Genomic DNA, 72,089 nt, shown 5'->3' with positions numbered 1-72,089 from the left:
ATCTACGGGGAAAGATTTTTGTCATTTTTGTTGTTTTTTTTTAATGAGTAATGGCGACGATCTGCGATTTTTTTTGCGGGACTGCGACATTGCGGTGGACAGATCGGACCCTTGACTGACATTTTTGAAATTTTTGGGGTTACCAGTGACATTACTACAGTAATCAGTGCTATACATATGCACTGTTACTGTAAAAATTACACTGGCAGTGAAAGGGTTAACTTTTTTGAGAGGGAGGGGTTAAGTGTGTCCCTAGGGGCGTGATTCTAACTGTGATTGGATGTGGCTTGATGTGTAAGAACAGAGATCAACGGTCCTACATAGCAGAACCGTGTGATCTCCATTCTTACACAGGGGAGAATGACAAGCGGCTTTGTTTACATCAGCCGCCTGCCTTTCTCCCGGTGTAACGGACGATCGCGAGTGACCGGCGGACATCGGGTCCAACGGGCACACGCGCGGGGGGGTCCGTGACCGAGCGGGAGCGCGCCTTCGGGGGCGCGCGCTCGCTCCCTAGAGCCTCAAAGGCTAGCAATGTAGTCCTACGTCGCTTTGCCTGTGAGGGGCTGACCGCCGCAGTAAATAGTCGTGCGGCGGTCGGCAAGCGGGTAAAAAAAAAAAAACTACCAACACCAGTGGCAGAACTACCACACAAACATCGCACTTGTGACCGGCCCTGGCATTCTGCCACCGGGCTGGGGGGAAAGGGCCCTTTCTGGGGGTCAGGGGGGCCCTTCATGGTTTCTTGCATTGGGGCCTGAAGGTTCTAGGTATGCCACTGATTATTGCATAAACCGGATTCCCTTAAAATAGTTGTAAACCTTTGAAATGAAAAATGAACAAAGCATATCCTTCTAAAGTGTGTACTTGCCTTATTCTTAGTGTGGATCCTCTCTGCTCTCTCCTTCATCTGCTTTTTGCATGAGTCACTTCTTACAGTGTATCCAGACACCAGACGATATTTGAAGATGGATCTTTTCCTTCTCTAGCACACAGAATGTGATTGATTGACACCCTCAGAAGTGCACATTTTCCAGTGAGACTATGTGGGAAGGGTGTGTGGGGGGGGGGGGTGTCCTTTCCCTCCACTCAGGTCTCAGAATACAGTCAGCTCTGTGCTGTATTCTGTAAAGTGTGTGGCATCATACCCCTGCCCCCTGGCTTCTGGAAGCTGATGAATACTATTTAAACTGTGTACTTTGGAAGAATCTGGAAGAAAGGGGGATGCTAATAAACAGGTACAACTTATATAGAAGGATTTAGTTCATCACTGTGTATCGCTTGAGAAAATTTGCCTATAGTGGGCTTATATAAAGGTTTGTTATCACAATAAAAGTGATTGTGAAGAATTCAGAACCCTCACACCCCACCCACCCCTACCTTCTTCTTTTTTTTTGTTTAAATAACAAACATGTTATACTTACCTCCTCTGTGCAGTTGGTTTTTTCACAGAGTGGTCCGGATCCTCCTCTTCTGGTCTCCTGGCCTCTCCCTCCGGTTAAGTGCTCCCACAGCAAGCAGCTTGCTGTAGTGACACCCGAGCCACGCAACAGCTCCCTGTGTCCATTCAGACTCACTTCTCACTTCTGATTGGCTGAATGATTTTAATTGACAGCAGCGGGAGCCAATCGCACTGCACTGCTGTCTCAGACAATGAGCAGGGGAGTCCCAGGCACCTCAGACACTCCTGCAACATCGCTGGATAAAGACGGGCTCAGGTAAGTATTAGGCGGGCTGAGAGGGGCTGCTGCACACAGAAGGTTTTTGTATCCTAATACATAGAATGCATTAGGATAAAAAAACCTTCTGTCTTTACAATCCCTTTAATTACCAGGTAATAAAAGGGTAACATAAAACCCTTTAAGGTAAGGTATCCTAATCTGTGATCATGTGAAACGCCAGCCCAAGTCTTTTAATTTCTGGACTGTAGAGGAGGAGGATTCTTCAGCCTGGGTGACATGGACACTTCCTATTTGCTTTCTGGGGTGGGATGTCCTCTCAAGCTCCAGAAGTCTTCAGCAGGGGGATGACATCACCACGAGGACAGCAGTTGGCATTGGCACAGACTCCAGCAACGGATCGCCAATCTCTACTCCTGGAAGAGAAGCCAAGGGACACATGATGGCTGATTCAGGCAATAAAAATAAAAAGGTCTTATAAGGTTTGAAAATAAAAACCACAATCTGATTGAATGGGAAGGTTGGGGTGAGTTCACAGAATTTAAGTCCTCTTAAGCTCCAGAAGTCTTCAGCAGGGGGATGACATCACCACGATGGCAGCAGTTGGCATTGGCACAGCCTGGGTGACATGGACACTTCCTATTTGCTTTCTGGGGTGGGATGTCCTCTCAAGCTCCAGAAGTCTTCAGCAGGGGGATCACATCACCACGAGGACAGCAGTTGGCATTGGCACAGACTCCAGCAACGGATCACCAATCTCCACTCCTGGTAGAGAAGCCAAGGGACACATGATGGCTGATCCAGGCAATAAAAATAAAAAGGTCTTATAAGGTTTGAAAAATAAAAACCCCAATCTGATTGAATGGGAAGGTTAGGGTGAGTTCACAGAATTTATGTCCTCTCAAGCTCCAGAAGTCTTCAGCAGGGGGATGACATCACCACGATGGCAGCAGTTGGCATTGGCACAGACTGCAGCAAAGGATCACCAATCTTTACTCCTGGAAGAGAAGTTAAGGGACACATGATGGCTGATTCAGGAAATAAAAATAAAAAGGTCTTATAAGGTTTGAAATAAAACACAATGTGATTGAATGGGAAGGTTGGGGTGAGTTCACAGAATTTATGTGCTCTCAAGCTCCAGAAGTCTTCAGCAGTGGGATGACATATACCACAATGGCAGCAGTTGGCATTGGCACAGCCTGGGTGACATGGACACTTCCTATTTGCTTTCTGGGGTAGGATTTCCTCTCAAGCTCCAGAAGTCTTCAGCAGGGGGATGACATCACCACGAGGGCAGCAGTTGGCATTGGCACAGACTCCAGCAATGGATCACCAATCTCTACTCCTGGAAGAGAAGCCATGGGACACATGATGGCTGATCCAGGCAATAAAAATAAAAAGGTCTTATAAGGTTTGAAAAATAAAAACCCCAATCTGATTGAATGGGAAGGTTAGGGTGAGTTCACAGAATTTAAGTCCTCTCAAGCTCCAGAAGTCTTTAGCAGGGGGGTGACATCACCCCAAGGACAGCAGTTGGCATTGGCACAGACTCCAGCAATGGATCACCAATCTCTACTCCAGGAAGAGAAGCCAAGGGACACATGATGGCTGATTCAGGCAATAAAAATAAAAAGGTCTTATAAGGTTTGAAAAATAAAAACCACAATGTGATTGAATGGGAAGGTTGGGGTGAGTTCACAGAATTTATGTCCTCTCAAGCTCCAGAAGTCTTCAGCAGGGGGATGACATCACCACGATGGCAGCAGTTGGCATTGGCACAGACTCCAGCAAAGGATCACCAATCTTTACTCCTGGAAGAGAAGTTAAGGGACACATGATGACTGATTCAGGAAATAAAAATAAAAAGGTCTTATAAGGTTTGAAATAAAACACAATGTGATTGAATGGGAAGGTTGGGTGAGTTCAAAGAATTTGTCTAGCGATGGGCTTTAAAATCCTTAGGACAATATCTTAAACTCCTTGTATCCATCCACCTACAAAACGGGAATACTGCAGTATAAACAGGTGATTTCAAAGTAAGGAACAGCAATTCCAAAATGAGACAGATCACTGTTCTTACCTTTATTACTGCAAAGGGAAAGATTACATGTTACCGAGAGAGATGAGCTCGGGCCATTTCAGTTCTATCGGTAACAGGCAAGCTTTCTCAGTGGCCTGTCAATCACACAAGATTTTCCGCTTGGATACATTTTCCTTTGTGTTGTGTGAGCTTCTAGAATTCTTACAGAGATCTTGTGATAAAAATAAACCATCAAAAAAAAAAAGGCTTGGAAGACCAAAAGGGTTTAATCAATAGGACTAATCCATGAAATGACCATCGCTTGGGGTCATAGCATTAGCATTGAAAATATTTTGTCAGAAAATCGCAATTTACCTAGGACATGTGTGCCGTATATTAAGGGAGTATTAATGATAAGAAATTCAGGGGACGTTTGATCTCAGTGCTCTCAATTCCCATTTTCTCTTGCACTTGATTTCTAAAATATATGGAATTTTCATTACATTTTCCTATTTTATAAAAACCCAACACTTTCGGTGAAAAAAAAAAGATTTACTTTAAAATTACAAAAAATAAATAAATAAATGTTAACTCTTTCCATGGCAAGGGCATACTTTAAAGTGACATTAAATGCTAGTTAAAAAAAAAAATAAAACATAATAATATACAGGATTTACAGTGGGTAAAATAAGTATTAAACACGTCACCATTTTTCTTGGTAAAAATATTTTTAAAAGTGCTATTGACATAAAATTTTCTCCACATGTCGGTAACAACCCATGCAACCCATACATACAAAGAAACCAAAACAAAAAGGTTCAGAAATTAAGTTATGCGTAAAAAATAGAATGACACAGGGAAAAAATATTAAACAAGCTAACTGAAATATATTTAATACTTGGTACAAAATCCTTTGTTGGTAATGACCAAGGTGCCTCCTGTATGGAGAAACTAGTCGCATGCATTGCTCAGGTGTGATTTTGGCCCATTCTTCCACACAAATAGTCTTCAAATCTTGAAGGTTTGTGAGCCTCTTCTATGAACTCTGATCTTTAGTTCTTTCCATAGATTTTCTATTGGATTCAAGTCAGGTGATTAGTTGGGCCATTCTAGTGGTCCTTGGGTCTTGGGCAACTCTTCTGATAATTCTTTTCACTCCTCTGTCAGAAATCTTGCACCTGGTCGCTGCCAGTTTATGGTGAAATTATGTTCTTTCCACTTCCAGATTATGGCCCCAACGGTGCTTACTGGAACATTGATTCCATTTTTTTTACACATAACTTAATTTCTGAACTTATTTGTTTCGGTTTCTTTATATGTATGGATTGCATGGGTTGTTACCGACATGTGGTGAAAATTTTCATGCCAATAGCATCTTTAGAAATATATTTACCTAGAAAAATGGTGAAGTGTTCAGAATCAGAGGGCCATAACAAACAGGGTAAACTTACTGCGCTGTTTTTAATGTGTGTCATGCCATGTCCCCCGCCAGCACTCCTGGCTCCTCCCCCAGTTTGCTATGGGGGCACTCATGCATGACACACAGAGCGCTGCTCAGCTCTGCCTCCCGCTCTCTCCTCAATGGCTGTGATTAACATCAGCAGAAACAAATGGCTCTCTGTCCAATGGGGAGGGAGAGAGCTAACAGAGCTGCTACTCTCATAGACATCGCTGGATCGGTTTTAGGCTCGGGTAAGTATTTAGAGGGGCTGGGGAGCTGCATGGAGAAGGTTTTTTTTTTTTACCTTAATACAAAGAATGCATTAAGGTAAAAAGAAGCTTGTACCTTTAGAACCACTTTAAGGCATATATTTATGAATGTGTTGCCGACTCACCACAATGTAAATGAAAATATACATGGTAAAACATACGCAAGTGTGAATACGCCATCAGTGTAGGCAGCATTACACAATCAGAAAACAATCCACCTACCAGTGCAGGCAGTCTAGGCCTACACTTACCTTCAGCCCCAATCCAACAAGCCTATCGCCAACAGGACCTGACCTGCTTCTCTTCATTCTGCACTTGTGCACTGTGGCACCATCCATTTCTTTGGGTAGCCATGTAGGAGGAGGTTTGTATCTCTTTTAGGATGGGGCTCTGCCCTGTAACAAGGCAGTTTGGATTACCCTTCCTTTTCTATTTCTGGGTGTAAATACAGGGATTGGAACTGCTATTGAGGGAGTGAATGGAAGAACAGAACCATAGAGAGCTTCTGCAGGTGTTAGTAAGAGAACTATGTATTTTTCTCTCAGCGGGCCACAGCTCAGGGTCTAGCCTAGCTATTTAGTCAAAGGACCCAGGCTTAGATCACTGGTTGCCATGTATCACTGGTGGCCATTAAAAGAAAAAATCTTTGAGATGCTGGGAAGGGATACGTTACTGTATCCTTGCAATGTCCAAGGTACAGCAAGGGCAGGTGCCCCGGTGCCTTTTTTTGTGTCCCTCAGGGTATCAAGAAAAATGTTGAGGATTCTGCTGCTAATCTGGGTTATAAGCGATAAAAAGACTGACATAAATCAATATAGATACAGAGGCACTGCTCATGGACTTTGAGTTTGCTCTTGTTTTGAGATACATGGCCATTTACAAGCTGGCAGACCTCAGAGTTAGCAATATGGAGAAAAGTACCACAGGAACAAGGAAGAGGTAGCCCAACATTTTAGGCCCAAAATCAACAGTTGGTTGCTTGCTTATCAACCATCAGTAAAGGCACTACGGCCACACTCAAAGCAGCCTCCAATGTAGTAAAGTTATCTCGCTAGAAATAAATTGGGCTGGGTCCATGTTGGTGGAAAGATAGCTGATACAGGGCTGATGGTAAATATGAACCCTGACTGCCTGTAGTCAAAGGTGTGGCGTGCTTTAATACAGGACAAGGTGAAGCTTGGGCCTTAAAATACATTTTTAAATAATACTTTATTCTGTCCTTGTACTATGGATTTATTTATCAGAAATGCCAATAATAACAATATGTATAAACTAGTAAATATGTAGAACTTAGATGACAATTACTTTCTTTATTAGGAAAAAAAAATCTTGATTTTTTTCTTGATTTTTTTTTATCTAAGCTCTCTACTTGGCAAAATAAATGGCTTATTATGGCTAAATTTTTATTATGGCTAAATTTGGCAAAAGTTAAAATCTGTAAATTTGCTGAGAAATCACTGCATTCATCCCTAGTTACACAAAGAATCGAGGCGCGTAATTTTAACATAATGTTAGCTAAAATACCAAAGGTTTGGATCACTAGTGCATGTCAACTGTTTACAACCTATCATACAATGCTCTGACAAGTGCACAGCTCTAGATGTGATGTAGATCAACCTATACTTTTGTATCAGTTGTATCATTTACAAGGACGTGTTCAAGTTTATTTATGGTTTGTTTATAATAATACCATAATACTAGTTTTCTTTGTAATTGTTAATAAAAAATTGTAGATGCAGATGTAGCAGGTAGAGATCAAACAAAAGCATAGTCAGTAACAAGCCAAAGGTCAGTAACAAGTGGTTGCAGGTCGGGTTTAAGCAGAAGAGTAGTCGAGGAACAAGCCAAGGTTGGTAACAAATGGTTGCAGGTTGGGATCAAGCAGAAGCATAGTGGAGCAACAAACCAAGGTCAGTAACGAGTGGTAGTGAAGATTTGGCTGGCAGAAAGAATGGAAGGAGCAAGATATTGCCTGGAGAAGAGCACAATAATCTGGCAAACAGAAAGTGCAAAGGCTGAAATAGAAAGTTCATGGGAGGAACAAGGAGTTCAAGGTTCATCAGAAACAAGATAGAAAGTACGTTTATCCAAGGATTCAGGCAAGGAGCTGTCAAGCATCTCAGCAAGAAGATCTACTGCCAGATGCAGCAGAGTTTGTGAGTTCAGATCTGATACTGTTTTTTGACTCACTGGTGGGTATTTGTTCCTTTTTTAAACAACAAACTTCTCATGATGTGTTAGATTTGTGAATTAGGTTTATATTCTTTTATACATTTTTTAAATCAGCACTTTATGTTTTATCAGTAAGTTTTATAAATATCACCACCTGGATTACAGACGTATTACATAAATTATATATAAATGATTAATATTCTGGGTTAATTTAGTAGCTCAACAGTTCTTGTTCAAAAAGGAAAGGCATAGACATGTTGCCTGGCAGGGGGCTGGCTAGAGTTCAGTGTGATCTCTAATGTCACTGCCTTACATAAAAGATAATGTTTATGGCTCCTCTGTTCAGAGCATAAGCAATTCTGACGAGTCAGTGAATGTTGTGATGTCAGTTAGGGCATATAGTGATTTCTTAATTTCTCTTTTTTGTTGTTCCCATTCTAATATTAATGCGCTAAAACAAAAACTTCCATACAACTTTAATTTTGTTAAAGACAAACTTTATGTTTTACTGTAACTACTGTACCAAAATACATTGGGTACTGTGATGATTTTGTGGATTTTTACTCATCGGTAGGGCCAAACAGGGAGTCCAGTTCACTCCACCAAGTTCGTCGAGCCAATATCTTGCTCCTTCCAATCCTTCTGCCACCCAAATCTTCACTACCACTTGTTACTGACCTTGGCTTGTTGCTTGACTATGCTTCTGCTTGATCCCAACCTGCAACCATTTGTTACCAACCTTGGCTTGTTCCTCGACTACTCTTCTGCTTAAACCCGACCTGCAACCACTTGTTACTGACCTTTGGCTTGTTACTGCTAGTTTTAACTGATAGGGAGCACTTATGGGCAATGGTAGGTGGCACGGATAGGCAGCACTGACGGGCAACACTGATGGGCGGCACTGATGAGCAGACACTAATGGACACTGAGTGGCATCACTGAATGGTATCACTGATGGGCACAAATGGCATCAATGATGGGTACAGATTGGCATTACAGATGGTCACTGACTGGCATCACTGCTGGGCACTGTTGGGGCTGCACTGATGATCAGTGCCCTGATTATCTGTACAGGTCTCCCCTGTCACGCTCTGTCAGTGTGAGGCGAGAAGTGCCGATTACCAGCACTTCCGTGTTTGACATGTGATCGGCTGTGACTGGACACAGCTGATCACATAGGTATAGAGCAGTGTCATAGGCTCTTTACCTAGATCAGGGTCTCGCTGTGTCCCCATGTGCATGTGGGAGTAGTGAGACTGGGGTGACGTCATATGACTATACGGAAGGTGGGAGGTGGTTAAGAAAGTAAAGATTCACAGCAGAACAATTTCCCTAGCAGGGGTTTTCACCTTCAATATGTCAAAGACAAACAGTACTTCACCTCGTGGCTCTTATCTGCGGTATCTCTGCAAAGGCCTCCTGCCTTGGTTCTCCAGACCATCACAAACACAGGCCAAGTGCTTGCAAACTAAACGCAGAACTTTCCTTAGCTCTGACTGTTTCTCCTGCAGCTCCCTGCTACATACTTACAGGCTTAGTCTTTTCACTGTCCCAGCATGGACAATACAGAGCAACGTGCTCCTAACAGCTCTCTTGCACAAACTGACCCCCTTTGGAGGGTGGGGGCCAGTAACCTCTACCACCAGCTCTAATATAAGCCCAGCACACACACCTGGCTAATTAGTGTGCCTGTTTTCTTCAAAACCTTGCCCAAACTGCCAAATTAAGCAGTGGCACTGGCTTGCCTCTCTACAGTACAACAAAACAAGACATTTGCTAAGTCCTACATTTCATTCTCTTTAGGAAGTAGCCATAGCCTGAGAAGAAAATGCATTTTACCTGCCACATTGGTCCAAAACAGGAATCTTACTGGCTATGTTTCCTCCACCGGAAACCTAGCCAGTGGCACACTCTGTTTTATGTCAGTTCCAGTGGGAGGGCATTCCCGCAATGCATCCTGGGATTGAACATAAATAGGAAGGGGGCATGTGACAGAGTGTCTTTGGGTGGGAAGCCAGGTCCCAGGAGGAGGAGGATGGCTGCCTCTCCTCCTGTTGCTGAGGAAGGTGGTCCAGACAGTCGGCCTAGGGACCAGGGGTTGAGCTGTGCTGCAGGAGGATCCAGTGTGCTGACCAAGTGGAGCTGCTGGGCAGAATACTTCTGGAAAAACAGTAAAAAAAAAGCATCTACCCAGGGGTCTGCCTAAGAGAGGGGACCACTCCAGAGGGGTCAAGGGGACCCAGAAGTCAGCTAACCCAGAGTGATACAGTAAAGGGGGTGCCAAAGGGGGTGCCAAGTTGTTAAGTCCTGAAGATTATAGGGTAAAGGGGGAAGGGAAGGAAGGGCCCTGAAGTTGCTCAGCAGTGCAGTCTACTATAAAGGACAGCTACCTCAGGAAGGGAGTGCCTTAGGAAGCTAAAAGGATTCTTTCACAGTCAAAGGAAAAGTAAAGTAAGCGGCCTAGCCGTGACTAGCTCACACAGCGTTAACCAGCGTCAGTCAGCGTTAACCAGCGTCAGTCACGTTAACCAGCGTCAATCAGCATTCTCTATATCATCTCAGCATATTGTGCATAATTCAGTTTAATTGGAGTATCCCACTCATCCCTTCTCCTATCCAAGTTCCTAATAAAGCATAAAAACCAAAGAAAATGGACTGGTCCTTGTCTGAGGTAAAAACACTTGGAAACATGTAAGAATGGTCTACTGTTGCTAATGGTAACCCAGGGGAACCCACACACAGCAGCTCCCAAGGGAGTAGTGCTACATTTGTTAGGAGTGATAACTAGCGACCGAATAGACAATAAAGGGAAAAGAAAATATTGCATGCAGTCATTTTTTTTTGTAACTGCTCTATGCAGTACATCAAGGCACCTGGCTATTTTCAAGCATTTTCCAATGCCGGGAAAATCTGCAAAAAAGCCAACACCTGCTGTTTGAACAGAGCTAGGATTGACATCAACCTAGGAGCACAAATGCAATATACAGTAATGGTTGTATTCATTTTTTGACTTGGTGTTACCTTTTTACAGTCCCTGTACAACATAGGAAGAGAAAGCAGAGTGACACTGAGATGAGCTCATCATTGTGTTGCTTCTCCTTTCACTGCCGGCCACTAGCTTGGGCAGGTCTATAAAGAACTGTGCTCAGAGGAAGAAAAATTGAATGATGCTGTCCATCAGACGGAGGACATCTAGTGGCAGAAAAAGGTACTAAGGGAGAAAATCTCTGCATTAAAGACGAATATTGCAGCAAAATCTGGTTTTGTTATTCTATCTTTTAACCCTTTAGCTGCCAGGCCCTTATGTTGCATGAATCTGATAGTGGGAGTTTTATACATATTGGGGGAGATTTACTAAAACTGGAGCACCCAGAATGTGGTGCAGCTGTGCATGGTAACCAATCACCTTCTAACTTCAACTTGTAAGCTTTGGCAATAAAACCTAGAGGCTGTTGAGCTACCTACCATTTTATAAGATATGAAGGCTGCGAGTGCACCATTTTGGGATGTGTTTTTGGGTGGGGCCCGGGGGGTTTCCTTTGGGGGGGGGGGCAGGTCGTGGTGCCTGGGCACAGTGTGCTCCCAGTGGGGTGTCTGGCATCGTGGCGCGTCCCCCCCCGGCCTTGATTGGTGCCCTTGTTGGCGGATAATGGTTTCTCCCCTGGGGCCTTCTTCTTCTTACGACTTGTGGTACTATGCACAATTTAAGGTATATGCTACCTTTGCTGTATTTGTATATTCCGATCTTTGTATTCCCTGACGGATTTGTTTGTTGTATGTTTGAAAATTTCTAATAAAAAACTATTGAAATGGAAAACCTAGAGGCTGATTGGTTTCTATGCAGAGCTGCACTAAATTTTTCACTCTCCAGTTTTAGTAAATAACCCCTATTGTGTGTATACCTGACAAGCCAACTTCTGGCTGTCAGATGGAAGCAGTCTGGTGCCTCCACAGCTGCCGGGATCCACAAACCCCCAGTAATGGATGCCGCAGGGCGTGCGCCCGCATCATGTATGTAGATCAATATTTCTAGCACCATACCCCCCCTGTAATGCTAAACCGGTGACCTGTAAGGGGCTTTTAAAGCATCACCTATGGGAAATACAGGGTACTGAAGCTTGTCGCAAATTTTACAAGGACACACAAATTTAAGGTTTGACATGTTGGGTTTCTATTTACTCGGGACAACCTTATCTTTTAAATTTGACCAAAAAATAGGTAATTTATTGCATTTGTGTGTCCTAAAATTAACTTTAGTGTATCTTAAATGAAATTTTGCATTTCCTAACCCTCTGTGGTAATATTGTATAGCATAACAAAATTAGAACTACCCCTATTTTATTCTCTATGGCGTCTGCTTTCAGAAAAACTATTAACGTTGTATGGGTTTAAGCAATCTTCAGGCATAAAATAATTTTTTTTAACAAGTGTGAAAAACAAAAATGCTCTGGCAGTGAAGGGGTTATTGGGCTATTCATTTTTTTCTTGTTATTTTTGTCTAGACGGTTGATTAAACCCTTAGTGAACTAATATCTACTTTTCTTGGGGTTTCACCTTTCAATTAATTTTTTCTGTTCTGAAAATTCCATTCCAGGCTTTCTCAGCTGTTCATAGACTTCTCTACATATTCAATACAATTATGTTTCCTGCAGCTACCAACAGTTCTCCGTCTTTACTTAAAATTCCACGTGGACTTGACATAATTTGGCTTCTGCCCTCAACACTCTTCAGAAACAGTTCTTACTAAAGTGGCTAATGATTTCATTATAGTTAAATACATGGGCCATTACTTCTTATTCATTTTCATTGACCTATTGTGCCTGTAGCCTTTGCAAAGTTGATCAGAGACTGCATTGCCAAACTGTTATATGGCACTGCATAATTCTTAATCATTTCCACATCTCAAAACAATCTTTCAGTTAGGCAGAAAGAGATTTAATTTGACAGCAGAAAACAAGTGATCAGTCTCTCTTGCTTTTCTCAAGATGTATCCACTTCCTGACTCATTAATGATATATGCACTATTGGCAAACCCATTCATTGCCTGGACGCTTACAGGAATCTTGGTGTTTGGGCATCTCTACAAGTGGCCTGGGTCATCCTTTAGTCACCTAGTACAGACAACCTACAAGTGCATGGTCTATTCTCCAAATTCCAGCAAGGTGGTAGAGAGGAAAACATTGACTTAGCAAAGCAGTGACTTGGCATGCCCCCCGACTTTCCAATTTTGAATGTAAGCATATGGCATGGAGCCACTTTAAGGGAAACTGATGCTCTAAGCACAGCCCAACAATGATGCACCCTTTAGCCCCTTAAATGACAAGACATTACTACTCAATAAGAGCTGAAAGTGAAATTAAAAAAATGTATAAACCTTCTCTAGTTTTCTTCCAGGTGAACCCAGGGCCAGATTCCCCAACAACAATTTTAATTTTATGTAACAGATTGATCATCAATCAAAATCAAGCATGGTGCATTACAGTCAACCAGGAGATGAACCCATCCAACAAACAATACAATAATGATTTATCAGTTCATTAAATTACCACAGAAAGCACAATAAATTACCAATATGTTTAAAGGGCCCATAGATCTTCCCACTCCTCACACAATGAGATAGTAGAGACTTAGAAGTGGCACAGTCACCAGGATTATTATTATACAGGATTTATATAGCGCTAACAGTTTGCGCAGCGCTTAACAAAATTAAGGCAGACATTACAGTTACCATACAATTTGGAACAAAAGGAATCAGAGGGCCCTGCTCGTTAGAGCTTACAATCTAAAAGGGAGGGTGAATTGATACAAAAGGCAATAGCTGTGGGGGATGAGCTGATGGAGCAAGTGAAACAGTGTTATTAGTTAGTAGCCGGGTAGGCTTCTTTAAAGAGAAGGGTTTTCAGGGATCGTCTAAAGATGGATAGATTAGGAGACAGTCGGACAGATTGGGGTAGAGAGTTCCAAAGAATGGGAGAAGCTCTGGAGAAATCCTGGAGGCGAGCATGGGAAGAGGTGACAAGGGAGCTAGAGAGCAGGAGGTCTTGGGAGGACCGAAGAGAGCGGCTTGGTTGATATTTTGAGATCAGGTTAGTGATATAGCTGGGGGCAGAGTTGTGGATGGCTTTGTAAACTATTGTTAGCACTTTTAATTTTATTTGTTGGGTGAGTGGAAGCCAGTGAAGGGATTGGCAGAGAGGGGTGGAGGACACTGAACGGTTGGTAAGGTGGATAAGTCTTGCAGCAGTATTCAATATGGATTGAAGGGGGGATAATCTATGTAAGGGTAATCCAATGAGGAGGGAGTTGCAATAGTCGAGGCGAGAGATAACCAGGGCGTGAATTAAAAGCTTGGTGGTGTCATTGGTTAAAAAGGGCCGTATTCTAGCGATGTTGCGGAGGTTAAGGCGGCATGATTTGGACAGGGATTGGATGTGAGCCTGAAAGGACAATGCAGAGTCCAGGGTTACCCCCAGCACCCTGGCATGTGTGGAAGGACTGATAGTTGTTCCATTGATCTTGACAGAGAATTACGGGGAAGGGGCACGTGGAGGAGGAAATATTATGAGCTCGGTTTTAGATAGATTCAGTTTGAGGAAGTGGTGCGACATCCAGGCTGATATGTCTGTTAGTAGATCAGTGATGCCGGAGGAGACTGATGGGGAGAGCTGAGGGGTAGAGAGGTAGATTTGGGTGTCATCAGCATAGAAATGGTAGTGGAAGCCATGGGAGGCTATTAGCTGACCCAGGGAGGAGGTATAGATTGAGAATAGTAGCGGTCCAAGGACAGAACCTTGGGGGACCCCAACAGTAAGAGGAGTTGCAGGGGAGTAAGTGGAATTGTAAGAAAGGAAAACGCTGCTCCAGGTGTATAGTGTGTGGTAATTGCCAGGAGATAGGATATCCAATAGAGTGCTGGCCCCGGCCCGCCTCCGTGGGAACACTTGTAGAAAAAGAAATAGCCGCACATCCAGGGATTCCAATAAGTTTCAAATACCTTTAATTCCAAAATGTTGCAAGTGATGACACCAAAGACACCAACATGAAGTCTCGTAGACGCGTTTCACACATACATCTTGTGCTTAATCATTACGTAATGATTAATCACAAGGTGTATGTGTGAAACGTGTCTACGAGACTTCATGTTGGTGTCTTTGGTGTCATCACTTGCAACATTTTGGAATTAAAGGTATTTGAAACTTATTGGAATCCCTGGATGTGCGGCTATTTCTTTTTCTACAAGTGGAATTGTAAGTGACACTGAAGGTGCTGTGAGATAGGTAAGATTCGAACCAATGGAGAGCACAGCCATGGAGACCGATCAAACTGAGTTTTTTGAGAAGGAGGGGGTGGTCAACAGTATCAAAGGCAGCAGAGAGGTCCAAGAGTAAGAGTATTGAGTAGTGACCATTGGTTTTATAGCTTACCATGTGAAAAGTCATATATGACAAGAAAGACAAAACCGGAGAAATTCCCAACTCGATTCGCCAACCAGACTGCTTACTAACCGAATTACCCTGTCTGCATTAAAACAGGGGTTTAGTTAGCACACATTTGCAAACGCATGCGTAAGCTTCAAGGCCACTTCACAGCACCCTGTATTACCTGCAGTCCTAACTCGCAAAGCAGTGACTTGGTAGCCCTCCAGCTTTCTAATTTCTATTGTAAGTATACGGCATGGAGCCCCTTTAAGGGCAACTAATGCTCTAAGCACAGCCCAACAATGATGCACCCTTTGGCCCCTCCATTGCTTAACTAACAAGACATTAAGACTCAATAAGTGCTAAAAGTGAAAAAAAAATGTATAAACCTTCTCCATTTTTCTTCCAGGTCAACCCAGACCAGATCCCCCAACAACAATTTTAATTTAATGTAACAGATTGATCATTAATCAAAATCAAGCATGGTGCATTACAGCCAACCAGGAGATGAACCAATTCAACAAACAATCCAACAATGATTTATCAGTTCATTAAATGACCACAGAAAGCACACAAAATAACCAACATCTTTCTGGGGGTTCATAGATCTTCCCCTTCCTCAGCCTAAGGACAATTAAATGGAATAGGGACTTAGAAGTGACACAGTCACCAGGATTTGATAGCTTACCATGCGAAAAGTCATATATGACAAGAAAGACAAAGCAGAGAAATTCCCAGCTCAACTCACCAACCAGTCTGGTTACTAACTGAATTACCATGTCTGCATTAAAAAAGGGGTTTAGTTAGCACACATTTGCAAACGCATGCACAAGCTGCAAGGCCCCTTCACAGCACCCTGTATTACTTGAAGTCCTCACTCGCAAAGCAGTGACTGAATGTAAGTATACAGCATGGAGCCACTTTAAGGGCAACTGATGTTTCAAGCACAGCCCAACAATGGTGCACCATTTGGCCCCTCCATTGCTTAACTGACAAGACATTAGGGATCAATAAGAGCTGAAAGTGAAAAAAAAAATGCATAAACCTTCTCCAGTTTTCTTCCAGGTCAACTCAGGGCTAGATCCAAAAACCATAAAAAAAAAAAAACTTTATCTAATTATTTTTTACATTTTGAAGTGGTTTTAAAGCTTAACTACTTCAATACAGTGAACTTTCACCCCCCTTCCTGCCCAGGCCAATTTTCAGCTTTTAGCGCTGTCATACTTTGAATGACAATTGCGCGATCATGCTACACTGTACCCATATAAAATTTTTATAATTTTTTTTTACACAAATAGAGCTTTCATTTGTTGGTATTTAATCACTGCTGGGTTGTTTTTTTTTATTTCTTACAAAAAAAAAAAAAGAAAATTGACAGAAAATTTTGAAAAAAAAAGTTTTTCTTATTTTCTGTGAGTACATTTTGAAAATAAATAATTTTTCTCCTTCACTGATGTGTGCTGATGAGGCGGCACTGATGGGCACTGATAAGTTGCACTGATGGGTAGGGATGATCGAACGGTTCGGGTCCACCATCGGTTCGGCCCGAACATTGGGTGTTCGAGGTTCGGCCGAATTTAGAACTTTTTGCCCAAAAAGTTCGGAATTCGGCAACCAGAACCGACCAAAATGCAATGCTTCTGCAAATGGGCTTTAAAAGCCTGTGATTGGACCAGAACCATTAGCAAAAGCCAATTGAGGGGGCAGGAGAATGCTAGGATTGTGATTGGAGTGACTAGGGGGTCCCTAGACCAATCATTAGTGAATACGCCCCCCAGTCTATAAGATCGCCCCCGCCATATTCCTAGCATTGTTATACTGGACATGGAAGAGAGTGGAAGCAGTTCTGTTAATTTTACTTGAAAAGTGTAATTTAGCTATTTATTAGTGTGAGGAAAGTGATATCTAGTGTAGTTAGAGTGCTCCTTTACACTTAAGTTAGCTTCAAAAATTTAATTTCTGTAGGGAAAGTGTTAAGTGTCAGGGGACCGTAGTGTAGTGTAGGGTTAACTGGCAGTGACTGCTATGGAAGGGTGACAAAACCCTTCCATAGCAGGGTGACCGCTATAGAAAAATGATCATTTCTCTGAATTGCTTCGGGACACCCATATGGCTTCTCACCAGCCAAGCATTTTTTATGCTGCAGGGGCTGCCACTGCCAGTGCTTTTTTGAGGACATGTTTGATGTCAGACATGGCATCTGAACATGTGTATAGGGGGTATATATACACATATATGTCTGTATATATACCCCTAGACATATATAGGTGTGATAGTAGCAGAAATAAATGCTTGCACTAATGAAATCATTTACAGTAATATATTTCTGCTACTATCACACCTATATATGGCTAGGTGTCTATATACATATAATTATGTGTGTATATATACCACTATACACAAGTTCAGATGTTTTGCCTGCCTCAAAAGAACCCAAAAAAATGCCAAAAAAACGCTAGCGTAAAAAAAAAATGCCCAGGTGTGTTTTTGCTGGCATTTTTTGGGGGGTTTTGGAGGCAGGCAAAACATCTGAACTTGTGCACAGTACCACTATACACAAGTTCAGATGTTTTTCCTGACTGCAAAGAACCCAAAAAAATGCCTGCTTTGAAACCGGCCAGGTGTAAAACCGAGGAGAGAAGCTAACCCCCTGAGCTGAAAGTTTTCTAATACATACAATCCTTTTTTTTTCTGGTTCTGGACATGCTACAGAGCTGAAACTTCACAGGTACACCTTTTAGACCCCCCAGACACAAAATCACACAAAAAAAGTTCTTAAAATTGTCATTTTTGATAAAAAAGCCAATTATTGAAAAAAAAAAAGAAAAAAAAAAAGAGATTTTGTATTAGAAAACTTTCAGCACAGGAGTATGGCTTTGCTGCTGTAACACCTTGCCGGTTTAATAGAAGGCATTTTTTTTGGGTTTTTTGCAGTCAGGAAAAACATCTGATCTTGTGTATAGTGGTACTGTGCACAAGTTCTGATGTTTTGCCTGCCTCCAAAAACTCCCAAAAACTGCCAGCAAAAACACACCTGGGCATTTTTTTTTTTTGACGCTAGCGTTTTTTTTTGGCATTTTTGGGGGTTCTTTTGAGGCAGGCAAAACATCTGAACTTGTGTATAGTGGTGTATATACACCTATCCATATATTTATATACACACCTAGACATATATAGGTGTGATAGTAGCAGAAATATATGCTTGCGCTAATGAAATCATTTACAGTAATATATTATAATATAGAACTTTTTTTTGTGTGATTTTGTGTCTGGGGGGTCTAAAAGGTGTACCTGTGAAGTTTCAGCTCTGTAGCATGTCCAGAACCAGAAAAAAAAGGATTGTTTGTATTAGAAAACTTTCAGATCAGGGGGTTAGCTTCTCTCCTCGGTTTTCACACCTTGCCGGTTTCAAAGCAGGCATTTTTTTTGGGTTCTTTGCAGTTAGGAAAAACATCTGAACTTCCCAAAAAACCCCAAAAAATGCCAGCAAAAACACACCTGGGCATTTTTTTTTTTGACGCTAGCGTTTTTTTTGGCATTTTTTGGGGTTCTTTTGAGGCAGGCAAAACATCTGAACTTGTGTATAGTGGTATATATACACACATAATTATATGTATATAGACACCTAGCCATATATAGGTGTGATAGTAGCAGAAATATATTACTGTAAATGATTTCATTAGCGCAAGCATTTATTTCTGCTACTATCACACCTATATATGTCTAGGTGTGTATATAAATATATGGATTATACATTATGAAGTACAAAAAATGTTGAATACTTTAGTACTTCTACTCAAGTCACTTTTTGATAGAGCACTTCCACTTCTACTCAAGTCACTTTTTGAAAGAGCACTTGTACTTTTACTCAAGTATGGGTTTTGAGTACTTTATACAAGTGTGCTTTAGACGTGTTCCTATTGGAAATATCTCACCAAAAATTACATTTTTGTTGCAGGGGATACCAGAAATCTGACTTGTATCTTAGTGCAGACTTCAGGGAAAATCAGTGAGCCAATCACACAGGCTGGAAATTATGTTTCTGGGGGGCGTTCTGTACACAGAATGTCACTACCTCCAGGTCGCCATATTGCAATTTCAGAAAATTACAGCGGCTGCAGATTGAAAAGGAAAGGGTTTTTTTTTAATAACATTCAATTACAATATCGCAATTGTATACGCTATAATTATATTTTCTTTATTGGCTATTTTTTTCCCCTACGAAAGTGGAGTTATTCTTTAAAAACTTTTCCTGTAAGTTATTTTTTTTTCAGCTCTTGTATTAAAAGTTTATTTCAGAAATAAATATTTAAATCATAATGCATCTTTTTTTTTTTTTACTCTTGTCTAACGTGTCCCTACGCTTACTCTTTCAGCTAAGTCTGCATTGTAAATAGAGCCTGACAGCAGGCGATCAAATTACCCCAGACAATTCACAACACAGCGGTAAAATGACTCATCTGAAGTGTAGAGGACTGTCTTGACTGCATTACCTGCTGCTGCAAATTTTTAAATGTTTACATTTTCCGAACCTAAAGGAAATAAAGTATTTCAAAACTGTACTTTTTAGCTTGGGATATAAAAATAAGCAAGATGTATATATAAATACAACATATTTGGAAACAACTGCCTTTTCTCGATTTTTGATGGCATTTATAGTAAGCAAAAGCTTTCTCTATTAAAGCATTTGCATAGGCAAAGGCTCAAATTTACCCCAAACCAGCTCCACCCTGTCACCATATTACTTCCTATGATGTCATCACAAGGCTTATAAAATTCTTGCTACTGGAGGCTCAGTTCCTGATCAGTTCATGTTGGTGTAGCACCCTCCTAGGTAGGTGCTAGAAGAGAGAGTATAGTTTTTGGGTCTTTCTGCTTACCAGATAGATTGCCAGGTAAGTTTATATTGCTCTCTGCCCACCAGAGAGCAGAATCTGTTAGTAAGTAGGGATGATCGAACTTTTGAAAAGTTCGGTTCGACCAGAACACCCGAACTTCCCAAAAGTTCGGCCCGGATTTCAGAACCCCATTGAAATCAATGGGACCCAAACTTCGGTAATCAAAAAACACCATTTTGAAGCCCTAAAACACAATAAATGTCCCTAAAAAGTGCCTAGGGTTCTGGGTCATGCCCCAGGGACTATTAATCACACAAAAAAAGTTCTTAAAAATTTTCATTTTTGATGGAGAGCCCAGATGGCCCAGAAAGATTTTAAAATCGGAAACCGTTATAGGATTCCAGCCGAATGGTCTGGCAAGGGGCGAATTTGGGTTGGATTGTTGTGCATATAAATTTGATTGATCCACAATAGATCTGTAAAGATCTTCCGTGAAGAACAGCTCAAAAAAGTTCAGGGGCGTAAAACCAGCTGTCTCCACTTTGGATTTAGTGTCTGGGGGGTCTAAAAAGTGTACCTGTGAAGTTTCAGCTCTGTAGCATGTCCAGAACCATAAAAAAAAGATTGTTTGTATTATGTCACTTATAGAACAGGGATATGGCTTCGCTATTTTCACACCTTGCCGGTTTTGTAGCAAGCGTTTTTTTTGGGCATTTTTGGGGGGTTATTGGAGGCAGGCATAACATCAGAACTTCTGTGTAGGGGTATATATACACACACACACACTTATATGTATATATACCCATACACATATATAGGTGTGAAAGTAGCAGAACACTATACTTGCGCTAATTAAATAATTAACACCAATATGGTTACGCTCCTATCACACCTATATATGTGTATGTGTAAAATACATATAAGTGTGTATGTATATATATATATATATATATATACCCCTATACAGAAGTTCAGATGATTTGCCTGCCTCCAAAGACCCCAAAAAAATGCCCAAAAAAACGCCTGCTGCAAAAACACACCTGGGCGTCTTTTTTTGGCGCTAGCGTTTTTTTGGGCATTTTTTTGGGTTCTTTGGAGGCAGGCAAAACATCTGAACTTCTGTATAGGGGTATATATATATATATATATATACACACACACTTATATGTATTTTACACATACACATACTGTATATAGGTGTGATAGGAGCGTAACCATATTGGTGTTAATTATTTAATTAGCTCAAGTATAGTTTTCTGCTCCTTTCATACCTATATATGTGCAGGTGTATATATACAGACATGTGTGTGTATATATACCCCAATACACAAGTTTAGATGTCATGCCTGACTCCAAACTTGTCCTAAAAAAATCCCTATAAACGCCTGCAGCCAAAAAGCAGGCTGACCGGCGAGAAGCCATATTAGTAGCGGTCACCCTGATATGGAAGGGTTTGGTCACCCTGCCATAGCAGTCAGTGTCAGTTCACCCTACACTACATTACGGTCACCCTGGCACTTAACACTTTCCCTACAGAAACTAAATTTTTGCATCTAACTAAAGTGGAAAATAGCACCCTAACTACACTAGATATCCCTTTCCTCACACTAATAAATGCTAAATGACACTTTTAAAGTAAAATTAGCAGAACTGCTTCCACTCTCTTCCATGTCCCTGTATTACAATGCTAGGAATTTGGCGGGGGCTATCTTATATACTGGGGGGTGTATTCACTAATGATTGGCCTAGGGACCCCCTAGTCACTCCAATCACATTCCTAGCATTCTCCTGCCCCCTCAATTGGCTTTTACTAATGGTTCTGGTCCAATCACAGGCTTTTAAAGCCCATTTCCTGGCCCATTGCATTTTGGTCGGTTCTGGTTGCCGAATTCCAAACTTTTTCAGCAAAAAGTTCTAAATTCGGCCGAACCTCGAAAAGTCAATGTTCGGGTCGAACCGATGGTTCGACCCGAACATTGTCTGAATGTTTCACACTGGTCCAATAGGGAGGCATATTGGACAGTGGAAGGAAACCTGCCAAATGAGTGCACAGGCATTGTTACAGCCCTGGTGATGGGCAAAGGAAAGCCACTGGTGCATGCTGGGTGACTGTATAAATGCCAAAGGCACATGTGCTTGGGTTCATTCAACTGGAGAACGGGGCCCTGGAGGGAGGGGGTGGCTGCCATTCCTCAGTAGAAGCTGCCATGCAGCCTCAGGTGGTCGACCTGAGGGCCTGAGAGTCAGAGAGAAGCTGAACCCAGATGTTCTGCAGAGCTGACTGGAAAGGAGACACTGGAAAGGATCTGATTCTGCCTAAAGTGAGTACAGACCTGTGTCATTGTGGCCTGTCCTGTGAGAGACATTCCTTCTGCAAGAAGAGTCAGTGGACGAGTGTCACTCAGGGGGGTGCTAGAAAGTGTCCTGAAAGGTAGTGTAGTAGCATCAAGTCTGCTGCTATAGAGAGCAAGAAGAATTAATACTTACATACAAGTGGCAGTATGGTCAAAGCAGTGTGTCTGCTTCAACAAATAACCTGGTGAGGCCAAGGGAGAGTTGTCCTTATCTACTTATAGTTTAAGTTGGAGTATTCCTCTATTCTCTTCTCCCATCCAAATACTATAATAAATATAAAAATCAAAACTCCTGGACTGTTTATTGTGTAACAAGCAACTGGGAGTAAGGATGGATGTGTGAATAAACCCCTAGTGATGAGGTGGAAGTGAGGTGCTGAATATGGATTCTCTACTAATAGAAAAGAAAGTAGAACAATAGCAATCTGTGTCCCATAGTGGAGAGTTCCCTTTGCTTCCTGTCCCATAGCCAAAACAGGAAGTCAGAGGAAATCCTTGTATATTAAGGGAATTTTTGGGGGATCCTTAGGCCAGCAGAACTAGTGTCCCCATTGGATTATTTCCCCTCTTATACTTTCCTGGGAACAACCCAAAATTTAGATTTTATTGTACTTTCAATGATAATAGTAAACAGGACAAATAGAGACGGTGAATCTCCTTAACGGTGGCACAATGAAGTAGAGGCCTCCTCAGCGCCTCAAAAATAGGGGTCACTCACACTTAGTAGTCTATATTTATAGTGGTTCCAAAAAGAGTGCCAGACAAACAATTAAATATTGATTTATCAGTTCAAACTTATAGTGCCTATAGCCTTAGCAAAGTTGATCAGAGACTGCAATGCCAAACTGTCTATTTTATGGCACTGCATAATTCGTATTCATTTCCACATCTCAAAGCAATCTTTTAATTAAGCAGAAAGATATTTAATTTGACAGCAGAAAACAAGTGATCAGTCTCTCTTGCCTTTTTTAAGATGTATTCACTTTCCGACTCATTAATGACATATACGCTGTTGGCAAACCCATTCATTGCCTGGACACTTACAAAAGTCTTTGGGGATCTTCACAGTTGGCCTGAGCCACTCATCAGTCCCCTGGCACAGACAACCTATGATTCTAGCCTATGCCCTTGAAGTGTTTGGTCTCTTTTCTAAATTACAGCAAGATTGTAGGGAGAAAGCCACAGTGACTTGGCAGTCTTCCAGTCTTCTTCTCAAATGTAAACACAAGGCACAGGGCCAGATTTAGGGCAAATTATGCCCTTAACACAGCCCAACTTGATACCTCATTCAGCCCCTCCATTGCTTAACTGACAAGACAGTAATAGCTGAATGTCACAAGCTGGAGTAAGGCTCGGAGTCCAGGAGCTATAGCAGTAGCGTGGCACCCACCGACCAGTTGGATAAGTACAGAAGCGGTCACTCTGATGGATGACACAAACTCTCCCGAGGTGCGGGTTTAACCGGTGTTAGTATTTAGACTCGCACCGGGTCCTGCAACCGGTGTTAGTACTTAGACCCGCACCGGGTCCTGCAATCGGTGTTAGTACTTAGAGCTCCTGATAAAGGAAATATGTTTTGCTGCAAGTTAGTACCAGGTTGAGGTCCTCAGGATCCCATCACCAAGAGGTAAGCAAGCTGGTGTCAAGTAACAGATATAGCACTACCTGCTATATCAGCAGAAGCATAGTCAGTAAACAAGCCAAACAGTAAACAAGTGGTGGTAGGTTGGGATTTTTGATTTGTTATTTGCATAAATTTATTTAGTTAAATTTGTTTAATTTGTTTTCGGAATTTGTTTTATTTATTTGTATTCTAACCAATTAAAATTTTCTGAATTCGAACAATTTTTGAATTTCGAAACGTTTTCACTTTTTTTTCTAATTTCCAAAGAGAATAAAATAGAAAAAAATATAAAGGAAAAGAATAGAAAAATATATAACAGAATAGAAAAGAATATAACAGAAAAAATAAGTAAAATATAATAGAGTAAAAGAGAACAAAATAGAATAGAAAATAAAATAAAAGAACAGAATAGAATAGAATAGAATAAGAAAATAATAGAATAAAATTTAAAGAACATAACCATCTTCTGAAATTTGAATAGAAAAGAATAGAATTAAAAAAATATATAATAGATTAGAAAGAATATAACCATTTTCCTCAAATAGAATCAATTCAAATTTGAATAGAATGGAAAAGAATAGATAGGAATAGAATAGAAAATAACAAAATAGTAAAGAAAATATAATAGAATAGAATAAATTAGAAGGAATATAGCCATCATCTTATTCTAATCTATTCTTTTCTTTTCTATTCAAATTTAAATTGATTATATTATAATTTTGGAATTTGGGTTATATTCTTTCTATTCTATTGTTTTTTAATTCCATTTTTTTTTCTATTTGTTCATTCTATGCTATTTTTTTTTCTATTCAGATTCAAATTTATTCTATTAAAAATTTTAATTTTGAAAGATGGTTATATTTGTTCTATTCTATTCTATTCAATTCTAGTCTGTTGTTTCTTTCTATACTATTCTGTTATTTTCTTTTCTATTCTTTTAAAATTCTATTTGAATTTTGGGAAATGGTTAAATTATTTTTTTATTTAAAATTATTTTTTTTTAGTCTATTATTTTTTATTCTCTTCTTTTCTTATGTATTCGAATTTGAATTTATTCTATTCGATATTTGAATTTCAGACAATGGGTATATTCTATTCTATTCTATTCTATTCCTTTACTTTCTACTCTATTTTATTGTCTTTGGAAATTGGAAAACAAATTGAAAACTATTAGAATTCAAAAACTTTTCAAATTCAAAAACTATTCGAAAACTATTCATCCAAATGTATTTATTTATTTTTTATTGTTATTTTCCGGATTCGTTTAAATTACCATAACATAACGTAACATTGTAATTCTAAATTTTGGATACATCGGAATTTCCAAAAACTGAAAATTCATCTAAATATTAATTTGGAAGGAAACAAACTGCACATGCATGTCTAGTTGGGATCAAGCAGAAGTGTAGTCGAAGAACAAGCCAAGATTTTGTAACAAGTGGTAGTGAAGATACGAACAGCACCAGGAGTCACAAAAGCGAGATATTGGCTGAAGAGAGCACAATAATTTGGTAAACAAGAAGTGCAGTGACATGTCTTAAATCAGAAAGTTCATGGGAGCGGCAAAGAGTTCATGTTTTACCAAGAAACATGGCAAAAAAGTCAAAACAATCAGAAAAGGAGCTGCCCCACATCTCAAGTGGCTCAGCAAGAAAAGATACTGCCCATGTCCCTGGTGCCCTAATGATTCCCTCCTTCAAAATCCTACTATTGTGATGCACCTGAAAAGGCTGTGTTTGAAGTGGATCTTACGCTGAGGATAAGGTGAAGACGTGGTCAGGCAGGCCCGCTTAAATCTAGACACTATGTTCAAAGTCGGGATTCAGGTGAGTAGTCGGGAGGCAGGTAAAGGTCAAGACACAAATGGCAGCAAGGTACAAAATCAGCATGCAGAAGAATGATCAGGAAACAGGCAAGAGTCACAGTGTAAATCCAGCATATAACACAGAGGCCGCTCACACAGGAACTAACCCAATCAATGGGCCCAGAGCACAGGAAGTGTCCGGTATTTAAAGCCTGAGAAAATTGCAGATCTTCTACAGCTGGTTGGCAGGTCGAGCTGTAGTGTCCATAAGGAGAATTGTACAGTACAAAAAACCTGAAGCAGAAACCAAATTCTTCCAAAGGCTGAATGGCTAAGTCTGTGCACTTCTGAGCCAGAGACCGAGGTTCAAACCCCAAACTGGAAGACTGTAACGGAGGTCTTCGCCCTATGGGAAGCACATAATGTATACTTTAGAGGCCAGTGCATGTTCACATCTGAGAAAAGACACTGCTCTCCAGCGGTTCCATTTTCTTTCCCAACTACGTAAAGAGGAAAGTTTACTACTCACTTACCCTACGGTGGCTCGCCTACACACGGTCACTTCTCTGCATAACCGTTTAAAAACTCTTGACATTAATACAATTGCTAAGACTCTTCTATGGGCTAAGCAGAAATGTTATGAATACTGTAATAAGCCCCACAGGATCCTGGTAAATATACTTAAACCTTGCCCATTCTACTCCTTTCCTGACTTTCTTACGCAACCCGATGGATCTCCAACCTATTGCCCATAGACTTTGACAAAAGTATTTGGGGAATTTAAGTTATACAATTGTTTAAATACTGATCCCAATTACCTTTTTTAACAAGCTAAATTTGATTCTTTCTTTGACTCTTTACAACTGCCTAAACTATCTCAAAACCACCTTACCACATTAAATACTTCCATTACCCTAGAAGAAATAACTGCCGTTGTTAAAGACCTGCCCTCTCACAAATCTTCTCGTTCAGATGGTCTACCATATTCCTACTACAAAACATTCCTCCCAATTCTAGGTCCTTATCTACTAGACTTATTTACCTCGTTGATGTCCCTCATCCCCAGTTTTTACATGCTCATATTAGAGTTACCCCAAAACCTAGAAAAATCCTGTCCCTCCCTGGCAATTACAGGCCCATAACCCTACTTAATTCTGATTACAAAATATTTACCAACATTTTAGCTAATTGACTTAGTTACATTCTTCCTAATCTTATACATAAAGACCAAGTGGGCTTCGTACCTACCAGACACGCCGGAGATAACACAAGACGCAACATTGACCTTATAGATCTGCTTAACAGGACCACTCGCCCAGCCCTTATCCTAGGTTTAGATGATCAGAAAGCCTTCAACAGGCTCAGTTGGCCTTACATGTTTGCCACCCTTTCACACTACAGGTTTACTGGTCCATTTATTGAAGCCCTTCATGCTTTATACTCCTATCCCTCTTTTCGGGTGCAGTTGTCCTCTTTTCTGTTCCCCCTAAGCAATGGTACCAGACAGGGCTGTCCCCTGTCTCCTTTACTTTTCATCATATGTCTAGAGTCTTTAGCTGAGGCTATTCACTTACATTCAGACATCAAGGAGTTTTTTTGCAGCAGAAAGAGTATAAACTGTTCCTCTTTGAGGACGATATCCTTTTAATGCTGACTAATCCCCATACTTCCTTCCCGTTCCTCCATAACTTATTGATGACCTTTGGTTTACTTTCAGGCTACAGGACCAAAACAGCCAAGACAGAAGCCTTACCCATAAATATACCCCCCCCTCCTTCTTTTTTATGTATTTTTTATTTTTTTTTTCTGTTTGTCTTCCTTGCATTTTAATTCTCTTCTGAGTAGTTTTCAAATGGCCTAACCATTGAGCCACAATAGTGTTATGTGATTTTTTTCCCCACATCTACTGAACATGCTCTTTATTGGGCTATATACCCATTTGTAAATCTCTTAACTATTCTCATGTCTTTTTGTACTAGGCTTTCTAGTTATGCATATTTTAAATATCTGTTATTGTTATATACAGGTCCTTCTCAAAAAATTAGCATATTGTGATAAAGTTAATTATTTTCTGTAATGTACTGATAAACATTAGACTTTCATATATTTTAGATTCATTACACACAACTGAAGTAGTGCAAGCCTTTTATTGTTTTAATATTGATGATTTTGGCATACAGCTCATGAAAACCCCAAATTCCAATCTCAAAAAATTAGCATATCATGAAAAGGTTCTCTAAACGAGCTATTAACCTAATCATCTGAATCAACTAATTAACTCTAAACACCTGCAAAAGATTCCTGAGGCTTTTAAAAACTCCCAGCCTGGTTCATTACTCAAAACCGCAATCATGGGTAAGACTGCCGACCTGGCTGCTGTCCAGAAGGCCATCATTGACACCCTCAAGCAAGAGGGTAAGACACAGAAAGAAATTTCTGAACGAATAGGCTGTTCCCAGAGTGCTGTATCAAGGCACCTCAGTGGGAAGTCTGTGGGAAGGAAAAAGTGTGGCAGAAAACGCTGCACAACGAGAAGAGGTGACCGGACCCTGAGGAAGATTGTGGAGAAGGACCGATTCCAGACCTTGGGGGACCTGCGGAAGCAGTGGACTGAGTCTGGAGTAGAAACAGCTAGAGCCACCGTGTACAGGCGTGTGCAGGAAATGGGCTACAGGTGCCGCATTCCCCAGGTCAAGCCACTTTTGAACCAGAAACAGCGGCAGAAGCGCCTGACCTGGGCTACAGAGAAGCAGCACTGGACTGTTGCTCAGTGGTCCAAAGTACTTTTTTCGGATGAAAGCAAATTTTGCATGTCATTCGGAAATCAAGGTGCCAGAGTCTGGAGGAAGACTGGGGAGAGGGAAATGCCAAAACGCCTGAAGTCCAGTGTCAAGTACCCACAGTCAGTGATGGTCTGGGGTGCCATATCAGCTGCTGGTGTTGGTCCACTGAGTTTTATCAAGGGCAGGGTCAATGCAGCTTGCTATCAGGAGATTTTGGAGCACTTCTTGCTTCCATCTGCTGAAAAGCTTTATGGAGATGAAGATTTCATTTTTTCAGCACGACCTGGCACCTGCTCACAGTGCCAAAACCACTGGTAAATGGTTTACTGACCATGGTATTACTGTGCTCAATTGGCCTGCCAACTCTCCTGACCTGAACCCCATAGAGCATCTGTGGGATGTTGTGAAGAGAAAGTTGAGAGACGCAAGACCCAACACTCTAGGTGAGCTCAAGGCCGCTATCGAAGAATCCTGGGCCTCCATAACACCTCAGCAGTGCCACAGGCTGATTGCCTCCATGCCACGCCGCATTGAAGCAGTCATTTCTGCAAAAGGATTCCCGACCAAGTATTGAGTGCATAACTGAACATAATTTTTTGAAGGTTGACTTTTTTTGTATTAAAAACACTTTTCTTTTATTGGTCGGATGAAATATGCTAATTTTTTGAGATAGGAATTTGTAACGCTCTGGGTTCTTAGTTCAATGGGGCTGGATCTACAGCTGCAGAATTCCACTCAGTAGTCTTGTAGAGATATGTTAAATCACCTGAACCAACACTCTTGACTCATCACAGTGGTTCAGCCTGATTCAGTATGCACATACACAAACACTCAGTTAATGATGTTGCAGGAGTGATAGGTAATTATGCAAGTAGCAGTGAAATGATACACTGAAGGTATAGGCTTTGAAGAGTGACAGTAGATGATGATAAGCACTCAGATAGTGATGTTGCAGGAGTGATAGTAGATGATGATAGGTAGAAGTAATAGTTACAATGGATAACACAGGTATGTTGGTCTCTTTGTAGGTGTGTGGAGGTAGGTTGGTAACTGATGCGAGAATCGGATATAGCTGGTAACCGATGTGAGAATCGGATAGGGCTGGTAACTGATGTGAGAATCAGCTAGGCTGGTAACCGATGTGAGAATCGGATAGGGCTGGTAACCGATGTGAGAATCGGATAGGCTGGTAACCGATGTGGGAATCGGATAGGCTGGTAACCGATGTGAGAATCGGATAGGCTGGTAACCGATGTGAGAATCGGATAGGCTGGTAACCGATGTGAAAAAATTCGGATAGGCTGGTAACCGATGTGGTGTTCAGAGGTATGCACAAACAGAGTTGCAGGGTAACAGATAGCAGTAGACACAAGAGCTAGCAATCTAGTTCAGGAATGCAGGGTTTAGTAAGCAGTAGGCACAAGAGCTAGCAATCTAGTTTAGTAATGCAGGTGATAGATACTAGAGAGCATGTATCCTAGAGCTAGCAACAGTTCTGTAATGCAGGTATTAGTTAGCAAGTGTTGTTGATAAGAGGGGGTCCCCTGTGGGGTACTTATCAATAGCCAGTAGTGAGGGAGTGCAGGACAAGGTAGCGAGGCTCCGGTCAATCCAGGTATAGGGTATGTAGCTGGAAGATTCGGCAGCGTCAGGTTAGGCAGGTATCAGGACCGGTTGCACGAACAATGTGTGAGTGCAGACTGTCAGTTGAAATAGCCGCTCAGTGCGGCGCCTGATGATGACGTCAGCACTCTTAAAGGGATACACACCTATATGCGTTCCACCTACCTGAGTGGTGGAACGCAACCCGGAAGTGAGGAGATAGAAAGGCACTGAGAGTGCCAGGATCTTACAGAATTTTGGGTTTTCCTGAGCTGTATGCCAAAATCATCAATATTAAAACAATAAAAGGCTTGCACTACTTCAGTTGTGTGTAATGAATCTAAAAATATATGAAAGTCTAATGTTTATCAGTACATTACAGAAAATAATGAACTTTATCACAATATGCAAATTTTTTGAGAAGGACCTGTACTTGCATAATACTTCCGTAATATGTTATCTTTTACTTCTCTGTTATACCATTGTAAAACTGAAAAAAAAACATTACGAAAAGAAAGAAATGTTTCTTCTAGACACAGCTTAGGTTGCGGGTTCAGATCCTGACACTGAAAGAGAAAAAAAAAGTTAGAAAATGTATAAACTTTCTTCAGTTTTCTTCCATGCCAGCCCAGGGCCAGATCCCCCAAATAAAACATTTTAATTTTATGTAACAGATTGATCATCAATCAAAATCAAGCATGGTGCATTACAGCCAGCCAGGAGATGAACCAATCCAACAAACAATCCAATAATGATTTATCAGTTCATTAAATGACCACAGAAAGCACAAGAAATAACCAACATGTTTCAAGGGCCCATAGATCTTCCCACTCCTCAGACAATGAAATAGTATAGGGACATAAAAGTACCACAGTCACCAGGATTTGATATGTTACCATGTGAAAAGTCATATATGACAAGAAAGACAAAACCAGAGAAATTTCAACTAAACCTACCAACCAGTCTTCTTACCAACCAAATTATCCTGTATAACAGTATGCGTTAAAAACAGGGGTTTAGTTAACACACATTTGCAAATGCATGCATACGCTGCAAGGCCACTTCACAGCACCCTGTATTACCTGCAGTCCTAACTCCTGTAAATCTATGAGACAGAGGTGTAAGTAGAACCTTCAGGGCCCCGGTGCAAGAAACCATGAAGGGACCCTCGGACCCCTGGCTGGGGCCCTTCCTTTCAAGCCTGGGACTCTTCCCACTGATCCTGGGGCCCTTTACTCTTTATTACGGTTCGGCAGTGGGACCCTTTCACAAGTTCTGCAGTGGGCCCCCTTCCTGCCATCTTGGGGCCTCCCCCTTGTGGTGGAATGCCAGGGCCCGGTTGCAAGTGTGACCTTTGCGATCCTGGAAGTTCACTTACTGGTGTCAGTAGTAGGGATGATCGAACTTTTGAAAAGTTCGGTTCGACCAGAACACCCGAACTTCACGAAAGTTCGGCCCGGATTTCAGAACCCCATTGAAATCAATGGGACCCGAACTTCTGTAATCAAAAAACACAATTTTTAAGCCCTAAAACCCAATAAATGCCCCTAAAAAGTGCCTAGGGTTCTGGGTCATGCCCCATTAACTATTAATCACACAAAAAAAAGTTCTTAAAAATTGTCATTTTTGATAAAAAAGCCAATTATTGAAAAATTAAAAAAAAAAAAAAAAAAGAGATTTTGGATTTAGTATCTGGGGGGTCTAAAAGGTGTGCATGTGAAGTTTCAGCTCTGTAGCATGTCCAGAACCATGAAAAAAAAAAAGATAATTTTTCAGTAGAACAGGGATGTGGGTCGGGACCCTCCTTTAACTTTAACACCTATATGATCTTTTTTTCTGGTTCTGGACATGCTACAGAGCTGAAACTTCACAGGTACGCCTTTTAGACCCCCCAGACACAAAATCACACAAAAAAAAGTTCTTAAAAATTGTCATTTTTGATAAAAAAGCCAATTATTGAAAAATAAAAAAAAATAAAAAAAAAAGAGATTTTTTGATTTTTACTTTGGATTTAGTATCTGGGGGGGTCTAAAAAGTGTACATGTGAAGTTTCAGGTCTGTAGCATGTCCAGAACCAGAAAAAAAAAAGATTGTTTGTATTAGAAAACTTTAAGCACAGGAATATGGCTTCTCTGCTGTAACACCTTGCCGGTTTAATAGCAGGCATTTTTTTGGGTTCTTTGCAGTCAGGAAAAACATCTGAACTTGTGTATAGTGGTACTGTGCACAAGTTCTGATGTTTTGCCTGCCTGAAAAACCCTCCAAAAAATGCCAGCAAAAACACACCTGGGCATTTTTTTTTTTGACGCTAGCGTTTTTTTTGGCATTTTTTGGGGTTCTTTTGAGGCAGGCAAAACATCTGAACATGTGTATAGGGGGGATATATAGACATATATGTCTGAATATATACCCCTAGACATATATAGGTGTGATAGTAGCAGAAATAAATGCTTGCGCTAATGAAATCATTTACAGTAATATATTTCTGCTACTATCACACCTATATATGTCTAGGGGTATATATTCAGACATATATGCCTATATATACACCCTATACACATGTTCAGATGTTTTGCCTGCCTCAAAAGAACCCCAAAAAATGCCAAAAAAACGCTAGCGTAAAAAAAAAAAAATGCCCAGGTGTGTTTTTGCTGGCATTTTTTGGGGGGTTTTGGAGGCAGGCAAAACATCAGAACTTGTGCACAGTACCACTATACACAAGTTCAGATGTTTTGCCTGCCTCAAAAGAACCCCAAAAAATGCCAAAAAAAACGCTAGCGTCAAAAAAAAAATGCCCAGGTGTGTTTTTGCTGGCATTTTTTGGGGAATTTTGGAGGCAGGCAAAACATCAGAACTTGTGCACAGTACCACTATACACAAGTTCAGATGTTTTTCCTGACTGCAAAGAACCCAAAAAAATGCCTGCTATTAAACCGGCAAGGTGTTACAGCAGAGAAGCCATATTCCTGTGCTTAAAGTTTTCTAATACAAACAATCTTTTTTTTTATGGTTCTGGACATGCTACAGAGCTGAAACTTCACATGTACACTTTTTAGACCCCCCCAGATACTAAATCCAAAGTAAAAATCAAAAAATCTCTTTTTTTTTTTTAATTTTTCAATAATTGGCTTTTTTTAATCAAAAATGACAATTTTTAAGAACTTTTTTTTGTGTGATTTTGTGTCTGGGGGGTCTAAAAAGTGTACCTGTGAAGTTTCAGCTCTGTAGCATGTCCAGAACCCCAAAAAAAGATCATATAAGTGTAAAAGAGGGGTCCCACCATCCCTGCTCTACTGAAAAATGATCTTTTTTCTGGTTCTGGACATGCTACAGAGCTGAAACTTCACAGGTACACTTTTTAGACCCCCCAGACACTAAATCCAAAAAAAGTCATGCCTGCCTCCAAAAATGCCCGATAAATGCAAGAAAAAGCGCCGTAGAGAAGCCGTATTCCTGTTCTAATAAAAATTATAAGAAAATGCTAATTTTTGGGGGGTTCTGGACATGCTACAGAGCTGAAACTTCACATGTACACCTTTTAGACCCCCCAGATACTAAATCCAAAGTAAAAATCAAAAAATCTCTCTTTTTTTTTTTTTTTAATTTTTCAATAATTGGCTTTTTTATCAAAAATGACAATTTTTAAGAACTTTTTTTTGTGTGATTTTGTGTCTGGGGGGTCTAAAAGGTGTACCTGTGAAGTTTCAGCTCTGTAGCATGTCCAGAACCATAAAAAAAAAGATCGTTTGTATTAGAAAACTTTAAGCACAGGAATATGGCTTCTCGGCTTCTCTGCTGTAACACCTTGCCGGTTTAATAGCAGGCATTTTTTTGGGTTCTTTGCAGTCAGGAAAAACATCTGAACTTGTGTATAGTGGTACTGTGCACAAGTTCTGATGTTTTGCCTGCCTCCAAAACCCCCCAAAAAATGCCAGCAAAAACACACCTGGGCATTTTTTTTTTTGACGCTAGCGTTTTTTTGGCATTTTTGGGGTTTTTTTTGAGGCAGGCAAAACATCTGAACTTGTGTATAGTGGTACTGTGCACAAGTTCTGATGTTTTGCCTGCCTCCAAAACCCCCCAAAAAATGCCAGCAAAAACACACCTGGGCATTTTTTTTTTTGACGCTAGCGTTTTTTTGGCATTTTTTGGGGTTCTTTTGAGGCAGGCAAAACATCTGAACATGTGTATAGGGGGTATATATAGGCATATATGTCTGAATATATACCCCTAGACATATATAGGTGTGATAGTAGCAGAAATATATTACTGTAAATGATTTCATTAGCGCAAGCATTTATTTCTGCTACTATCACACCTATATATGTCTAGGGGTATATATTCAGACATATATGTGTATATATACCCCCTATACACATGTTCAGATGTCATGTCTGACATCAAACATGTCCTCAAAAAAGCACTGGCAGTGGCAGCCCCTGCAGCATTAAAAAATGCTTGCTGGTGAGAAGCCACATGCCTGTCCCGAAGCAACACAGAGAAATGATCATTTCTCTATAGCGGTCACCCTGCTATGGAAGGGTTTTGTCACCCTGCCATAGCAGTCACTGTCAGTTAACCCTACACTACACTACACTACGGTCCCCTGACACTTAACACTTTCCCTACAGAAACTAAATTTTTGAAGCTAACTTAAGTGTAAAGGAGCACTCTAACTACACTAGATATCCCTTTCCTCACACTAAAAATAGCTAAATGACACTTTTAAAGTAAAATTAACAGAACTGCTTCCACTCTCTTCCATGTCCAGTATAACAATGCTGGGAATATGGCGGGGGCGATCTTATATACTGGGGGGCATATTCACTAATGATTGGTCTAGGGACCCCCTAGTCACTCCAATCACATTCCTAGCATTCTCCTGCCCCCTCAATTGGCTTTTGCTAATGGTTCTGGTCCAATCACGGGCTTTTAAAGCCCATTTCCTGAAGCATTGCATTTTGGGCGGTTCTGGTTGCCGAATTCCGAACTTTTTGGGCAAAAAGTTCTAAATTCGGCCGAACCTCGAACACCCAATGTTCGGGCCGAACCGATGGTGGACCCGAACCGTTCGATCATCCCTAGTCAGTAGGTTTGTTTTTTTTTGGTATTTTAATTATATTATTTTTTATAATTTTATTTTATTTTTTTACAATGTCACTGACTATGATTCTGTCCATTCAGAAAAGGAAGGAGCTGGTAAATTACATATTAACCGATCCCTTCCTGGTTCTCTATTGTAACACATCCCCTGCAGGAGCCAGCAGGAGAGGGGAGGGAGCACAGCGGGGGGGGGGGGGAGCACACAGGAGCCCATAGACAGCAGAACACAAGTAAACTGGATAGCAGGAGTGGCGGGGGCAGCGTACAGAGGAACCAATCTCCTCCATTTTCCTCCTGCAGCTACAGCAGGAAAAAGGAAGACAGTGATTTCTCTACATGCTGCCCCGCCACCCCTCCTATCCAGGTTTACAGTGGAGCCACACAGGCCCCCTGGATCATGGGGCCCGGTTGCAATTGCAACCCCTGTAGTTATGCCCCTGTTATGAGAGTCTCCACAATGGGTACACATGCATTCTAATGGATAGATAGCGGGCAGGTGGGCCTGGAGGTAGCTCAATCCTCCTTAAAGGTACAGGGGCACCCTGAACACCTAGCACATAGCACAATGGCAGCAAAGGTCCAGGTCCAGTGTGTCCCCTCACCAATACTACATCAGTAACAAAGAAAATTGCCCCTGTCCCCACCTATAACTGGCCTTCATAGCAAGGAGCACATGGAAGGACAACACATGCAAGACACAACCAGAGAAATTCCCAGCTCAACTTACCAACCAGTCTGCTTATCAAATTAATTATCCTGTCTAACAGTAAGAGTTAGAAACAGGGGTTTAGTTAGCACACATTTGCAAATGCATGCGTAAGCTGCAAGGCCACTTCACGGCACCCTGTATTACCTGCAATGCCAGGTTCAGATCCTGACAAAATGTATACACCTTCTTAAGTTTTCTTCCATGTCAACCTAGGGCCTGTTGGAGATACAACAGCTTTTAGCTTACCAAATAGACTGCAGTTCACAAATAGGACAGTAGATGTCGCTAATGCTAAGTGATATGCTATGCATTTTTCTATGATGTGTTGCATTTCCTGTACACTGCACTGTACTTGTTGGTTATCTTTTCCTGTCTGTGTTCTTATTACAATGAGAAAGTGACATCTTTGATATCTGTGATTATTTTCCAATAAAAGAAGCCAGTTCCTGTTTACTCCATACTGTCTGATCTGAATGGACCCTGCTGCACCCAGTGATCGCACTCTGCAACAGGTTATGGGCCCAGGATCCGGATAAAGTCTTATGACCAGGTGCAGCCCAGGCAGAACAAAGCCTTGAATGGGAGACAGTGTGACTGATGCGGAGATCGACATAAGGAAGCTTTCCAGTGAAATCTCCAATAGACAAGTAAGACTGTTTATATATAAAGGAGGGAAAATGGCCGGAAACTCAGAACTTAAACTCTCAGTGGCCAAGCTGAACAATGACAATTATCAGCTATGGAAGTTTAAAGTGGAAATGCTATTATCTAGAGATGACTTGTGGGAGGTTACCACTACAGAGAGGCCACAGGACAATAATCAGGACTGGGACAAGAAAAACAGACAGGCATGGGCCACCATAAGCTTGCTAGTGGAGGATGATCAGCTCATACATATACGCCATGAGGACACAGCGAAAGGCATGTGGGACATACTAAAAAGACTGCATGAAAGATCCAGTTTAAACAGCAAGCTGTTTCTGCTGCGGAAACTTTACAGTATGAGACTTAGCAGAGAACAGGACATGCAGGCGCATATAAATGCAATGCTGGAAGTGATTGCACAACTCAGATCAATCGGGGAGAATATAACAGACAGCCACGCTGCAGCCATGTTGTTATGCAGTTTGCCCGATACATATACTGCACTGATCAATGCACTGGAGACACGACCTGAGACAGATCTGACGCTAGCATTTGTAAAAACCAGGCTCATAGATGAGTATCAGAGAAGAAAGGAATTAGTGCAAGACTCCACAGAAACCGACACCAGAACCGCTCTTAAAGCTACAGATGCAAGGTTACACAGGAAAGAGACCAGAGTGTGTTTCAGATGTCACAAACAGGGACACATAAAGAAAGACTGTACTATATGGAAAGCAGAGCAAAGAAGACAGCGTCCCTCTTATGCTAAACAAAAGGTCAAAGCCACAATCAATGATCCATGGGAAGGAAACTGGAATGCCACATTTAAAGTGACAGGCAACAATAAATGTCAAGGCTGGTGCATCGATTCGGGGGCAACCAGTCACATGACAAGTGATAGAAGTTTTTTCACAGAACTTGATCTGAACAACAAAGAAACTATTTATCTTGCAGATGGAAGCAAAATACATGCAGAAGGATATGGGCATGGAACCCTTGTATGCCCTGATGATGGGGGACACAATCTAGCCATAACAGTGAAAGATGTGCTTTATGTTCCTAATCTAGAAGGAGGACTCTTATCTGTGAAGCGTCTGACAGCCAGAGGACTCATTGTAAAATTCCAAGGTGACAAGTGTTCAATCCTAAACGGCAACCAGACAGTAGCAAGTGCCAAGCTGGATGATCATCTATATCACCTCGACACAGTGAAGGAAAAGGTGAGACTATGTACACACAAGCACAATGACTGTATACATATATGGCACAGACGTCTAGGTCACAGACACCCAGAATGCATACAGGAACTACAGAGGAGGAATCTGACAAGGGATCTAACAATACCCCCTTGTCCAGTTTCTGTTAAGTGTGAATGTTGCATTAAATCCAAAGCTACAAGAGTATTACTTCCCAAAGTCAGTCAGAAGAGAGCTTCAAGACCACTTGACTTAGTTCACAGTGACGTGTGTGGTCCCTTAAACCCACCTACACCTGGAGGCAAAAGGTACATAGTGACTTTCATAGACGACACACAGTCACTTACCTAATGCAAAACAAGAGTGAAGTTTTTGACAAATTACAAGACTATATAATAAAGACCAGTAACAAGTTTCAGAGGAAGCCTCTCATACTTCGGAGTGACAATGGAGGTGAATTCACAGGATATAAGATACAACAGTACTTAAAACAGAATGGAATAGAACATCAAAAGACAGTCCCATATACACCAGAACAAAATGGAGTAGCTGAAAGAAAGAACAGAACTCTGACTGAAATGATCAGATGTATGCTGACGGACTCTGGACTACCACAAAAATACTGGGGTGAAGCAGCTATGATAGCTACATATTTGCAGAACAGACTTCTTTCCAGAACAATAGAGAAAACTCCATATGAACTTTGGCACAATGAGAAACCAAATGTAAAACACCTAAGAGTTTTTGGATGCAAAGCATTCATCTACATACCTGAAGAAAAACACACCAAACTCCAAAACAGAGCATTTGAAGGTATCTTCGTTGGATACAGTGACAATGTCAAAGGTTACAGAATCCTTGATCCCAAAACAGACAAGGTTACGATTAGCAACAGCATAACTTTTGTTGAAGATTTAAGAGACAATGTAATGACAACAGTAGAAGCAAGAATAGAAGAGAAAACTGACATTGACCAGCCTATCTCTGTAACTTCTGAACAAACAGTTGAAGTGAGTGGAGACTCTACCAGTACTGAAGAGCAGATACAAGAAGGCTCAGACACAAAACCGAGACGTTCAACAAGAGAAAACAAAGGTAAACAACCTGTACGTCTCTCATACAAAGCAAGTACTGCCAGTATCAATGAACTTGCAACCTGGGAAGAAATATCTCAGCTTTCAGAACAAGAAGCAAGTAAATGGATAAAGGCTGCTGATGAAGAGATAAAATCCATGCATGACACTAAAACATGGACACTTACAGAACTACCACCCGGAAGGAAAGCCATAGGCTGTAAATGGACTTTTAAAGTGAAATACAATGCAGATGGCACAATTGAGCGATACAAAGCAAGACTAGTAGCTAAGGGCTATTCTCAAAAATACGGAGAGGACTATGACGAAACATTTGCACCAGTAGTCAAGCACACTACAATAAGGACTTTACTGACAGTAGCCGTCACAAGGAAAATGCAAGTGAAACATTTTGATGTGAAAACCGCGTTTCTACATGGCGAGCTAACAGAAGAAATTTACATGGAACAGCCGCCAGGGTTCAAAGATGAACAAAGGCCAGACCTAGTATGCAAACTTCACAGGAGTATATATGGTCTAAAGCAAGCAGCCAGAGCGTGGAATATAAAAATAAATGAAGTGCTTACACATCAAAACTTTCTGAGAAGTAAAGCAAACCCCTGCTTATACACAAAGAAATTGGGAGACAGATGGGTCTATATGCTTATTTATGTGGATGATATCCTGATTTGCTTTGAGCAAGAAGGGGATGAAGCAGAAATCCTAGAAAAACTAAATCAGAACTTCAACACCAAAGATCTTGGCAACATAAAGAATTACCTCGGCATCCAGATTGAGAGAGAGGAAGATGGCAGCTTTCTTCTGAACCAAAGACACAAAATACAAGAAATAATTGAAACATTTGGAATGGAAGACGCCAAACCAGTAAAGTCTCCTATGGAAACCAACTACCTAAAGGAGATGAATTGCCAAGATAACCCATTACCTACTAATACTCAATACAGGAAGGCAATAGGGAAATTGCTGTATCTTACCACTGCTACAAGGCCGGACATTGCAGCAAGTGTTGGAATCCTTTGCAGAAAGGTTTCGATGCCAAGTCAAAAGGACTGGAATGCTGTAAAGCGAATCATTCGCTATCTTAAAGGGACTTCGCACTACAAGCTAAAGTTACCAGCAAGCGATGAAAGCACCTTAACAGGATATGTGGATGCTGACTGGGCAGGAGACACCAGCGACAGGAAATCTACCAGTGGCTACTTATTTTTTCTGTCAGGAGGTGCCATCAGTTGGAATAGTAAAAAGCAACTCTGTTTCACTGTCGTCTACTGAAGCAGAATACGTTGCTGCAGCGCAGGCAAGTCAAGAAGTCATATGGCTGAGACAGCTATTAACAGACTTGGGTCAACCACAGTTGGGACCAACAGAAATCTATGAGGACAATCAAGGATGCCTTGCACTTGCGCGCATGGAAGGAGTTAATTCAAGAACCAAGCACACTGATGTGAAGTTCCACTTTCTAAGGGATCTTCAAGAGCAAGGTCTTCTTGAGTTACTTTATTGCCCAACCGAGGATATGACAGCAGATATCCTTACAAAGCCTCTGACCGCTGAAAGACATTCAAGGCTTACAAAGAAGATGGGTTTAATAGACTAAGCCTTAGCTGTTGAGAAGGGGTGTTGGAGATACAACAGCTTTAACTTACCAGATAGACTGCAGTTCACAAATAGGACAGTAGATGTCGCTAATGCTAAGTGATATGCTATGCATTTTTCTATGATGTGTTGCATTTCCTGTACACTGCACTGTACTTGTTGGTTATCTTTTCCTGTCTGTGTTCTTATTACAATGAGAAAGTGACATCTTTGATATCTGTGATTATGTTCCAATAAAAGAAGCCAGTTCCTGTTTACTCCACACTGTCTGATCTGAATGGACCCTGCTGCACCCAGTGATCGCACTCTGCAACAGGGCCAGATTCCCAACAAAAATTTTAATTTTATGTAACAGATTGATCATCAATCAAAATCAAGCATGGTGCATTATACAGTCAGGCAGGAGATAAACCAATCTAACAAACAATCCAACAATGATTTATCAATGTCTACAGAAAGCTTAAGAAACAACCAACATGTTTCAGGGGCTCATAGATCTTCCCCTTTCTCAGCCTAAGGACAATGAAATTGAATAGGAACTTAGAAGTGAAACAGTCACCAGGATTTGATAGCTTACCATGTGAAAAGTCATACATGACAAGAAACAATGAGTTAGCAACGAAGACCCTTTGAGAAGGCAAGGCTGCATTACATTTCCAGCTTTATGCTTTACTATAGCATTACGGTAATACCCATGCTGTCTTTCTCATCTCATTACGCTACAAGACATCAAAAAAAGGTTTTTAAACCTCATTTTTTTATACAGCACAAAGCTTAAAATACGTTTTTAATCCTCCATTTTATACTGTGCAAATAAAAACTGAAATTTCCTTGTAATATAATATAATATAATATTATGGTAGTCTACTGATACAGGCATGGGGGAAAACAGTATTAAACAGTATTAAAAGTGCTAACAGTCATATTCAGCTTTGCTAAATGCATAAATTACACTATTTAACTGCACGAAATAGAAATGGAATAGGAAAAGCAAACCTAACTTTGGAAACCCATTGAGATAAAAGGATTGGAAACAGTGCAGAAATTGCAGGTTTAATAAATGCTACAAAGCATGATATGAGGAAAATCTTATTATACATTTTCTTCTCTGTCTTTATGTTAACAGTGGGAAACTGTAATCTGAACCGGCCGTGGATCGATATAAAGGCGATGTTGCATCAGACACATCATTTCATAGAATTGTATGACATGAAATACTATGTTACATTCAACATGTTTTATTGTGTTACAGGAATTTTATTACATGTTGTAAATTGCAAGACTTCTTTTATTATGTCTATGACAAAAAGAGTGTGTTTATGTCTAGACAAACAACAGCATGCGCTGCAGCACTGAAAAGAGCCATGTTTGCAGCATTCTATGCCAAGCACTCACATTTCGCCTTAGTTGGGTTTAAAATAATCAGAACAAGTAAAAGCTGAAAGTCAAGTTCTTTAGATGACTTGGGCTTGCTGGTATTGTCATGTACCCATATCAGGAGCCCAAAATGATGAGGGTGGGTTCTCCACATTTCACCTCCGAGCACCCATTAGAGTTGAGACAGGGTCTGCAAGGGTGATGAAAGGGTGCAGGTGCCAGGAAGCTGGAATTGAAGACTGGACCTTGGGAGCATGGGTATAAAGTAAGCATACGCACAGGCATCCAGAACACACCAAATCCAGTTGTGAGTGTTATTGGGTCACTAGCCAAGTTTGATACCAATCAAGCAGGAAGTAACCAAATCGTATGCAGGATCAAGATCAGGAACAAGTAGAGGTTGACAATGTGCAGGCAGAAATGTACAGAATTGAAAGGCAAAATCTTGGTCAGAAATGCCCAGGTCAGTAACAGAGATGAGCAGCAAACATAGACAGTCAAGGATAATCAAGATGCAGGTCAGATGAAAGTTGAGTCAGTAACAGGTTCACACATAATGTTCAGGATCGGCAATAACAGGAACTCAGATCGAAAGACCATTCAGTAATCATTCCATGCAGAGCCCAGGTTTAAATAGCCCTCTAGGCGGCAGCACATGTAGTGGGCTTGCCCATGTGTTCACACACACATCGTGGTGTACATGTTCCTACACACGTACATGTGTGTTGTGGCTGGAGCAATCTGTGATGGCTAGCATGGTGTTCCTGACAATTATCTTGTTTCTAAAGACTAATAACTGTATCTGAAGTGTGAGATATGCTGCATTGCTGCCTCTGACTGCTAGTCTTCTAAGATCTGGAGGGAAATTTGATAATTTCACTAATCTGATGCTCACTGACCTTAGGAAGCAAAACCCTGCTTTTACCAAGATGGTCACCTTCATATGAAGACACAGTGTAGAACAAGGCATGATACGTCAGTAATGGGTGAAAGGTCAACTGCAGAGAGATCACAGGCAATACTGGTGACTAGTCCTTTGTCCTCAGCCTGCCTTATATGGAGCTTTCAGAGTACCTCTTTAGCCACTTGCCGAGGAGCCGCCATAGTTATACTGCAGCAGGTCAGCTCTGTTACACGACACAACGTACCTGTACCTTCATGTAGCAGTTAGTGGGGGCGCGCATTTACCGCGGGAGGTGCGCACACGTGCCAATTGGCTAGAGGGGAGTCAATCAGCGGGTCCGGTGGACACCCGCGATCGCTCCCCATGGAGACAGAATGGCGGTCTGCCTATGTAAATGCGGCAGACCAATTGGGGGGGGGGGAGACAGTAAAGTAGGGGGGGACCAGGGGAGCACACAGGGGCCCAGAGACAACAGAACACAAGTGAACTGGATAGGAGGAGTGGCGGGGGCAGCATACAGAGGAGCCAATCTCCTCAATTTTCCTCCTGCAGCTACAGGAGGAAAAAGGAGGACAGTGATTTCTATACATGCTGCCCCTGCTGCCCCTCCTATCCAGGTGTACAGGGGAGCCGCACAGGCCCCCTGGAGCATTGGGCCTGGTTGCAATTGCAACCCCTGCAACCCCTGTAGTTACGCCCCGAGAAGAGGAGAACACATGGCTCACAATTGGCCTTGCAATTCATCCAAAATGTGTTCAACATGGCTAGGATAAGGGCTCTTTGCAGGTCAATAGAGTTTCTTCACACAAACCTCATCAAATAATGTCATTATCACTTTATAATGTAGAGCTGGCTTTGTAAACAGACGCACAGTTACAGTATGCTGGAACAAAAAATAGTCCTCACCAAACTGTTAACACAAGGTTAGAAATGCACAATTGTTTGAAACACTTTGTATGCTATTGAATAACAATACAATTCAATGGAAATTCATGAACTCAGTAATTTGGAGGAGTGTCCACATACTACTTAACTATATACTGTAGTGTATGTGCATTAATGAGCTTTTAATGGCCCTTGATGTATATACACCGTTCAAAAAAATTAAAGGAACACTTAAAAAACACATCAGATCTCAATGGGGAAAAATATCATGCTTGATATCTATACTGATATGGACTGGGTAATGTGTTAGAAACAAAAGGAAGCCACATTGTTTGATGGAAATGAAAATGATCAACCTACAGACACTCCAAGATTTAAAGTGAAACAATGATGCAGCAGGCTAGTCTATTTTGCGGAAATTCCATTGCAGCAACTCAGAATGGTCCTTAGTAGTTTGTATGGCCCCCACGTGCTTGTATGCATGCCTGACAACGTCGGGGCATGCTCCTAATAAGACAACGGATGGTGTCCTGGGGTATTTTCTCCAGCAGTTGGCCAGCTTGTACATGTATTGCAATATATGGTAATTAAGAATCCCCATTTTTATTAGCAAGAGTTTACTAAAGGAAAGAGTTAGCAAGTGGTAAAACCCATTCAGTTTCTCATGTGTTGTATATCCTCTTTACCACTGCTCACATTGCTGCTACTGCAGCAATGTGGCTCGTTATCGTCCAGCGACGTAGACCTACGTCGCTGGACTCCGCCCCTTGTGGGCGGCGCGCGCGCGCCGCCAGAGGCTCGCTCCCGCTGTTTTCAGTCACAGCGGGAGTCGGGCCAGGGGAGGAGCGGCAGCGATTGCCGCCGCTCTTCCCTGATCGTCGGGGAATCTAGTTTGGAGATCCGCCCGCCTGTGTAAACAGAGCGGGCGGATCTCCTCAGTGACAAGAAGTGACAGATTGCAGGGTTCAGCATAGCTGAACCCTGCGATCTGTCCCTGTGTCACTCAGTCACCTCCCCCACCACACGTTAGTAAGCACCAGGCATATATTAACCCCTCCCTCTCCAATAAAATTAACCCCTTCCCTGCCAGTGTCATTTTTACAGTAACAGTGCATATATATAGCACTGATTACTGCAGTAATGTCACTGGTACCCCCAAAAGTGTCAAAAATGTCAGTCAAGGGTCCGATCTGTCTGCCGCAATGTCGCAGTCCCGCAAAAAAAATCGCAGATCGCCGCCATTACGCGTTAAAAAAAAAACACAAAAAATTACAGAAATCTTTCCCTTAGTTAGTAAACGCAATAACTTTTGCGCAAACCAATCAAAATATGCTTATTATGATTTTTTTTTACCAAACATAGGTAGCAGAAAACAAATTGGCCAAAAATTTATAAAAATTTAGATTTTTACATTTTTTTGGGGGGAATTTCATATAAAAAAATGTTAAAAATATTGTTATTTTTTCAAAATAAAACGCTCTTTTTTTGTTTATAGCGCAAAATGTAAAAATCGCACAGGTGATCAAATACCGCCAAAAGAAAGCTCTGCTTGTGGGAAAAAAAGGACGTAAATTTTGTTTGGGTACGGTGTCGCACGGCCGCGCAATTGTCAGTTAAATTCGCACAGTGCCGAATCACAAAAAGTGGCCTGGACGTAAGACAGCAAAATCCTGGTAAAGTGGATATATGAAGCTATTTAGACCCAAGCTTTCATTTTCCCTTTTCCCATGCATAGTGCAGGTTCGTAACTATAAAGGGCAGGGATGCCTGAAGTTGCTAACTTACTGGTTACAAGCGTATACTCACTGTGCTGTAACCCCTTTGTTTATGGAAAATATATGGAATATGGAAAAAGCCATGTATAGGTAAAAGGCATGTAGAATTAGGCTTGATTAGGCTATTACAGAGGCATACGCTCAATATTAAAATTACCCCACACTGCCCATTTATATCTGACTCTGAATAAATACCATTGACACCAGGCTGGAAAAAAAAATGTTGGCCTAGTAGGCCATTTTATTAACAAATAACCAAATAACATTTTCTTACAACAGAAACCATAAATAATCCAATACCACATAAAGGTTGCTGGTCTTGGGAGGCACCAAAAAAACAAATTAAAACTGTGTATCCGGGTCAATACTCAAACGGTCCCCAGCCGCGCTACACCAGCTCGGGGACAAACACACTTCACCACTGATACCTCCTTGTTACCACTTCCCCGTTAATCCACTATTAACCGGGATACACTAGAGGGCTCCATACCTTAGATGGGTCACCCTATGCACTTCACCAAAAAACTGTTTAACGCCTCCAAAGACTCCAACCGCCAAAGCAGAAATCACTTCAGTTTCTCTTTTGTTTTGTTTTTTGTAGAAAACAACCGTCGGATACACACCAGGACGGGAGGGCGGGGGATTATTTTTCCTTCACGTTCCACGAGGCACTGCTGCAATGAAACATAAGTCCCCCTGTGTTGCCCTGCATATAGCCCCTCCTACCCTATACTGCCCAATACTAGTAACTGACCTCTACATGATCCCAAATAGTTAACCCTTTCCTTTCAGTGTCCCTGTCAACCCTATCATGTGGCCCTGTGCTTATTTTATTTATTTATTTTTGCTTCGGGCCTGTCTGAAAGACCGTGTATAGTCCACATGGCAACAACAAATGGGGGTGGGGGGTATGAGGGGGAAATGGAAAGGGATATATAAGTAAGAGCATCCTTATCTATGTACAGGATGAAACAAGGGTAGCCATTTGGCAATCCCACAAGGGGGTTATGTAAAGGATGAAACAAAGGTAACCAGTGTTTCACATTCCTAAATCTTGCATCTTGTGCAATGCACAGGTTATTTGGTGCCGCTTTACTTCTCTTCTCCAAGGAACAGCAGTGTTGGGGGCAGGGAGTTGGCCAGGGAGGGTGAGTTCCTGCACCTTTTCTCTGGAAAAAAAGCCATATATATGTATATTGTATATATTGTATGAATACAAGGAGTTTTTATACATTCCAGTCCTTTCATACCTTTTCATTGTCTTCCATCTCAATTTTTTTAACCTACACAATTATACCCTTTTCTACTCGGCATATCTCCAAGGATTGAGTCTTCATTCTGCAATTCTGCACTTTCCACCTTGCTGGCCCTTCAAAATTTCACCTTTCATGTAGTATATCCCAAATGTCATTGTTCTGTATTTCTCAGTGCTGTTGACTCCGGTTTCAAGAACTTGACAGGTTAGCATATAAGGCATATTGACCCAAATGTATGTACGATACATAAAAAATGTTAGAAGAGGACCACTAACTGATAAAAAATATTTTGACAAATATATGTGATTAATACATGTAATGACAGTATCCAGTATATGAATTACCTTTTTTATTTTACATGCTTTAATTTACCTTAATATTTGAATGCAGACCAAAATGTCTAGCAAAAGTGTCAGTGAACAGGAGTTTGGATAAATGATACCACGGCAAAATAAATGAACTATAAGCAAATGTTATTAACTACATATAATGAATGTGAGAAATAAAAAAAAAAATACACCAAATACCATAATCACATTATTTAACCATAAACAGATATTGAAATTGAATATTCATTTTTTTTTCATGAGCTATGGCTACGGCCGGATAGCGTGTCTCCTGCTCCATTCTTCCTGCTGACCCCTATATCCCTACTGTATAAATCAAAAATATTTCTGCGCTAAATGGATGTGAATGAAATAACAAAAAATGAAGCTGCTAACACAGACCCATAGAAAAAAGTCCAAACAATAAATATAAAAATGGTGCAGCGCTAATTAGCGCTACACAATTTTTATATTTATATCACTACTGGGCCCTCTCCAAATTCTGCCACAGGGCAACAGGATCACTTTAAGGGAGATAAATTAGATTCACCATAGGAGAGTTATAAATGCCTGGAATGTAAGTATGCCAACTGGTATGTAAGTGGGCCCACTAATCAAATGTATTAACTTTGCCTTTTAAAGATGAAATGGACGTTAGGTCTTCTAGTTATCTGTTGTCTTTGATGAATCCAGTAATATGGTTGGGTCATTTATGTTCTATCCTTCGCTTTTTTTTCTCAAAAAATAGGTGCAGGTACTCCCCTTTTCCAAGTTACCCCTTGTCTCTGTCCCCTACCTACCTCCCGGTACTGCCCATTTTAAAGAATACAGAACCAAGTATAATTTCGTAGTGCTAATTACGTGGATATGGAACGTGTTAATGATAAAAGGAAAGGAGTAAAATAGATCTCCTGCAGCCAATAACAAAAGACCCCCCCCCCACACACACACACACACCTCTTGTCATTACATATACTCAGTGGTAGAGGTGCCCTGGTTCTATCTATCTATCTATCTATCTATCTATCTATCTATCTATCTATCTATCTATCTATCTATCTATCTATCTATCTATCTATCTATCTATCTATCTATCTATCTATCTATCTATCTATCTATCTATCTATCTATCTATCTATCTATAGGTTGGCTTCTTCCATTTTGTGTCACATATATAATTACTTATATGGTCGTGTTGCCAACCTACTCAATGAATGGGAATTTTCTGACCTACTCAATGCTTTGGAATTTTCCGTATTATGAGTCCGGTGGGATTATGGAAAGTCTTCCCAAATTACTGCTTTGCTTTAAACTTGTTCGAAAAGTAGTGTGTTCAGTTACTACCATTGTGAGCATTTTTTGAAGAATATATTTGGGTAGGTGGAACACCTACTGAATTAAAATGAGTCTACACCAAGGTAAGTCTTGTATAGCCTATACATTTTTTCATTGTTTGCAATCACTTAAAGCGGTTCTCCAACTGACTTCCCCCACTATTTTTTGTTTTTCACCCCTGCTTACCTAAAGGTGGTATTTGCACATTTCTGATACTCACCCATCCAGTGGATCCAGCATTGTCACGCTGAGATCCTCTCATGCTCTGCCACCCTTCTGTCCTGAGCCACCATGTTTTTTCTGACATCATGAGGAGGCCAGATGACTCTTTTTGGTTCAGTGATCCCAATGACGTGACGATAGGCCCGCCCCCTCCTATCCTAAATAAAAGGCTATGCTTTCTGGAATATTTGATGTGCCTATGGTGGGAGGCACAGTGGGCAGTGTGGGCATCATTCACCTAAGGCGATTGACGTGCATGTGGAGGCGTGGCCAGACAGTTTTTCTTAAGTAAAAGTAAACAAAAAAAAGAGGGTGAAGATCACCTTTAAAGAGAAGTTAGGTTATTGTATGCCCTACTGCCTGAGGTAGTGGCAGTAGAATCAATAATCAAGGGCCACAGTTACAACTCGAGTGCTGGTCAGGGAACTCCCTACAGTTCATTTATACTAACCACCCTGTAAATACAACCATAACACCAACCACCCCTTATCTAAACATAACCTAAGCTTGCTTGCATGCTCATTTTTCCTGCTCCAAGATTCTTTGCTGGAATGAGGCTGCATATACAATATATACACTATATTACCAAAAGTATTGGGATGCCTGCCTTTACATGCACATGAACTTTAATGGCATCCCAGTCTTAGTCTATCGGGTTCAATATTGAGTTTTCCCACCCTTTGCAGCTATAACAGCTTCACCTCTTCTGGGAAGGCTGTCCACAAGGTTTAGGAGTGTGTCTTTGGGAATGTTTGACCATTCTTCCAGAAGCGCATTTGTGAGGTCAGACACTGATGTTAGACAAAAAGGCCTGGCTTGCAGCCTCCTCTCTAATTCATCCCAAAGGTGTTCTATCGGGTTTAGGTCAGGACTCCATGCAGGCCAGTCAAGTTCCTCCCCCCCAAACTCACTTATCCATGTCTTTATAGACCTTGCGTTGTGCACGGGTCCAAATCATTTCGTGGAGGGGGGCATTATGGTGTGGGGTTGTTCTTCAGGGGGTTTTGGCCTGGCCCCTTAGTTTCAGTAAAGAGAACTTCTAAGGCGTCAGTATTCCAAGACATTTGGGATAATTTCATGCTCCCAACTTTGTAGGAACAGTTTGGGGATGGCCCCTTCCTGTTCCAACAAAAATCAACAAGCGTCAGTGCACAAAGCAAGTTCCATAAAGACATGGATGAGTGAGTTTGGGGTGGAGGAACTTGACTGGCCCACACAGAGTCCTGACCTCAACCCAATAGAACACCTTTGGGATGAATTAGAGTGCAGACTGCGAGCCAGGTCTTCTCGACCAACATCAGCGCCTGACCTCACAAATGCGCTTCTGGAAGAATGGTCAAACATTCCCATAGACACACTCCTAAACCTTGTAAACAGCCTTCCCAGAAGAGTTGAAGCTGTTATAGCTTCAAAGGGTGGGTAAACTCAATATTGTACCCTACGGACTAAGACTGGGATGCCATTTAAGTTCATGTGCATGTAAAGGCAGGCGTCCCAATACTTTTGGTAGTATAGTGTGTGTGTGTGTGTGTGTGCGCGTGTGTGTGTGTGTGTGTGTATGTGTATATGTATTTGCAGATGTGCATAGCATTCAACCAAGACCAACCAAAATGTATAGAAGAAAAACAAGGGTTGCATAGCTTTAAAGATCTTTATTGTCAAGTTAGCAAAAGAATGTCATTTAACAAATCAATAACAGCTTTGGGCGCATTTCAGTCCTTCATCAAGACAAGTACATATCTATATACAATATATCATGTAAGCATTAAATGTCTTGTGGCCAGAAATGACATAAGTAACCATAGCAACTCTTTAAGTCAAGTGAAAAAATAACATAAATGCAATGCAGAGAAAATGACCAGAATAGGGTATACTCACCATTTTCATAGTGGATACTAGGAACGATTTTTAGGTTTGGGTTGAGCATGGGTTCAAAGCAAACCCAACTCGTTTACAGTCTGTGAACCCAGCAAACTAATGAAACCATTTGCCACTATAACAACCAACTGCCAATAAAGCGCATCCTCCTACTTTGGCTAAGTGGCGTAGAATGGCCAATAATGGGAATTTTCTTATGTGACAGCCCCCACCCTCCCAGCAACCTTTTCTCAGTGTGTTGGAGTAGATAGGGTAGGCTGACCTAAATTACCACACAGCTAAGAGCACCAAAGCACCATGTCCTTGTTCCTCCTTTGCCATAACTAATAATGAAGTTAGGTAATTGTCAAGTGGGCTTAAAATTTAAAGACTAAAGTTCTCCATGCATTGCTAGAAGGAGGCAGGCAGGTTCAGTTTTTTTCAAATGAAAAAATGTGCCACTTATAAGAGGTGATGCAAAAGAACCATGTGGTGGGCTCAAAAGGGCACCTAAGCAGCACTCTAAACTAAAGTAGCTGCTATACACCCTTTGGGACATTGGGGACATTGCTGCTGCTCCCACGGAGCTCCTTGGGGCATGGACATGTGTTTTCAGATGTATGTGTATTATGTATGGCTACAAAATGTTTACAGAAATGATACCATTGATAATAGCAATGTCTTGTCATTGGTGAACTCTTGTCACTGGTAACATCTTTGTAAATATTCTTTAGCCTTCTGTGGATGTAGGACAGCCGGCACCCCCTCCTTCATCAAGAACTCAATGACTGTGCAATGCTTCTGCCTGTAATTCCATTATTGACCTGCAAACAGAAGGAATAAGGAGGCAGCACAGTAACTTATTTATTTATTATTTATTTCAGGTACTTATATAGCGCTGTCAATTTACACAGTGCTTTACATATACATTGTACATTCACACCAGTCCCTACCCTCAAGGAGCTTACAATCTAAGGTCCCTAACTCACATCCATACACAGTAGGGCCAATTTTTTTTATACAGGATCCAATTAACCTACCAGCATGTCTTTGGAGTGTGGGAGGAAACCGGAGTACCTGGAGGAAACCCACACAGGCACAGGGAGAACATACAAACTCCAGGCAGGTAGTGTTGTGGTTGGGATTTGAACCAGCGATCCTCTTGCTGCTAGGTGAAAGTGCTAACCACTACACCACTGTGCCACCCACTTAGTGGTTAGCACTTCTGCCTTGCGTTATCAGTTCAAATCCTGACCATGGCACTACCTGCATGGAGTTTGCATGCTCTCTCTGTGCTTGCATGGGTTTGCTCTGGGTACTCAATTTTCCTCCCACACTCCAAAGACATGTTGGTAGGTAATTGGCTTCTGTCTAAATTGGTCCTAGTGTATTCCTGTGGGGTAGGAAACTTCAATTGGAAGCATCTTGAGGGCATCATACGTAGAGTGGAGTATATATACAGTATATATACAGTATCTCACATAAGTGAGTACACCCTTCACATTTTGTATATATTTTATTATATATTTTCATGTGACAACACTGAAGAAATAACACTTTGCTACAATGTAAAGTAGTGAGTGTACAGCTTGTATAACAGTGTAAATTTGCTGTCCCCTCAAAATAACTCAACACACAGCCATTAATGTCTAAGCCGCTGGAAACAAAAGTGAGTACACCTCTAAGTGGAAATGTCAAAATTGGGCCCGAAGTGTCAATATTTTGTGTGGCCATCATTATTTTCCAGCACTGCCTTAACCCTCTCGGACATGGAGTTCATCAGAGCTTCACAGGTTTCCACTGGAGTCCTCTTCCCCTCCTTTATGACAACATCACAGGGCTGGTGGATGTAGAGACCTTGTGCACCTCCACCTTCCATTTGAGGATGCCCCACAGATGCCTAATAGGGTTTAGGTCTGGAGACATGCTTGGCCAGTCCATCACCTTTACCCTCAGCTTCTTTAGCAGGGCAGTGGTCGTCTTGGAGGTGTGTTTGGGGTCATTATCATGTTGGAATACTGCCCTGTGACCCAGTCTCCAAAGGGAAGGGATCATGCTCTGCTTCAGTATGTCACAGTACATGTTGGCATTCATGGTTCCCTCAATGAACTGTAGCTCCCCAGTGCTGGCAACACTCATGCAGCCCCAGACCATGACACTCCCACCACCATGTTTGACTGTAGGCAAGACACACTTGTCTTTGTACTCCTCACCTGGTTGCTGCCACACACGCTTGACACAATCTGAACCAAATAAGTTTATCTTGGTCTCATCAGACCACAGGACATGGTTCCAGTAATCCATGTCCTTCATCTGCTTGTCTTCAGCAAACTGTTTGTGGGCTTTCTTGTGCATTATTCTTGGAAGAGGCTTCCTTCTGGGACGACAGCAATGCAGACCAATTTGATGCAGTGTGCGGCGTATGGTCTGAGCACTGACAGGCTGACCCCCCACCCCTTCAACCTCTGCAGCAATGCTGACAGCACTCGTATGTCTATTTCCCAAAGACAACCTCTGGATGTGACGCTGACCACGTGCACTCAACTCCTTTGGTCAACCATGGCAAGGGCTGTTCTGAGTGAAACCTGTCCTGTTAAACCAATGTATGGTCTTGGCCACTGTGCTGCAGCTAAGTTTCAGGGTCTTGTCAATCTTCTTATAGCCTAGGCCATTTTTATGTAGAGAAACATTTCTTTTTTTTTCAGATCCTCAGAGAGTTCTTTGCCATGTTGAACTTCCAGTGACCAGTATGAGAGAGTGAGAGTGATAACACCAAATTTAACACACCTGCTCCCTATTCACACCTGATACCTTGTAACACTAATGAGTCACATGACACCGGGGAGGGAAAATGGCTAATTGGGCCCAATTCGGACATTCTCAATTAGGGATGTACTCATTTTTGTTGCCAGCGGCTTAGACATTAATGGCTGTGTGTTGAGTTATTTTGAGGGGACAGCAAATTTACACTGTTATACAAGCTGTACACTCACTACTTTACATTGTAGCAAAGTGTCATTTCTTTAGTGTTGTCACATGAAAAGATATACTGTAGTAAAATATTTACAAAAATGTGAGGGGTGTACTCACTTTTGTGAGATACTGTATATATATATATATATATATATATGTGTGTGTGTGTGTGTGTGTGTGTGTGTGTGTGTGTATTTGATCTTTAATTACTGAATAAATGTTTAACACAATTGTATTGCATCCATGATGCAGGAATCCCAGAGCACTATGGGTTTTGAAGGAAGATATTTCTGCTTCCTTTCAGCCATTCTGTCTCTGATTGAATATCTGGAACAGGAACATGTGAAGGGAAAGGAAGTGAGGAAAAAAGGTTACTGCTTAGAGTCAATCTTTTTTTTAAATTGAGCATTTTGGTTAAATGGAAAATGCTAAACAATAACAAGCAATATTTCATGTTTACCTGAAAGCTTAAAGGAGAAGTATGGCCCTTCTTCTCCTATGGATCACAAGAGTACTGTTCTTTCTGCACTCCTGTAGCCCGCTGTTGTCTGACGTCACTCAGATGGTCCAAGCTCTGGATGGATCCCAACTTTACAGTCCAGACCCATCCAGATGTTTAGACCGGCAGCTAGCTTAGGCTCTCTGGGAGACTGAGCCAGCTGCTTCCACCCCCTGCACAGCCCAGCGCTCCAGTGAGCAGTGGAGGGGAGAGCAGAGAGCTGGTGACTGATATTTTTGGCTCTCTGCTCAGAGCAGAGGGGAGAACTGAGCAATCAGTGGTCTTTGATCACTCAGTTCTCAGTCTTATGTCTGGTACACATGATGAGATCATCGATTGAATGATCGTTTGGTTTTTTGCATGCCAATCTCATAATGAAAATCATATTTTACTAAAGTTATGAAATTCTTGTACAACAAAATAAAAATTTGAAAGTGATGTACTTGTATAGTATTTTCGAACTACACTGTACTGATTAGACGCAAATTGTACAATCTGGTATTGTACAAGAAAAATGTATGTGCTTGTCGGATTGCATAATATCAGATGAACTGTCGTGATCATCTCTCGAAAGCTGTGTACTAATGATCAGATTATCATGCGATAGCTCCTAAAGTAGTATTTTTCATACCATTTTCTGAGTGTGTGTATGTGCCTTTAGAAGCAGGGGAGAGGGGAAAGGCAGATGCAGCATCAGACCAATGCTGCATCCACTTGGGTGAGTAGGGGTCCTTTCACACGAGTGGTGCGCCCGGCAGGCTCGGTTTTGCTCAGCAGGGATCGATCCACTGAACCCCGCTGAGCAGGGAGATGACAGCTCAGTCTCCGCTCTGTGTGCAGAGACAAACCTGTCAGATCCCTGCTCTCCTCTATGGGGGATCGGACGAAAATGGACCGCCTATCTGTTTTCATCCGATCCTATCCAATCCGATCCTCCAGACGGATGAAAAATAGGGTTTCCATCCATCTGGATTTCACGGACAGGATCGGATCGGAGAGCAGCAGGTGTCAGCGGACATGTCACTGCTGACATCCGCTGCTCCATAGGGGTGCATTGAGCATCCTATCAGGTCCGCCTGAAAAACTGACAGGCGGACCCGATCGGAAAACCCATGTGAAAGGGGCCCATGAATGTTTATTTGAAACCCTGTACTTCTTTTTTAATTGAACAAGCTGAAGTTAGAAGCTGATTGGCTGTCTTGTACAGCTGCACCATATTCTGAATGCTCAAGATTTAGTAAATCTCCCACTATCTATAGAAAACACCTACAGTGGGGCGAACAAGTATTTGATACACTGCTGATTTTGCAGGTTTTCCTACTTACAAAGCATGTCGAGGTCTGTACTTTTTATCATAGGTACTCTTCAACTGTGAGAGACGGAATCTAAAACAAAAATGCAGAAAATAACATTGTATGATTTTTAAATAATTCATTTGCATTTTATTTGATACATCAGAAAAGCAGAACTTAATATTTGGTACAGAAACCTTTGTTTGCAATTACAGAGATCATATGTTTCCTGCAGTTCTTGACTAGGTTTGCACACACTGCAGCAGGGATTTTGGCCCACTCCTCCATACAGAGCTTCTCCAGATCCTTCAGGTTTCGGGGCTGTCGCTGGGCAATATGGACTTTCAGCTCCATATCCAAATCCAAAGATTTTCTATTGGGTTCAGGTCTGGAGACTGGCTAGGCCACTCCAGGACCTTTAGATGCTTCTTACGGAGCCACTCCTTAGTTGTCCTAGCTGTGTGTTTCGGGTCGTTGCCATGCTGGAAGACCCAGCCACGACCCATCTTTAATGCTCTTACTGAGGGAAGGAGGTTGTTGGCCAAGATCTTGCGATACATGGCCCCATCCATCCTCCCCCAATACGGTGCAGTCGTCCTGTCCCCTTTGCAGAAAAGCATCCCCAAAGAATGATGTTTGCTCCTCCATGCTTCACGGTTGGGATGGTGTTCTTGGGGTTGTACTCATCCTTCTTCTTCCTCCAAACACAGCGAGTGCCGTTTAGACTAAAAAGCTCTATTTTTGTCTCATCAGACCACATGACCTAGTCCCATTCCTCCTCTGGATCATCCAGATGGTCATTGGCAAACTTCAGACATGCGCTGGCATGAGCAGGGGGACCTTGTGTGTGCTGAAGGAAGTTAATCCATGAAGACATAGTGTGTTACTAATGGTTTTATATGAGACTATGGTCCCAGCTCTCTTCAGGTCATTGACCAGGTCCTGCCGTGTAGTTCTGGGCTGATCCCTCACCTTCCTCATGATCATTGATGCCCCACGAGGTGAGAACTTGCATGGAGCCCCAGACAGAGGGGGGGATTGACCGTCATCTTGAACTTCTTCCAATTTCTAATAATGCACCAACAGTTGTTGCCTTCTCACCAAGCTGCTTGCCTATTGTCTTGTAGTCCATGCCAGCCTTGCTCAGGTCTACAATTTTATCCCTGATGTCCCTACACAGCTCTCTGGTCTTGGCCATTGTGGAGAGGTTGGAGTCTGTTTGAGTGTGTGGACAGGTGTCTTTTATTCAGAGTTCAAACAGGTGCAGTTAATACAGGTAATGAGTGGAGAACAGGAGGGCTTCCGATTGTTGGCTGACCGATCGGCCGACTTTTGTCCAGTGTTGTTGTGTTGGTTGGAATGTGCTCTAGACTGCACACAAATTTTTTCGGCCAACAACAACCAACTTCAGAAGTGATGTCATGTGATGGTTTAGTTTCCGTGTGTTTTTTCTTCTCTGAGCATGCCCAGTCTTGCTCATCTGATTTTTGTCTGCCGAAATCTGTACTGACTGACGAACAATCGGCCATTCTGTTGACGGCCAACAAAAATTTTATAGCATGCACACCAGATTTTGTTCGGCCGAAAAGTCGCAGTCGGCTGTCGGAAGCATCATACTAACAAGCCGACAATCGGCCGATCGGACGTTGGCTGAAAATTTACGGCCAACAATCGGTGCGTGTGTACGAGGCTTTAAAGAAAAAATTACAGGTCTGTGAGAGCTGTAATTCTTACTGGTTGGTAGTTGATCAAACACTGTACTTACAGTATATCATGCAATAAAATGCTAATGAATTATTTAAAAATCTTACAATGTGATTTTCTGGATTTTTGTTTTCGATTCCGTCTCTCACAGTTGAAGAGTACCTATGAAAAAAATGACAGACCTCTACATGCTTTGTAAGTAGGAAAACCTGCAAATTCCGCAGTGTATCAAATACTTGTTCTCCCCACTGTATATATTTATATATTTTTTTTTTGGTTGATGAATAGAGATGTCCCGAACTGTTCGCCGGCGGACAGTTCCCGGCGAACTTTGCATGTTCGCGTTCGCCTCGGTGGGCGAACATATGCGATGTTCGGTCCGCCTCCTATACATCATCATTGAGGCAAACTTTGACCCTGAACCTCACAGTCAGCAGACACATTCCAGCCAATCAGCATACCTCCCTCCCACACCCTCCCACCTCCTATAAATAAGCAAGGGCAGCATCCATCTTAGATCATTTCTGAAGCAGTGTGTTAGTGAGAGCAGGGAGAGCTGCTGCTGCTGCTGTTAATAGCTAGGGACAGTTGTTAGTCAGTGTTCCCGGTCTTGTTAGTCAGTGTTCTTGGTACACTCCTGCTGTAAGGACAGCACTCCAAAAAGCCCTTCTTAGGGCTGGGATTTGAGGTTTTTTTTTTTTGGATAGATATATATATCTATCTATTGTCCCCAAAAAGCCCTTTTTAGGGCTGGTATTTGTGTAATTTATATATGTATATATATGTATATATATATATATATATTTTTATATATATATATATATATATATATTGTCCCCAAAAAGCCCTTTTTAGGTTTTTAGGGCTGGTATTTGTGTAATATATATATATATATATATATATATATATATATATATATATATATATATTGTCCCCAAAAGCCCTTTTTAGGGCTGGTATTTGAGTATTTTTTTTCTATATATTTATCAGGCATTTTTGGAGGCAGGCATGACTTTTTTGGGATTAGTATCGGGGGGGGGGGGGGTCTAAAAAGTGTACCTGTGAAGTTTCAGCTCTGTAGCATGCCCAGAACCAGAAAAAAAAGATCATATAGGTGTAAAAGGAGGGTTCCCACCATCCCTGCTCTACTGAAAAATGATCTTTTTTTCTGGTTCTGGACATGCTACAGAGCTGAAACTTCACAGGTACACTTTTTAGACCCCCCCAGACACAAAATCACACACAAAAAAAAAAAGTTATTAAAATTGTCATTTTTGATAGAGAGCCAAATATTGGAAAAATTAAAAAAATAAAAAAAAAATAAAAAAATCTTTGGATTTATTGTCTGGGGGGTCTAAAAAGTGTACCTGTGGAGTTTCAGCTCGGTAGCATGCCCAGAACCAGAAAAAAAAGATCATATAGGTGTAAAAGGAGGTTTCCCACCATCCCTGCTCTACTGAAAAATGATCTTTTTTTCTGGTTCTGGACATGCTACAGAGCTGAAACTTCACAGGTACACTTTTTAGACCCCCCAGACACTAAATCACACACAAAAAAAAAAGTTCTTAAAATTTGTCATTTTTTAATAGAGAGCCAATTATTGGAAAAATTAAAAAAAAAATGAAAAAAAAAATTCTTTGGATTTATTGTCTGGGGGGTCTAAAAAGTGTACCTGTGAAGTTTCAGCTCTGTAGCATGTCCAGAACCAGAAAAAAAAGATCATTTAGGTGTAAAAGGAGGGTTCCCACCATCCCTGCTCTACTGAAAATGATCTTTTTTTCTGGTTCTGGACATGCTACAGAGCTGAAACTTCACAGGTACACTTTTTAGACCCCCCCCCCCCCCTCCAGACACCAAATCACACAAAAAAAAAGTTCTTAAAATGTGTCATTTTTGATAGAGAGCCAACAAAAATAAAAAAATAAACTATTTGGATTTATTGTCTGGGGGGTCTAAAAAGTGTACCTTTGAAGTTTCAGCTCTGTAGCATGTCCAGAACCAGAAAAAAAATTAGAATTAGGGTTAAGGCTAGGGTTAGGGTTAGGGCTAGGGTTAGGGTCAGGGCTAAGGTTAGGGTTATTTTTAGTGCTTAGGGTTAGAGGGTTAGGGTTAGAGGGGTAGGGGTAGGGTTACTAACTCTAACCCTAAGTATCTCACCGTAACCCTAACCCTATCCCCTAACACTAAACCTAACCCTAACCCTCTAACCATAACCCTAACCCTCTAACCTTAACCCTAACCCTCTAACCATAACCCTCTAACCTTAACCCTAGCCCTCTAAGCCTAGCCATAAAAATAACCCTAACCCTAAACCTAACCCTAGCCCTAACCCTAATCCTAACCCTAACCCTCTAACCTTAAACTTAACCCCCTAACCCTAGCCCTAACCCTAACCCTAGCCCTAACCCTGATTCATATTTTTTTTCTGGTTTTGGGCATGCTACAGAGCTGAAACTTCACAGGTACACTTTTTAGACCCCCCAGACACTAAATCCAAAGACATTTTTTTTTTTTTTTTTTTTTTTAATTTTTCCAATAATTGGCTCTCTATCAAAAATGACAATTTTTAAGAACTTTTTTTGTGTGATTTGGTGTCTGGGGGGGTTCTAAAAAGTGTACCTGTGAAGTTTCAGCTCTGTAGCATGTCCAGAACCAGAAAAAAAATTTGAATTAGGGTTAGGGCTAGAGTTGGGGTTAGGGCTAGGGTTAGGGTTATTTTTAGTGCTTAGGGTTAGACGGTTAGGGTTAGAGGCGTAGGGGTAGGGTTATTAACTCTAACCCTAAGTATCTCACCATAACCCTAACCCTATCCCCTAACACTAAACCTAACCCTAACCCTTAAAGCCCAGTTCCGGTCCCATTTTGGTCGGTTGTGGTCTGTTTGTGGATGTTTGCAGTGCGTTAAACGGGGAGTTTGGTCTGTCACTGTGAAGCGGGCGTAACCCTTACACTACCTGATCGATACAACATCATACCTGATCGTATACACACTCTGGATGTTTTAAAGCACGTTATTCCAAACAATTTAGGAATGTTAGGTGATTTATGCCCTCTGACTCTCTCATACTTAGTTTTTATACTTCCAGCACCACACTGATCCCCAAGTTTTAAAGGGGACTCTCTATTTAACCCTTTCTCACTTAATATTGGTGCACATCTTTGAAGGGGATTCCAATGTCTAACCCCCTCTCTACTTAAATAGATGTACGTCTTGCTTGACGTTTACACCACCTAACACATAAATTTTAGAGAATGAGTCCCTGGTAAGTACCTATTCTTACAAATCACCATCCCCCTTATTAAAATAATCAAATAAGGAGTAACCATACATACATATAAATTCATTTTTTTCTTTCTGCTGATTTTAGGGGCTTCTGGCTCCCCCTTTCATACAACATGATTTTAAATTAAACAAGTATACTCAACTCTATTCATTGTGACGTCTAAATTGGGGTAAGACAATCCAATGCCTTAGTATGTCATATTTTTAGTTTATAATAAAGTGAATATACCTCTTTATATATACCATTCATTTTTTTTTTTTTGGTCTCCTCCATGCCTCCTCTATGGATGGACTGTCCCCTGAGTTACTATACTCGGGTGAACTAGCCTATCCTTATCACTGCCCCCCCTGTGGGCTACGTGGTGATTCACACTCTACATCATTTCCCCCCTTTTCTATCATCGTTCTCTCATATTCATCCCTTTTCTCTTTTCCCTCTTTCCCACCCTTTCCTACTCTTCCTTTTCAGTGTGTGGGATTTAGTTCCTTGTCTTTCTGACAAGCAAAGCATAAAAGAGTTTGTTAAACAGAAATGGTTTTTCTCTTCCTCCTTTTTATCTAAAGGAATCTATAATATAGGAACCAATATACTAACCAGCTATATTTATGGAAAATCTATCTTTTGATCTACCTATATAATTGTTAAATAATTAGAGTAAAACTGATGTGTTCAAGGTTAAGATAATAATGTAAGTAACATACAATTGATAGCTGCAAATAACAAACTGAGAATAATAAAAAATGTTATAAGACATATGTGTATATTCACAAATCTAATAACTGTTTTATGTACCTTTAGATTATTAAAGACTGAATCTCTGTTTACATACTTTCCTTTGCTGGACCCTGAGGAAGCGCATAATGCGAAACGCGTAGCTCCAGCATTTTCTATCTGTATTTGTACTAATCCTGTCACTATGTATTGACTATTCAATCTATTAGAGTGATATACTTTTTGTTTTTACTATGTATTAATAAAGATTTATGAATTTTTTAAAAAAAACAATTGTGTACTGTTGCTATGTTACATGAACATGTGCATACTTTGACTGTTTGTAGAGGCACATTTAAACCCCCTTTTCTTCTTGTAGGGACGTAGTCTTGACCCTTTTATAGGGACAGGTCTATGCCCTTGCTGGAATTCTTTCCATTGTTTGCATATGGGGGCAGGTGCCATTATAATCTCTGATTAAAAAGACCCAAATCCCCCCTTCCATCCATACTGTCTTGTGATTTATGCCCTTTATGGATTAAAACCCGACTCTGCGTCAACTACGTAATTTTCCATGGGAGTTTTGCCATGGATCCCCCTCCGGCATGCCACAGTCCAGGTGTTTGTCCCCTTGAAAGAACTTTTCCATCACTATTGTGGCCAAAAAGAGTCCCTGTGGGTTTTAAAATTCGCCTGCCTATTGAAGTCTATGGCGGTTCGCAATGTTCGCCGCTTCGCGAACATTTGCCGATGTTCGCCGTTCGCGAACATTAAATTTTATGTTCGCGACATCACTATTGATGAACCCATCCTCTCACACAAATCAAAATTCAGACTTCAAATGTTATATGTCAAAGGGAAAAAAAAGTCCTAAAAAGTAGTTTCATCATTCTTATCATAGTGTTATGCTATGCTGCCATTTTTGGTAAAAATACCGTTTAGCAAGGTTCCTGCCTAATTTTAATTTATAAAGAAGGTCCATCGGTGTACTCGATCCATGGCTAAGATTTACATTCTATACAATGCAGCTGATAATTTAATAGAGTGTGACCAAAAATTAATTTACTGCGAGTCAATTCTGGGAAGAAGAATGTCTGCATTCAGGACATGTACGGAATAGCACTCCTTTATCTGACCTCTTCAGTTTTTCATCCAATAATGATGTTTCTGGTGTGATATCATTGTCAGTACATTATTCACTCCAGATCTTGGCCAGCATCCACATGCTTTCAAAGTAACTTGCTGAGGCAAAAAAGAATGGTGCAGCTAGAATGAAATTTTCCTGGAGGGCATTGTAGCAATTAGATAGATGAATGACCATAAGTTTTAATTAGAGCGCTAGGTACACACTCCATATCATTACTCCTGGAAACAAAGCTAATGCAGTGTTGAGCGGCACGGTTCTATAGAGCAGTCGATAACCCGCAGATACGGAATGCTTTGCAGAATATAATTTTTTAATGCTGCTGCTTTTTTCCTGTGTCCAAACATAAAAACAGTTGTTTAGCACTTTCCATTTAAAGGTACATTTTGGTGAAAAATTGGGCATTCAGAGGAGCCCTGTAGTGGAGAATAATGCAATCATTTAAAGTCTCTGCTGGGTGGTAGACACCAGAAGGTTCAGGTCACGTCTTTTTTGATAAATTACGCATACCTGCAGCCCTTCTGTAGACTTCCAGTCCTCCTTTGTAAACACCAACTTTTTAAAGGTCTGTATTTATGTGGGTTATACGGCTCCAATAAACTGAGCAGGTACACAGAGCTCCCTTTATACACTATCAATAATTATTTTGCATTCTTATTAGGAGCATACATTAACCACTTTACCACCGGAGGATTTTCCTGCTTTACGTCCAGGCCACTTTTTGCGATTCGGCACTGTGCTAATTTAACTGACAATGGCGTGGTCACGCAACGCCGTACCCAAACTAAATTTATGTCCTTTTTTTCCCACAAACAGAGCTTTCTTTTGGTGGCATTTTATCACCTCTGCGCTTTTCATTTTTTGCGATATTAATAAAAAAGGCAACAATTTTGAAAAAATAATAACATTTTTCTACTTTGACAGTTAAAAAATATCCAATATATTCAATTTTTGTCATATATTTAGGCCAAAATGTATTTAGCTACATGTCTTTGACAACAAAAATTCTCAATTAGCTTATTTTTAACCACTTTAAGACCGGAAGATTTTACCCCATTCCTGACCAGGCCATATTTTGCGATTCGGCACTGCATTACTTTAACGGACAATTGCACGGTCGTGCGACGCTTTCCCCAAAATAAATGTATGTCCTTTTTTCCCCACAAATAGAAATTTCTTTTGGTGGTATATGATCACCTGTGCGATTTTTACTTTTTGCGCTATAAACAAAAAAAGAGCGACAATTTTGGAAAAATAATATTTTTCACATTTTTTTATATGAAATTCCCCCCCCAAAAAATGTAAAAATCAAAATTTTTTAACATTTTAGGCAAATTTGTTTTCTGCTACATATTTTTGAAAAATCACATTTTGATTGGTTTGCGCAAAAGTTACCACAGCTACTAACTACGGGAAATTTATGTCATTTTTATTGTTTTTTTTAAACTAGTAATGGCAGCGATCTGTCGGCGATCTGCGATTTTGTTTGTGGGACTGCGACATTGCGGCGGACAGATGGGACCCTTGACTGACATTTTTGACACTTTTGGGGGTACCAGTGACATTACTACAGTAATCAGTGCTATATATATGCACTGTTACTGTAAAAACGACACTGGCAGGGGAGGGGTTATTTTTTATTGGTGATCAATGGGTTAATGTATGCCTGGTGCTTACTGACGTGTGTGGGAGGAGGGGACTGTGTGACACAGGCACAGATCACATGTTCAGCTATGCTGAATCCTGCAATCTGACCCTGCCTGTCACTTAGGAGATCCGCCCGCTTTGTTTACACAAGCGGGTGGATCTCCACACTCGATCCCCGCCAATCGGGGAAGAGCGGCGGTGATCACCGCCTCTCCTCCCCTGGCCCGACTCCCGCTCTCCCCAGCTCCCGCACCTACATTTGTTAGACAAGGAGAGACTTTCTGTTGCACGGTGACAAATGACGGCCTGATATTGCCACCCTCACTCTTAGAGGGCCTTCACCTAACCTTTCCAAGGACATCAGTTAGTGTCCATTCTGCAGGACTGGCTTTATACACAGCTTATTCCATTTTGGCACGCAGACATTCCTCCGGAAACCTTTTTTTCCCCACAGTGGAGTCAGTGGCGTAGCGTGGGGGGTGCAGGGGGGGCCAGCCGCACCGGGCGCAACATCTGGGGGGGGCGCATCCGCAGTGTCACTCTGTCTGTCTGACTCTGACATACACAGTTCACACACTGTCTGCGGCTGCCTCCATCTTTAGGATGTCGAGCGCGGCCGCCCTATGGCTGAAAATGGCAGATCGGGGCGGGGCTGGACTGTGCCTCACCTGTCCATTGGTGTAGGGTGGGGTGGCGTTGCAAGCCAAGCCCCGCCTATGCCGCCTCTCCTCACTGCTCAGTCAGTTTAACAGCGAGTGAATCAGCCGCCTGGCGCTGTCACGGAGTGGGTTTTTTTTCTAATCACCTGATTAAAGGCACGCTGGTCATTCTGCATTGAAAGGGGGCACGCTGATCATTCTGCATTGAAAGGGGGCACGCTGGTCTCTCTGCATTGAAAGGGGGCACACTGGTTATTCTGCATTGAAAGGGGGCACGCTGTTCTCTCTGCATTGAAAGGGGCCACGCTGGTCATTCTGCATTGAAAGGGGGCACGCTGGTCTCTCTGCATTGAAAGGGGGCACGCTGGTCTCTCTGCATTGAAAGGGGGCACGCTGGTCTCTCTGCATTGAAAGGGGGCACGCTGGTCATTCTGCATTGAAAGGGGGCACGCTGGTCTCTCTGCATTGAATGGGGGCACGCTGGTCTCTCTGCATTGAAAGGGGGCACGCTGGTCATTCTGCATTGAAAGGGGGCACGCTGGTCTCTCTGCATTGAATGGGGGCACGCTGGTCTCTCTGCATTGAAAGGGGGCACGCTGGTCATTCTGCATTGAAAGGGGGCACGCTGGTCTCTCTGCAACGAAAGGGGGCACGCTGGTCATTCTGCATTGAAAGGGGGCACGCTGGTCTCTTTGCATTGAAAGGGGGCACGCTGGTCATTCAAACTTGTATTTAGATGCATTTTACTTTAATTACATCAGTATTTTCATAACAAACAATACATGTGCTTAGGGGGTAAGGGTTTCTTTAACCAAGCTAGTGGAAGAGACTCGAGTGCTAAAATCCCGCAGGTTAGGGGGCGCAAATTACTTGCCTTGCCCCGGGTGCTGACAACCCACGCTACGCCACTGAGTGGAGTTCCACTGGAAATTAAGAGCTCTCAAATATTTGAATGATTAATGAGTAGAAGTGTCATAGTAAAGTCAGTCTGAATGGTCTGCCAGTACTCCCTATTTACATGACTGTCTGTTATGCGGACTCCAGAATCATTTTTATGCTGGCAAAGTAGCACTGAGTTGACCATTTAAGGAGTACACTGCATGGTGTCCATGATTCACGTGCATTTTTGTGAAGTATAACTAATTATTATTAAAGGTTAAATCATTTAATTGTGGCATGCCGACCAGCAGACTTATGGGCCAGCAGCATTCACAAATTCCGTCCTAGGAATATATGCGGCACGCCCATATATCTGCAGGTCAGAACTTCCGGTGTGTATGTGTGGCCGGCCTTGTGAGTGTGAGTCATTGTTTTTATGTGTCTTGTATGTTTTTGGTCAACAACCTTTGCACTATTTGAAATTCTTGTACTGTTCCCCTATGTTGGGGTAATTTTAGACAATGTGTCACTTGATCTTCAATAAAGTTTTTTGAAAATTTCATTAAGTTGGTTTGAGCATCCCTTTGTGCAGCCGTTCTTTGGGGTATACTATGGCCCCTTACATTTTTGTTTTATGGTGTAATATTGGCTGCGGTGGCTCCCCACTTACCATTTGAGACTATTTGGATTTCCAATAGGTCTCTTGACGGTTTTGTGCCCAGTACACATAGGGCACATTAGTCTCTTATTGGGGTGCCCCCTTGTCTTGCACACGTAGTACTACATGACAGGACGCAGCCGAGCCGCCCTGCCGCAGTAATATTACGGCGGGTGGTCGGCAAGTGGTTAAGACACAGAGCTGTGACCCGATCTTGTCCCCTCTCTCTCCTGATTGGCTGACTGACTTTAATTTACAGCAGCCGGAGCCAATCATGCCGTGCTGCTGTCTCAGCCAATGCAGAGGGTAGTCCTGGGCAGCTGAGAAACTCCTGCAACATTGCTGGATAAATATGATTTCAGGCAGAGGTGTAACTAGAACCTTCAGGGCCCCGATGCAAGAAACCATGAAGGGCCCCCCAGACCCCTGGCCGGGGCCCTTCCCTTAAAGCCCGGGGCTCTTCCCACTAATCCTGGGGCTCTTTAATCTCATTGCATGGCCTTTTATTATGGTCCCGCATCAGGATCCTTTCACAAGTTCTGCAGTGGGCCCCCTTCCTGCAATCTTGGGGCCTCCCCACAGTGGTGAAATGCCAGGGCCCGGTCGCAAGTGTGACCTTTGAGATCCTAGAAGTTCACCCACTGGTTTGCTACCGGGCCCCCTGGAGCATGGGGCCCGGTAGCGATTGCAACCCCTGCAACCCCTGTAGTTACGCCCCTGATTTCAGGTAAGTTTTAGGGGGGCTGAGGGGAGCTGCTGCACACAGAAGGTTTTTTTATCTGGAGTGGTAAGTGGGGTACCCCAAGGTTTTGTCCTGCGACCTATTCTGTTTAATTTATTCATAAATGATATAGAGGATGGGATACATAGCTCAATCTCAGTTTTTGCGGACGGCACAGAAATAGGCAGGGCAATAACTTCACATCAGGATATAGAAATCTGACAGAATGACCTGAATAAAATAATGCCTCTATGTTGAGTGTCACAACTGTCAGCAGGGATTTTTTTTCAGGCGCTAACCCTCTGCTTCTCTCTAGCCGCTATTACTTGAAAACACAGACGTGGCTTACCGTGCTGATTCTGTGTTTACATATAACATAGTGCACCTCAAGTGACAGCGCCTCCTCAGTTCAGGAGGAGCAGCTGCCAGGAGGTGGGTAGGGGCTCTGTGTACTTGGAGTGCTAGGAGGTGTGGGGAAGCTATGTGTATTAAGAGTGCTAGTTGGTGGTGGGAACTCTATGTTCTGGGGATGCTAGGAGGTGGAGGGAGCTCTGTGTATTTGTGCTAGGAGGTGGGGGAAGCTTTGTGCATTGGGTGGCTAGGAGACGGGGGACACTTTGTGTATTGGAGGGCTAGGAGGTGGGGAAGCTTTGTGTATTAGGGGGTGCTAGGAGTTGGGGGGAGATCTGTGTTTTGCGGGTGCTAGAAGGTGTGGGGAGACCTGTGTATTGGGGGTTGGGAGGTGGGGGTGCTCTGCACTGAGAAAGAGGGGGGACCACTGTTCTGGGGGGTTGGCTAGGGCGGAGGAAGGTCTGTCCTGGGGTGTGGGAGGAGGAGGTAAGCTTCGTGTACTGAGGTGTGGAAGAAGGGGGGAGCTCTGCATACATGCAATGGGGGGACACAGTTTCCCATCTTCGCCCTGGGCACCTTGTCCCAGCACTGCCTTAATGTTGAGGGCATGTGGCTTAGTATGGATCAGCGGGGGGGGGGGGGCACTTGCCAGCAGGTTGCATGCTGCGATTAAGGGTCTGGTATGGATTTTGAGATTAGGGTAGTAGTGGTGCCTACCACCTGCCAGGACAAAGGGTAGGCAGATAGGGTGGCTGCCCTGGGTGTAGCTTGTTTTGTAGGGATGGGGGAGCTGCTAGTTCCTTCTACTATAAGGATAACAGGAGTAGTGACAACGGCATCACTACATCTGTCAGCTCAGCGCTGGAAACGGCAAGGAGAGGAGGAGAGAGCCGGGAGGAGGTGCAGGCTGTGCCCTCCTCCTCATAAGCTTGCACATAATGAGGGGGGGGGCACAATTTGGCATGTTTTCCCTAGGCACTGGATGATTTTGTCCTGGCACTGCCTACTACAGTGATATTCCAGCTAACACAGGGTCCCACATACATACCAACATTGATACATGCTGGATCAAGATATCTATGTAAAAATTGCCATACACAAATATTGATAAAATACATTTTGACTACTGAAGCATCACTTCCCATTATCCTACGATTCCAACATCATCAATGTATTACTTACAGTTAATCAAAAGCTGATTGGTTGCTATCAGTTATCATACTGCGTACCTGTATATGTCAGACTTACCTTTCTTGACACGGTTCTAGAAAATATAATAAAATAAATCGTCACAATCATTATATTCATATTTCAATCAGCTCATTTTGGTATTTTTAATCTATGGCTGTAATTTTATGCCGGCTCCACGCACCCTCCACTCTCCGGCTCTCGCCTCATGCTTATCACACTTTCAAATCTTCGGTATTAAAACTTTTTTAAGCGTAAGATAGAATGTTATTACAATCACAGGATTAGCTTAGGCAAGGTAAAAAGGAATCATCATTGGCTACAGCACAAACGGCAGAGATGGTTTATGGGAAGCTAACCTTCAGGAGGTAAATTACATGACAAAGATTTAATAGAGAGAAGTCACACATTGCGAGGGATTAATAGTCACAATACATGACAGGTCTTTGAAGTTCGCGCTGGAATGATTTTATTTTATACCCTGGAATACTGAACTCATTTTAAAACGAAATCAACATAAAAGGCAAAATATATACTATATGTCTCTGTGATTCCATAAAAAAAAAAAAAAAAAAGACATAACTGGATGGAGGAAATATTAAAGGGAATCTGTCATTAACCACTTAAGGACCGGAAGGTTTTACCCGCTTAATGACCAGGGCATTTTTTTGCGATTTGGCACTGCGTTATTTTAACGGACAATTGTCCAATCGTGTGACGCTGAACCCATATAAAATTGACGTCCTTTTTTTCCCACAAATAGAGCTTTCTTTTGGTGGTATGTGATCCCCTGTGCTATTTTTATTTTTTGCGCTATAAACAAAAAAAGAGCGTATATTCTGAAAAAAAAAAACCAAAACAATATTTTTCAAATTCTGCTATACAACATTCCCCCCCCACAAAAAAAATAAATAAAAATGTAATTGTTTTAATCATTTTAGGCCAATTTGTTTTCTGCTACACATTTTTCATTAAAAAAATCCCAATAAGCGTATTTTGATTGGTTTTACGCGAAAGTTATCGCGTCTAGAAACTAGGGGAAAGATTTATGTAATTTTTATTTATTTACTTATTTTTTTACTGGTAATGGCAGACATCAGCGATTTTTAGCAGGACTGCGACATTGCGGCGGACAGATCGGACCCCTAACTGACATTTTTGACTTTTTTGGGAGGACCAGTGACATTACTACAGTAATCAGTGCTAAAAATATGCACTGTTACTGTACTAATGACACTGGCAGGGAAGGGGTTAACCCAGAGGCGATCAAAGGGTTAAAATCGGAGCCTAGGGGGTGTTTTCTAACTGTGGGAGGGATGGGCTTATTGGATCAACACAGGAAGCTGTGTTCCTAAATAGGAGGAACACAGGAGCCCTGTGATGATAACTGACAGAACAACGGTCTGCCGTGTTTACAACAGCAGACCACCGTTCTGTCTTCCCGGGGAGTGATCGCAGTTGCCCGGCGGCAATCGCCACGTGTGAATCGCCACGTGTGTCCCCCATGCTCGCTCCCGTGAAGCGACGTATGGGTACGGCGATTCGCACAGCCGAGCCAGCCTGCCGCAGTATATCTGCTTTGGGCGGTCGGCAAGTGGTTAACAGAAGAGCACTTGAATTTTCAGCAGTTTACTAATTGAAGTAGCATCTTTCTCTGAGTCTGTCCATCCATGTTTGGATTTATATTACAGTGGGATTCTAAGCTGACTCTTTGCATAGCCATGATGATTACTATTTGCTGATACTTAAATGATCAGTTCCAAGTTATTGTTGCTTGTAGATGTAAGGGGGTGTTGGATCCTTGCCTTTTTGGGTTTGTTCACATTATTATTATTATATAGGATTTATATAGCGCCGACAGTTTACGCAGCGCTTTACAACTTGAGGGTAGACAGTACAAATACAATACACTTTAATACAGTAGGAATCAGAGGGCCCTGCTCGTTAGAGCTTACAATCTAAGAGGGAGGGTCAAGAGATACAAGAGGTAATAACTGTGGTGGATGGGCTGATGGAGAAAATAAAAGTACAGGAGTTACGTGGATGCCAGATAGGTGTCTCTGAAGAGATGTGTTTTCAGGGATCGTCTGAAAGTAGACAAAGTAGGAGATATTTGGACAGATTGGGTAACAGCATTACAGAGGATGGGAGAAGCTTGGGAGAAGTCCTGGAGGCGGCCATGGGAAGAGGTTACAAGGGAGCAAGAGGTCCTGGGAGGAACGAAGAGAACGAGTTGGTTGGTATTTTGAGACCAGGTTAGTGATGTAGCTGGGCGCCAAGTTATGGATGGCTTTGTAAGTTATGGTTAGTAACTTGAATTTAATTTGTTGGTTGAGTGGCAGCCAATGGAGGGATTGGCAAAGAGGGGTAGCAGACACAGAGCGGTTTGCAAGATGGGTGAGCCTGGCAGCAGCGTTCATGATGGACTGAAGGGGGGATAGCCTTTTTAAAGGTAAGCCAATGAGAAGGGAGTTGCAGTAGTCGAGACGAGAGATGACCAGGGAGTGGATTAGAAGCTTTGTGGTATCATTGGTTTGGAAGTGATGTATCTTGGATATGTTGCGGAGGTTGAGGTGGCAAGCTTTGGACGGTGACTGAATGTGTGGCCGAAAGGATAGTTCAGAGTCCAGGATTACACCTAGGACCTTGACATGGGTGGACGGGCGTTGCTGTCTGAAGAATCCACAACAGAAAGAATGGACCTGTTAGATCTGTAGTAGGGCTTCACACAGACTTAGTGAAGTTCCTCAGCAGATAGAAGAAACATCTGTAATAACATAAAGGAACACCGGAGGTCGCAATATAAGTTCTGCATACTGAATCTTTATTAAAGCGGAGCTCCACCTAGAAGTGGAAGCTCTGCTTGTTTGCTTCCTCCTCTCCATCGCTGCCATATTTGAACCTTTCGGGGGGGGGGGGGCGGGTACCTGTTTGTGTGGATTTGGACCTACTGCACCCTTACACAAGACCGCTCTATCTTTTATTTACATGGACTATATTTAGTATATAAGTGTTGAATTTATATCTTATTAGTGAGAATGGACCTGTTGTTAGTTCTGTGGTAGGGCTTCACACAGACTTAGGGCAGCTCCTCAGCAGATAAAAGGAACATCTGTAATAACATAACACTGTGATAACACTATTTTAATAATTGTTTTTATTCAAAACAATCCCCAAATCAATCCATGTCTCCATACTTTATTTTGTTGAGAAATCACTCTGAAAAACTCCCCGCCCCCCCCAGCTTTTCTAGCCGCAAACATCTTGAGTAAGGGCAATTGAATCATGTAGCATTCACTTCATGGAATCTATATACCCTTAGCTCAGGCATGCATTCGGGGGGGGGGGGGGTGTTTAACTAAGAAAGCCCCTATTCCCTTCCTCCAGATGAAAGAAGTTTTAAACGTAAACCGCGCTGAACGCCTTTTTCTCGTCAGTCTTTACTCAGGAAAAGGAGGGGTACACTGACCATGACTGTATGGTTAGTAGTAATACACAGGACTTGCCACTACGGCTAACAGAGGGTGAAATTAGGGAAAGGCTGGATAAAATTAACACAAATAAATCACCAGGCCCGGGTGGCGTACATCCGAGAGTACTCAAAGAACTTAGTAAGACTATATCTAGACCACTGTTCTTGATCTTTGCTGACAGTATTGTGATAGGAAATGTACCAGGGGATTGGAGGAAAGCTAACGTGATACCGATATTCAAAAAAAGGCAGAGGAATGTCCCGGAAAATTATAGGCCTGTCAGTCTGACATCGATAGTATGTAAACTTCTGGAGGGGATGATAAGGGACTATATCCTAGAGTTTGCTAATGACAACAACATCATCAGCAGTAATCAGCACGGGTTTACAAATGGGCGTTCTTGTCAAACCAATCTCTTAGCATTCTACGAGGAGGTGAGCTGTGAGCTAGATAGGGGGAGACCAGTGGATGTGGTGTACTTGGATTTCGCTAAGGCGTTTGATACAGTTCCCCACAAGCGCTTAATTTATAAATTAAAGCCTGCAGGCATTGACCGCAAGGTCTGTTCTTGGATACGGAATTGGCTAAAAGGGTGTGTCCAAAGGGTGGTAATAAATAGCAC

This window comes from Pelophylax lessonae, assembly GCF_965119305.1.
Source record: "Pelophylax lessonae genome assembly, chromosome: 3".
Lineage (NCBI taxonomy): Eukaryota > Metazoa > Chordata > Amphibia > Anura > Ranidae > Pelophylax > Pelophylax lessonae.
Note: the sequence above shows the minus strand (reverse complement) of the source record.